Here is a 53,537-nt window from a genome sequence, read left to right as displayed (position 1 = left end):
AAGTATGTTCCTTAATATACTTCTTCACTGCCCAAACATTACCATTTGAAACCTTAGCAGCACGCATCTTCCAAGTACAACTCTTATTTTTACAAACCAAAACATAAAATGAATTATTAGATCTTTCAAATTTAAATTCAAAATGCCTCCTAATAGCAATTACATGCATGAATTTCTTGAGAACCGACTTGCTCATGAATTGATTGCCTACATTCACATCAAACGACATAAGTAACTTTGAAATATCCAAATCTTCAATCAAAATATTATTCATCGCAACATCAATATCATCTTCAAATTGACAAACAGAACCATCAACATTAGAAGATGATGCCTCATCTCTTGAACTCATAAAACAAGATGAAGAAAAAATAGATCCCACTACACTAACAGAGCTACTAACAAAATCTATTACCAACGGGTATCCAAGAGCTTCATTACTGTGTCGAACCAAGTTTAAAAATAACTTAACATCATCATCCCTCTTTAGGTCTGAAACAATTTCAATAGGGTCCTTCAACTTCCTTCCCACAAAAAGTAATAAAGAATGAACACCAGCATTAAAACCAAACAACTCAAGATTCAACTGCTCACATAAACACTCCTGTAAAAACTTCAAAGAAGCATCCTTTGGAATAAAAACTGACTGAAAACCAAAATTTATATATTGGTTTTCTAGACTCCATTTTCCCCTATAAGCAACAATGACTGAAACAGATTGCATGCCTACAAACATATTGCAGGAACACTGTCACGTTAAAGTGCATAACTGGACAAGTTATATAAAATAACCTCTCAATTATGGACCATAACTCGTCAAGTTATGTTCCATAACCAGACAAGTTATAACAAAAATTGTCATACTGAAACAAATTGAAAACAAACTGAAAAAATGCAAAACGTGAAAACGAAATTACAACAAAAAAAAAGAAAAAACTAGAAATGAAGAATGCCCAAACATGTTGTTCAGTAAAAATCGACTGGAAAACAGCAAAAAACAAAGGATTAACGGATAAAGAAAGAAAGCAAACCGAAATAATGCAAAATATGAAAACGAAAATACAACAAAAATAAAACTAGAAACCTGGTAAATCACCAGAACAACTGCTCAAATCCAAACGAGAACAAGAACTACCGACCGACGAACCTGTTGATCCACTGACAATTCACCAACGAGCAAATGGAAAACCGATGATCCACCGATGATCCACCGACAAGAGAGAAAATCCAAGCGCAGTTACGAGAGAGAGAGAGAGCTGCAAGAAGCTAGAGAGAGAGAGAGAGAGATCTGCGACAGAGAGAGAAAGACATAGACGATCGAAAGAAACAAAGGAAAAAAAAAAGAAAGGGTAAATTTAGAAATTTAAAAATTATGGCCTATTAATTTTTATAACTAAAAATTGACCTATATGCTTTCTTAAGGTTTTTAAATTGGCATATTCTTTACTATTTCCCAAAGTACTTCAAAAAATGATATTGTAAAAAATTATAAATTGTGAAAGAATATTACGAGGTGAAAAAGGACAATAGGCAAAAGAAAAGAAGAAAAAAATTTAGAAAAGAAAAAGAGAAAAGCATAAAAATAAAAAGTATAGGAGTTTTAAGCCAAAAAAAAAAGCAACAAGAAATAAAAGTGAAAAAAATAGAAAAAGTAAAAAAAAATGAAAATAAAAACAAAAACAAAAACAAAAACAAAAATGAAGGAATAAATTAGAGGTTGACACATGATTAAAGGAGAAGTAACCTCTTTGGCTCTTTTATGTATGTCTAGATTTAGATTAGATATACTAATTGAGCCGGGTGCATTGCACGTGGTGAATAATTTTATAAGTTTGATCCCGCATTTCTTAGAAGCCAAATCCATTAATCATAGCAATAGAAAAATATTTTGAAAAATCATATTGAAAAAAATTGAAGTTAAATAGGAATCTTTGATTAAAAAAACTTTAATAAGGAGACATTTGAAAGGAATTATTTTAGTTAAAAAAAGTGTGGAAAAAAAAGTATTTCAAAGAAAAAAATACTGTAAAAAATGAATTGTTAAAGAATATTAAGGGCAAAAAAGAATATAAGCAAAAAAAGAAAAAGAAGAAAAAATTAAAAAAAAAGATAAAAAAAGAAGAAAAGAAGAGGAAACGAGAAATAGTTAAAAAAAGAAAAAAAAAGGAATTAAAGGTCTATATGAGTTTTTGAAAAAAAAAAAAAGGCATATATTTGAAATGAATTATTTTAATTAAAAAGTAAGAAAATAAATGTATTTTAAAGAAGGATATTGTAAAAAAAATAACTGTTAAAGAATATTATAGGTAAAAACAAAAAAGACAATAGGTAAAAGAAGAAGAAGGAAAATGAGCCAACACGTAGGTTAGCATTCTTAGGAGTCAATTTCACTTGATTGTATACTTTAGTTGTTACATTGAATGTATAGGCAGTCGTTAAAAATTAAATTATAAAAGATTATTCGGTAAACTAAAAAAAAGAAAATTAGAAAAGAACAAAATACATGTAAAAAAATAAAATTAAAAAAAGAAAAAAAAATGGAGGGATTATCACGTGGCAGTTTAGAAAATGTTCTACGGAAGCACTGTAGAAAAAAATATGTATACAGATAAATTTTGATATTACAAAAATTATGTGAAAAACAATTAAGTAGGGACGCGCCCCTCAATTTGACTACAAGAGTCGGCTATAGAATAGTTCTTTCGATATTTTAAGAAAATTATTTTAATTATTGACAAAAAAATAGAAGTGCATGAAAAAAACACTTTTATAAGACTAAAGTGAGAAAATAATATATTTAAAAAAACACACGTAAAAAATGAAACTGCAGAAAAATACGTAAATAAAGAAAAGCAAATCAAAACATTTAAAAAAAGAGAGAAAAATAAAAGAAAAAGTGAAAAAGAAAAAACAAACAAAAGAGACGGGAGAGAGGGACTGCCACGTGGTAATTTGGAAGAAAGAACACTTGGCTCTTGTACGTATTGTTAAAAAAAAAGGCAAAGCAAAAAATTTAACAAAAAAAGAAGAAAAAAGAAAAAGTAAAAAAGAAAGAAAAAACAAAAGAGAGAGAAGGAGGATGTGCTGCCACGTGAGTGTTTGGAAGAAAAAGCACTTAGCTTTTTTATATGTTGTTAGATGTTATATACACACGCACACACAATTACTTTAGAGACAATTCATTTTTCAGGGGAGGGATGAAATGTTTCTGTCTGTTTCTCCCCCAAAATCAACCCTAAGGGTACGTTTGGTTGGGAGGAAAGGAAAGACAATTCTTTTGCTAAAGTCTAATTCTCTTGTTTGGTTAACAAATTAACTTCAGAAAGGCCTTTCCATTGTAAAGCCCATTCACCCATTTTGGTGGAAAGGCCATTCATCCGTGAGAGAGTGGAATTGCTATTCTGAGGTTTGTGGAATCACTTTTTCCCTAACTACCCTCTTCATCTTCAACGTACAACACCAAAATCAAAACCCATCAACATCTTTGCTCAGATCCAGCCAGAAGCATATCTTGAAACTCCATTCTGATGCTTGCGTCGAGCACCGGTGGCCATCATCGGAGTTAGCGTCCACCTCTAAAGCCCACGCCGACGCCGCCACACATCGCCGAAGCTTGCATCCTTTGGAGCCCTTTACTGCCGCCAGAGCATCATAGTCGCGACCACCCCGAATGCCACTTCGAACGCCGCCAAGCATCATCGGAGATTGTGTCATTCTAGTGCTCTCAAGGTCGCCAAACAACATCGGAGCTTCCTTCAAGAGCCGTCAGCGCTCTACCATTGACATTGAAGCTCACCTTCAAGCTTCAAGCTTTTCTTTATTTTTTATTCTGTCGCTCCACCGTCGACATTGAGAATTGTCAATCACTATCTTAACACACATAATCAGTCTTTTTCATTGAAGTTGCTTTGCAATTTTTGAGATATATTTCTCTAAGTTTGCTTTGTCGGCGTGTTTTGGTTTTGATTTTTTTCAGATTTGTGATAAACTTTGAATAATTATTTTTCTAAGGAGTATATTGTTTTAGATTTGGAGTTGTTCTTGTTCGGAATAAGCTAATGATTTTTTCTGAATTTGGGGTTGTTTGTTCGTTCACGTTTTTGGTTAAGATGAAGGTTATGGGTTCAAGGGTATTTTTGGTAAAATGCAATTTATTTCATTCTATTATGAAGTCATTCCATAACTCCAACCAAACTAAAGAATCAGTTTATGATTCCGGCACATTTTAATTCCATTCTATTACTATTCTTATTACCATTCCACCACTACAACCAAACACACCCTAAATTTTCTTTTATGCTGAGAAAAATGATCCGGTGTGGTGCATTACAGTGAAACACCACGTGTCGTAGGTAATTAGCTAGTGTAAATGGTGGGCTCCGCCTCAATTGAAAGAGGACCATTGGATTAAAGAATTGCCATGTGTCGAAAGATCAATGGGTTAAAAAAGTGAGCTCACGTAAGTACGGAACATCTGATCCTGAACGCCCAGTTAGTGGCCGACTATGTGGCCACATGTCGTCGCCACATTGGCCGGAGGAAAAAGCCGCGGGGCTCGCTACTGCCACACTGACGCAATTGTCTGCGTCCTGCCCGCTAAACGCACCGCCCTCACGCGCGTGTATCATACGCACCAATCATGGTCGTAATCTTTTTGTTCCGACAGCCTGAAAAAATCCTTTATTATTATTTTAATTATTATTATAATTTATATTTATTTATTTATTTTGGAAATTTTTTAGGCTACTTTTGTTCACTTTAACACCGTTTTGCCCCAAATTTTCAAAGTAATTCAAATAAAATTGCTAGATTAAAGTAAAATTTAACAAAAATACACTGAAATAAATAAAATAACACTTAATTAAATAAAAACAAATTAAACAACACAAAATAGATTAAGTTAAAACATGACAAAATAAGTAACATTCGCCGAAAAAAAAGGATAATAAATAAATAAATTGTTTATAAAATGATTGAGTTGCGTCCAACTTAAGTTACAAAATTATTTATAAAATTATTTATTTTTAAATCTTAATTGGTTGCGCACCCAAATAAAATAAGAAAATAATCATGAATAATTAAATTGGAAGAAAGTAAACCATTTCTATTGAGAAATTAGGAACAATATCAAATCATCCAAAAATCAATTCCATGTCTAGGTTTTGGACATCACCCTTAACCCAAAAAAAAAAAAAAAAAAAAGGCTAGCATAATTCTAAAATAAAGCAAAGAAAAATAAATGAAAAACATCTTGGAGTTCAAAGAAAGAAGGAGAAAAGAAAAACTCTTGTTAATTCTTGGAAAAATCTACATGCGAATGAATCCTCCCTTCAATTTTTGATGAATTCCTCCTCTCTTTCTCTCCAAAAGGCGGCTGGAATTTCTGATAAAAAGGTCTCCCAATCAGCCCCCAAGTTGCCTATTTATAGGTTTTCAATTGGGAATCAAAATAGGGTAAGTCCGGATCACTTTTGGCTTGAAAAACACGGAATTGTCCGCATAGCACTGCAGCGCCATGTTGATTACAGAGCATAGGCACTCAGAGCATAGGCACTCAGCCAAATTCATCACAAGACAACAACTGAGTCTCTAAAACAGCAAACGAGAGAGATAAAACAAACAGGCCAATGCTAACATTGACGATGCGTTCAGCTTACAACCAAAAACGACAAGCAACTTAATGAAACATACACAGACGACATAACACACAAAAGATCAGAAACCACAGGTCGTTTAGGAAGCACTAGTGTTGTTCCCTGCATCACAAAGTTTGGGTTCAAACCATTGAAAACACGGGGGGACAAACTCTCACAGTTTTAGGCCCCGTTCATTTCGCCGATTTGAGTTTAGAATTCGAGTTTTGCTACAGTAAAAAGCTCTAAAAAATAATCACATCTAACTTTTTTACTACAGTAAAAAGCTCTCACATAAAGTCACATCTTAACTCGAATTAAAAACTCGAATCAACGAACTGAACGGGCCCTTAGGTTTTGATTAAAACATCAAATCAATGGTTTGAACCAAACCTTAAAAAGATTTGCCGAACACTTGGTTCAAAACATTTGAACTAGTTTACCAAACGGCCCACAGAACTTCAAAAGTGGATTAGATATTTGGAATCCACATAGACAACAGAAAATTGACAACAAACGAAGAGGGATAGGGAGGGACGAGAAATCATTGGAGACAAATTCTTAAGCAAAAGAAAAAACAGTTGCAGAATTTTAATTAATGTAAAAATTATAACAAAATACTTCTACAATCTCAGAGAAGCGTCTTCTGCTCATTCTGAACTTGCTTATACCAGACAAACATGATCTCTGATTCAGAGATGTAAATTTGCGTTGACAGGACAGATATGCCAGAAAAGGGGCTCAGTTACTAAATGGAAACACTGCTTGACCTTTCCCATGTGAAACTAACCACCTTACCAACCCATCAAAGTTCTTCTAACTCTATCCACAATCTTACTCCTAGCTCGACTGCTCGCCAATGGAAATTCACGGCTTTCTTCCAAAAGAAATTTGTAAGCTTCCCACTGGCGAACAGGAGTCGTATGCCGAACAATTTCAGCCTGTAAACCAAGGAAAGAAAGGAGTTCAATCACTTGGGAGATGAAAGATAATTATAATAGTTAAAAAGATTGATATGATATCTTACCGAGAAAATAAAAATTCCTAACATCTTTAGAGCCAAAGTTACATCATAGAATACACGGGGCCTTCCGTTTCCAGACAACTCAACCGGATTAGCAACCAAGAGTTCTGTATCCGGACCCCTGTTGGCAATGATTACTCGGACTGGATTAATCATATCTTCCTTCAAGCGAGAACATAATGCAGTCTGACTTTCAGGATCCAAAACTTTCTTCCCATCTGTTTGCTGAATAAATAGATCAATTTTTCGGAAGCCTTCCACATTGGAAGTGAATCTACCATATGCGATCTAAATGAGAAAACAACAGGAAACCTTTTCAGCAAAGCGCTTAAATGGAACCATCTATTGATAATGCATCCCGCTGATCCTTTTACGAAACTAATAGCAAACAGTCTAACAAAAGGCATAAAGAGTAATAGCTCAGAGCACCAGTAAAGGGTCAGGACACTGATTTAGATTCCTAATTGTGTCAAAAGGAACTAAAAAGAGCCAAGAATGAAGTTATGAGAAGTACCCGAATGTTGTAGTCCTTGGAGGTCCTCAAAATGTCATAAAAGAGGCCCTTCTGGTCAACACACTCTATATGAAGCAAGGTATGAGAGGGGCTCAATAAATTATCGACAGTAATAGTAGCTGTCTTTCTCAATTTTGTATCCGGGCTAAGAGCTTGCAGACGGGCTTCTGAGTCCGACAACTCATAACCGAATAGTTCATCAGCAATGGCTGGTGCAAGAGAAGAATACCCTTGCAAACCTTCATATTCAGGCCCAGCCAGTTGAATCTCACAGGCAATACAATAGTCTCCCAAAGCAGCCATCAGGTGCTCACATATGGCATCTCTTCTCAACTTTGTGTGTAATAGTTCCCTATTAAAATGTGTACAAAAATATAAAATGGTCAGGGTAATTACAATCATGAATCAACTACTGTTATGATGTACGACCCTATCACATGTTGCAATTTTTGAAACTTCTTATTTTTCCCTCAAAAAAATGAAGTGATTATTGGTATAGAACTATTAAAAAAGTGCAAACAATATATTGTCAACAAAAACTTCTGGTTGACTAGGTGAAGTGAAAAACTCTTCGAAAAATTGAATCACTTGAAAAAGCGAAAAAAAAAAAACAACTTCAACGTTCAAACGAATGGACTGTGAAGCAAAATAGCCAACAGAAAAGAATCCTTATATGCATAATGACTTCTGAGTTAAAGACTGCGTTTTATATGATGCAACTAGATGTGAGATTCCCTAGTATACAATATACAAAACTCACATGCAATCTGTAACGAAGAAAAGGTCCAAAACTTTGCCATCCGGGGTCGGCATCGCTTTTACTCTTTGGATTATTAGTTCAAGCTCGCAGAGGACTTTAGTAACATCTGCCCAAATGCAAAAGCAATGCCATTCTACTCTACCAGCTTTCTTTTTGAGGGGAAAAAAAATCAAAGAACTAAGAACAAATACTTTGAAACACTCATTTTAATTACCATGTAAAAGTCCTTTCCAGTCAAGGTATAAAAACTTCAACAGGTAAACAGGAGAAGGCGATGGATTGTTTGAATGCTGATTTAAGTAAACTGGGAATGCACATGACGGGCATATGGAAACAAGCCGGCTTTTCAAGCTTTCCCAATCAACTTTAAGCGAGCTAGGATTCGGAGCAACCCATAAAACTATGTAGCACCATCTTCCATCAGTTGAAAAATCTAAAATGGAAAACCAAACCATTAACCAGTAAAAACAATTTGTAAAAGAGATTAACAATTCTAGTTCAGGACTTTGGCACCAAAAAAAAAAAAAAATCTACTGTATGAAACTCAAATATAAGTTGTGGAGGTTAAAAAAACAAAAACAAAAACAAAACCTGAGACAAAATGATGCAGGGCCAAGACTGATGCAGGGCACATGGGCCTGCGTGCTAGGCCCACTAACTGATTTTCAGCTTAACTTTCTTTAATTAGCTTGTGTCGTTTTCTTTTAAGTATTTGTGCCGTTTAAGGACTTTTAAGTTTATTGACGTTTTATGGTTGTAATCAAACTACGGTCCGTTTAGGATAATGGAAGCACCGCTTAAACCCTACAAGACTAGGGTGGGTTTGGTAGAGATTTTGGGAGCCCAAAATCAATTCTCTACCTAGCTAAAGCTGTTTTTTGTGTTTAGTAAAAACCTTCAAAAGTACTTCTTAAAGAATTTGTGTGGGATTTGGGCTCAAAATCAGAAGCAGCCCAAAGGTTGTTTCTGATTCTAGATTGTGCGGGAATCCATCACCACATTTAATGAAATTTTTCTTATTTCCCAAATTAACCTTGCTGAATGTAAGAAATGTCCATCACAAATTTTCACCTCCTTTGCACTCTCCTCTCACTTGCTCTTCACGTGCTCTCTCTCAGGCAAAGGTCTCTCTTTCTCTATTTCTCTCTTCTCTCACTATGCTTTCTCGGACTCCCCTTTCTCCGTTTCCGAGTTGTTCCTGCGCTTTTCGGCGAGGCGGAGTCTCTCATCTCTCTCTGTTCTTTCGGTGAGACTTGGTTTGTTCTCGTTAGGATTACCTGATTTCGGGCTAGTTGGACACTGTCGGGTTGCCGGTTGGAGCTCATCATATCAATAGCCTTTGTAAGTACTCCATTTAGTTTCGTATTGAATGTTGATTTGGTTTTTTGTTCTCTGGATTGATGGATTTTGGAAAAAATCTTTTTTTTTCTCTGCTCTGTATTTCGTTTGTTTGGGAGAGACGGTGTAAATGATGACCGGCTCCTGCCGGAGTTGGTTAGAGGAAGAAGGAAACGACGTCGTTGTTGTGTGGGCGTGGGTGTGGGTTTGGCGGGTACCTCCGATTTGCCGATGTTCCTTTTCACTTGAATTTCAATCTTGTTTATCCAGATTCTGGTAAAATACTAAACATTCAATCTTCATTTCTTTATATGTATGTGTGTGTGTGTATTTTCAGAATTTAATGTTGTTTCTCTGTTTTTCATGTTTGGATTTTTGTTGGGTAATTGGGATTTTGTCGGATTTCTTGGTTGAGAATTGGCTTGTAAATGGTTATGTAAATTGAATTTCCAGCGCAAAATTTTTGTTGAACTCAAAATGACACGTTGAATTTTGTGAATGCAATCATGTTCTTTCTTTTTCTTTTGATTCTCTTAGATATAATTTTGGTTAATTTGGAAGAGACGAATAGAAATATTGAATCTTTTGGATGACTTGCACTTAGGATGTTATCAATCTAACCTAGCTTGTTGAACTTGGAATAGTGATAATTGGTTTCACAATGATATATATATATATATATATATATATTTTGGCTTGAAGTTTCACAATGATATTTACTTTAGAAAAAGAGATCTTGGTTAAAAATTGTCTCCATGATCAATTTGTGTTACTCTATTAAAGAAACTACTTGAATTTATTATCTTATGAACATGGAATGGCAAATGTTTGCACATGGTTTCAGCTCTTGATAGAATTTGGTACCCTTATGAGTTAAAAAAACACAAAGTTGGGAAAAGTTTTTTGTTTGTGTGATGAAAAAAGTTGACTTCCTTCAATGCCTCTACTAAAAGTGCACTTCTGAGAACTTGTTAGGATTTATCCAATTCCGTTGTGTGAATCTTCTTTCTCTTTTGTAAAGTTTTTCGAGTGTAGAGCTTGTAAAAAGTGTCATGGAGAAGCTTTTCTAGAGAATATGGATATTTTGCACACTTGACTTGATTCTATGGTTCTATATATGTTTTGCATAGAGTTTTTTCTTTGTTGATGGAATGTGTGTAGATGAGCATAATTATAAAAGAAAAAAGGTATATAGATAAGAATATTGATCATTAATATTTAGATTTGTTTCTCTGTTAGATCAAATTCCTTACATTGAGTCTTGTGATTATGTGGCCTACAATAATGAGAAGGGTGGAGTCATTGAGAGAACTAAAAAAGATGGAATTATTGATTTGGATAATGAGCTCTACTCAGTTCCAGATTGGATATCTACAAAGACGATGCTCACTTCGTGGCTTGCTTATGCAAATTACGTATGAACTCTGGGTGGGAAGTGATGGTAGTTCCGCTCAAAAGATATATTGTTCCGATCTCCCATGGCCAATAGGAAAGGCCCTCTTTTTGAAGCAAGTTTATAATGTAAAGGAGAAATATACAATTTACCACAATTTTGAGGGTGAAATGTATATTTTGTCTTTACCTAGATGATAAATTAGATTGTATATGTGGATTACTCACTAATGCTCTTTTTTTTTTGTAACTACATATTGTCAATGAAGAAATGAAAAAAAAGAAGAAATTATTATAAATTTAATGTTAGATACCTCAGCACCAAATCAAGTTTTTATTTTTTAATTTAAACGAGTATTTCTTAATAACAAACACATTTTTATATGCTTCCTTTCTTATTTAAATTTGTTTTTTTCTTTAAGTTAAACAAGCATTATGTTTTTCTTTTTCTTTTTAAGTTAAATAAGTATTTCTAAATACCAAAAAAAATTATATATATTTAAGTTTCATACCATATCTATTTTGGTTATTTTAACTACCCACGGCAATTTAACCACACAATTTACCAAATGCTATTACAATGATTTTGGAACCAACACAACTAATATAATTATAATTTACCAAACACTCCGCTACTTTTTGTAACAGCTGTTTATTCCTTCAGTATAGCTAAAAGCAATTTTTCCAAAATCCACAGCACTACTAAACTAAGCCTAAGTTGTACGCCGCTTTTTCATCAGAAATCTATCTTTGTTCTTGTCATTGGCTCTTCGCCATTTTTGGCTGAAAAGTTGAGCTCCCATTAACTCTAATTAGACTGTTGCGCCATATCTGGTATCAGAGCCTCTATTATAGCCCTGGCGAAGATGATGAGTAAGGAGGGTAGCAGTCACCTCGGCGATGGTGAAGACCCCGCCGTGAAGGCCTGGTGGGCAGCTATAAGTGGTATGGACAGGAAGTTTACCGATTTTGCTCAAGAAATGCGGCAAGCTTGGCTCAGATCGCTAATGACCCTTTGGTGAACCAACGAGACCAACCAACTCGGGATCAAGAACTAGCTCGCGAAAGGCCTGTTGAACCTCAGAAGCACCATCGAAGAAGAATCTAACAGCGGGAACCAAACGACTCGTCAGACGATGTCGGCGCCGATGACCGTCATCCTCCCCCGCAGCAAGCTCCAACTACTGAATATGAGACCAGTAAGGATCTAGAAGAACTCTTAAAGGACGAAATGAGGCATGAGAGAGAACCCCAAAACCATCGTGCTCGACATACCGGGAGTTCAAAATTAAAATTAACCTGCCATATTTTGATGGCCATTTGCACATAGAAAATTTCTTGGACTAGCTGCAAACAATAGAAAATTTCTTTGACTATTCTGGGACCCCTACAAAGCAACGAGCAAAAATTGTTGCATATAGGCTCAAGGGTGGTGTGTCGGCTTGGTGGAAACAGATCCAGTTTGATCGAATTAAGAAAGGAAGACTGCCCATTCAATCTTGGCCTAGGATGCCGCAACTCCTCAAAGCTCGCTTCCTTCCGATTGACTATGAGCATATCCTATACCATCAGCTCCAGGAGTGTCGACAATGGAACCGAACTATGGCGGATTACACAGAGGAGTTCTACAAGCTAAGTGCTCGAATAGATTTGGCTGAGAGCTAGAGGCAACAGGTAGATCGCTACCTTGGGGGATTAAAGGAACCAATCGAAGATCAACTAGATCTGCAGTCGATTTGGACACTCTCAGAAGTGGTCAACCTACCTTACCGGGCTGAGGCACACCTATCCAAGTCTGCTAGTAGGAGCTCACAAGAGCGACGTTCATTTGCTGAGAGCGCTGGAGACCACCCCAGAGCACCTCATCCACCTGTCCTTGGGAATAACTCTGTCCCAAAAGGATCGGGAGAAGGAATCGTTGGTGGAAGCAAGGTAAATCTCCCTGCCCCTAGGCATGTGAATCCTTATGCAAGACCAGCTCTGGGAAAGTGCTACTGATGCAATGAGCCAGCAGGAAACAAGTAGCTTTAGTGGAGGATGATTGTGAGTTTAGGCATGAGTTTGATGATGCGAACCTACTGGGAAATAAGTATGATGTGGCCGAATTTGTGCATGGGGATGAGGGAGAGCATGTTGAGTGCATTATTGAGAAACTATTATTGACTCCAAAGAGGTCTAGCAACACTCAAAGGAATGCCTTATTCCGCACTCAATGCACCGTTGCCCAGAAGGTTTGTGATCTCATAGTTGATAGCGACAGCACAGAGAACGTCGTCTCCAAGGCCTTGGTTAAGGCCCCCTCTTTGCCAACTGAAAAACACCCAAATCCTTACGAGGTGGGCTGGATTAAGAGAGGGGCAGCAAGCCAAGTGACAGAGGTGTGCCGGGTCTCTTTCTCTATCGACAAGCTTTATCAAGGTGAATTGACTTTTGATGTGCTAGACATGGACGCTTGCCACCTTCTCTTAGGTAGACCTTAGCAATTTGACCGGGACGTAACTCACAAGGTCAACACGTTTATCTTCCATTGGAAGGGATGGAAAATAGTCCTTCTTTCGCTGGTTTCGACAACTCCAGTCCCTCCAACCCCCACACAAGAACAACCGGTTCTTCTCACAGTTAGTGGTGCGGAATTCACTATGGAGCTCAACGACAACAAGCCTATGATGGCTCTCCTCCTCAAAGAGATTGCCGCGCAAGAGCACCCTATACCTCCCGAAATCCAACATCACCTTGCCAACTATGCCGACGTAGTCCCGGAAGAGTTGCCAGCCGAGCTGCCCCCAATGCGTGAAGTTCAACACCAAATAGACTCGCAGCCTGGGGCAAGCTTACCAAATCGGCCTCACTACCGAATGAGCCCTCACGAGCATGACATTTTACAAGGCTTAATAGATGAATTGCTGCAAAAACAACTGATTCTTGTTACATTAGTCTGTGTGCCGTGCCGGCCCTCTTAGTACCCAAGAAGGACGACTCTTGGAGGATGTGCTTAGACAGCCGAGCCATTAACAAGATTACTATTAAGTACTGGTTCTCGATTCCGCGCCTAGAGGACATGCTTGATAAACTTGATGGATCTAAGATTTTCTCCAAGCTCGACCTCAAGTCCGGTTACATCAGATTCACATTAAGCCCGACGACGAGTGGAAGACCGCTTTCAAGAGGCGAGAAAAGTTGTAAGAGTGGCTTGTCATGCCCTTCGGTCTAAGCAACCCACCTAGCACCTTCATACGTCTTATGAATTAAGTTCTCAAGCCATTTATTGGTAAATTTATTGTTGTGTATTTTGTTGATATTTTGGTTTTTAGCAGGTCAGTTGCGTGTACAGCTGTATAATTCTATATAATTATATTCCCTTATCTAGATAGGTTAATGTATTAGAATCAGGGTATTAGTTATCAGATTGATGGTATTAGTTAACAGATTGATTGTATAGTTGAATTTTCCTAGAATAGGTTATGAATACTCTGTATAAATACCCCTTTATATATGATTTATTCATTCAGCCAATTTATCAATTTGGTATCAGAGTGGAGAAAAAAAAATTCCACTATCTTTTCTTTCTTTCTTTGTGCTTAATCCCTAGCTGCCATCTTACCAACCCTAGCCACCATGTCTACAAAGCTTGACTTAGAAATTCCTCAAAGCCAAAAGCCCTCCACTGTGACCATTTATGAGACTTCTTCTACAATTCATATTAAACTGGATGGTTCTAATTATCGTGTTTGGTCCCATTGCTGGCAGGAAAAAGAAGGGCTATATTAAAGGGAGGAAAGTTGCACCTACAGAGAGTGATCCAAGCTATGATGAATGGGAGGCTGAAGATACTCTTGTGAAGTCTTGGCTAATTAATTCCATGACTGACAAACTAATGTCCCAATTTGCGTAGTGTGGAACGGCTAAGGACGTTGATAAGAATATAGTAGAAGCACCAAAGGATCCATTGCATATACCAATTGGGCCAATCACGAGGGCAAGGGCTAGGAGGATCAAAGAAACACTCAATGGGTTGATCCAAGAACTTTGGGCTGATTCTAAAAAGTTAAAGTCCAATATGGTTCCAAATGAAGATCAAGACTTAGTCAATGTCATTAGAGTCATTTAGTTGTATTTATGGCTGAGTTGAATTCAGATACATTGAATTTAGTCACTTAACTTTGTTTAGCTTTATTTTGTTATTTTTAGTAGTCTAAGCAGACTAGAAACAAGGAATATGGTCCATTTTGATTTATGAGTTGTTGTAAAGCTTTAATCGCTGCTTTTCCTGTTCTTGGAGGGTTGTTCCAAGTATAAAGATTAAGAATTCCGAAAATTGAAAAAAAAAATCAATGAATTGAAATACTTAACAAGGGAGAGTTGTTTTCTCTTCAGTTCTTCAGAGAACTTTTCTGAACTTATCAAGATTCTTCTTGTGGCATTCAATTAGACTTATCACTCACAATCCTTCTCCTCTTTCCTGAGTGTGGCGTCTTCCAAATTTCATATACCTGTGGTTCCTATCTCTAATAGATAATGGGTCACGGTTCTTGTTGCTTGTTTGAGAATTTGAGTTAGATCGGTCCTGCACAAAATTCCTTACTGATCTTGGGTCTCACTTGTCTTTGTGAGGTTCTTATCAGACGTTTGGGAAGCAGTCAAGAGGAGCTATCTTGACGTCTATGATTCTTCTGAAGTCTATGAATTGATGAAGAAGTCCTTTCAATTGCGTCAAGATGGTCCGCCTGTGCAGAGTACTGCAATGAATTGAACTCAATATTATGGACCTTGATTATCGTAGGCCCAATGATATGACGTGTTCAACAGATATTGAGAAACAGAGGAAACGTATTCTGAGGATCGAGTCTATATGTTTCTTACAGGTCTTGATCACAATTTAGATCAAGTTAGTAGTCGTGTTTTGGCTACCTCTCCTCTACCAAGTCAAGAAGAAATTTATTTGTCAATACGTCGTTAAGAGCAGAGACAACTCACCACGGGAACAGAAGATCGCACTGAGGCCTCAGCCCTAGCTGCCCAAAAGAACAACTCTCTGCCAACAAACCATGTTCCTTCTTCCAACTCCTGTTCTCGTTTTTGCACTCACTGTAACATCACCAGACATACCGAAGATGTTTGCTGGAAGAAGCATGGCTATCCGAAGTGGTACAAACTCAAGCAAGCTGAAAGGAAAAATAAGAAATCTGCTCAAGTTGCTCTCACAGATATCTCTCCATCTTCTGCTTCTCATGTAACTCAAGTGTCTTCTGAGGAAGGTAATTTTGGTTTGGCCTTTATTTCTACTGCCACTGACACTTGAGTTATTGATTCAGGGGCCACTGATCACGACTAGTAATTCTTCTTTGCTTGACTCTCTAATGCCTTCACCTGTTAAGTCTGTCCAAGTTGCTAATGGGACCCCTATGCCAATCATAGGGGCAGGGAACGTCTTACTCTCACCATCATTCTCCATGTCTTCTGTTTTACTTGCACCTAATCTCTCTAATAGTCTCATTTCTATCAGCAAAATCACCAAACATCTTAATTGTTCTGTAACCTTTCATTCAACTCATTATGTGTTTCAAGACAATCTTACGAAGATGACGATTGGCATTGGTAAGGAAAGGGGAGGTCTTTACTATTTGGAGGGGACAAGGGACTTAAAATCTAAGCATGGACATGGCTTTCAAGTAGCAAGAGGGACGCTGATAGAGAGAAGATTCTTTTATGGCATTGCCGTTTGGGTTTCCCATCTTTTTCTTATTTAGAACGTTTATTTCCTCAGTTATTTCAGAATGATTTTGTTTCTAGTTTAAGGTGCAAACAATGCATTTGTGCTAAAAATCATCGTGTACCTTTCAAAATAAGTTTTCAATAAAAAATCAAGTTCCATTCACATGTGTTTATAATGATGTTTGGGGTCCTTTCTCTACTCCCTCTGCTTCAGGACATAAATACTTTGCGTCTTTTATTGAATGATTGTACTAGGGTCAGCTGGGTATATTTGTTGAAATCTAAGAATGATGTTATACGTGTTATTCCTCAATTTTCAAAAATGATTGCCACACAGTTTCATACTGCGGTTCAAGTTTTTCATTCTGACAATGGTCGCAAGTTTGTGAATCAATCTCTTGCTGATTTGTTTAAAGAACATGGCATCCTTCATCTAATAACATGCACCTACACGCCTCAGCAAAATGATGTAGCAGAGCGTAAGAACCAGCATATCCTTGAGGTAGCTCGGGCTTTATGCTTTACTATGCGTGTTCCCAAACATTTTTGGGCCGAGGCTGTCATGACCGCTGTCTTTCTTATTAACCGAATGCATGCCTGTATCATTGATTATCAAACTCCTTTGAGGATGTTGTCAAAATTTCACACTATTCCTTCTGCCTTAAATCTATGTCCTAAGGTTTTTGGTTGTGCGTTATGTTCATGTGCACTGTGGAGACAGACTCTCGAGACAAATGGATTTAAGTTAAGTAGGACTAAAACTGAATACATGCATTGTAGGTTTAGTAACTCAAGTAATCAGAGTGATGGAATTTCTTTAGATGGTGAGGAGATTAGGGCTTCTAGGAAGTTTAGGTACCTTGGGTCTATAGTGCAATACGAATGAGATATATAAGAGGATATTCAACATAGGATTAAGGCAGGGTGGGTTAAGTGGAAGAATGCTACGGGAGTTTTATATGACGGCAAGATGCCTATTAAGTTGAAATGCAAGTTCTATAGGACTGTAATCCGCCCAGCTATGTTATATGGTAGTGAATGTCGGGCCATTAAAAGACAACATATATTTAAGATGAGTGTGACAGAAATGCGTATGTTAAGATGGATGAGTGGCTATACGAGAATGGATCGCATAAGAAATGAAGTTATTCGTAGGAAAGTAGGTGTAGCACCAGTAGAAGATAAGGTGCGCGAATGCCACTTGAGGTGGTTCGGGCATGTCCAACGTAGATCGCTAGAAGCACCTGTCCGTGCTTGGGAGGACAATCTTATACCTAATACTAAGAGAGGGAGGGGTAGACCAAGAATTATGTGGACCGAAGTCGTTAGGAAAGACATTCTAGATCTAGGCCTTCAGGAAAGTATAATTTCGAATAGAGCCGTGTAGAAAAGTGAAATCCATATAGTCGACCCCAATTAAGTTGGGATTGAGGCTTGTTGTTGTTGTTGTTGTTGTTATGTTCATGTGCACTCTCATCATAGGGATAAGCTTGACCCTCGAGCTCTTAAATGTGTCTTCCTTGGTTACTCTAGTTCTTAATAGGGCTACAAATGTTTTCATCCTCCTACAAGAAAATATTATGTGTCCATGGATGTTCAATTCTGTGAACAATAGTCTTATTTCTCTTGGTTTGCATCTTTGGTTCCTCTTCAGGCGGAGATAAATAGTAAGGAAGAGGAACGCTTGTGGTTAGAAGAGAAAAGGTTTTGAATTTCGAGCAAGGGGGAGGAGACTTCGAGTAAGGCGGAGGATTTGGTAGGAAGAAGTGAAACACCTGTTAATGTTGAATATGAACCTGAAAATGCTGAACCTGGAAAATTCGTAGGTGCTACATCTGCATTTAAGGAAAGGAGTGAAAGATGTGAAAAACCAGCTCAGTTGTTTCAAAAAGGATACACAAGGATGCTACTGCCATGCCCCCTCCAAACTCAATACCCCTTCAAATGAAACTACCATGCCATGGGCTGACTCTTCTGAAATTAATCCTGAGGTACGTGTCTCTTCTCCTAAAACCTTGAAAATGATCCTAATTTTGACATTGTTGCCTAGAATCCGCAAGAAGTTAGGAGATATCCTCTTCGTGAACGTAAAGAACCTGATATGTTAGGTTTCTCAAAATCATCTTCTAATGTTGTTTCCCCTATCTCTGACTTTGTCTCTTATCGTCGTTTGTCTAAAACTCACCTGGCATTTGCCCTTCAGTTGTCTTATGTGTCTATTCCTAGTCATTTTCAAGTAGCCCTTGAAGATCCTAAGTGGAAATTCGCTATGGTAGATGAGATGAACGCCCTCCAGTTGGGAGATGGTTGAGTTACCTCGAGGGAAGAAGACGGTAAGGTGTAAGTGGGTTTTTCAGTAAAATATAAGTCAGATGGGACAATTGACAAGTACAAGGCTAGATTAGTTGCCAAGTGTTACACCCAGACCTACAGAATCAACTGTCAAGAGATCTTAGCTCCTATGGCCAAAATGCATACTGTTAGAGTTATACAATCTCTTGCAGTTAATCTAGACTGGCCAAATTTAATGTGAAGAATGCCTTCCTACATAGCGATCTTTTGGAAGAGGTGTATATGGATCCTCCTCTGGGGTTTACACCAAAAGGTAGTAAGGTGTGCAAGCTGAAGAAGGCCCTGTATGAGTTGAAACAGTTGCTAAGAGCATGGTTTGGTAGATTAAGCAACTCAATGAAGGAGTATGTTTTCAAGCAAGCTTTGGCGGATCACACTGTTTTATAAAAGAGATGGTGATGATATTACTCTGCTTATTGTTTATGTTGATGACATCATTGTTACAGGTAGGAACTCCAGTGAGATAGAGAAGCTTCAGAGCTATTTGTCTAAGGAATTTGAAATGAAGGACTTGGATCTCTAAAATACTTCTTGGGCATTGAGTGTCTCGGTCCAAGCATGGACTCTTTCTCTCCCAACGGAAGTATATATTAGATCTCTTGGCTGAAACTAGGAACTCAGCTTGTGAACCTGTGGATACTCCCATTGAGGTGAATCACGGATTAACCGTCTATCCTGATTAGATTCCAACGAACAAAGAGAGATATCAGAGATTGGTGGGGAAGTTGATCTATCTAACTCACACTAGACCTGACTTATCATATGCAGTCAGTGTCCAGATCCAAATTGGATAAGAAATCTACGTCAGGATATGTATTATTTGTTGGGAGAACCTGGTGACTTAGAGAAGCAAGAAACAAAATGTGGTGTCATTGTCTTGTGAGTCAATTCATGCACAATCCGGTTGACCAACATATGAGTGCAGTGAATCATATCTTGGCTTATCTCAAGTCCTCTCCAGCCAAAGGTATAATGTTCTCCAGACACGAACATCTTGACATTGTCGGTTACACAAATTCAGACTTTGCCGGATCCAAATTGGATAAGAAGTCTACGTCAGGATATGTATTATTTGTTGGGGGAAACCTGGTGACTTGGAGAAGCAAGAAACAAAATGTGGCGTCATTGTCTAGTGCGAAAGCTTAATACCGCGCTTTTCATTATGCAACTACGGAGCAAACCTGGCTAAGGATTCTCCTAAGTGAACTCGGTTTTGGTTTAGAGAAACCTATGATGCTCTTCTGTGATAATGCGGTAGCTATTGAGATCACAAATAATCCAGTACAACATGATAGGACTAAGCACATTGAGCTTGACAGGAACTACATCAAAGATAACCTAGACTCTAGCTTACATTAAGAGTGCAGATCAACTAGTTGATATGATGACTCATGCCGTTCTAGTGGTCCATTCTATACAGCATTATCCAAGTTGGGCATGTGCGATATCTATGCACCAACTTGAGTGAGAGAGTTGGTGTGTATAGCTGTATAATTCTATATAATTATATTCCCTTATTTAGATAGGAATTAATGTATTAGAATCATGGTATTAGTTGTTAGATGATTGAATAGTTGAATTTTCCTAGAATAGATTATGAATACTCTGTACAAATACCCTTTTGAGATATATGAAATATTCATTCGGCCAATTTTGTCAATTAGGTCTAAAAAAGAGCATCTGGAGCATCTACAACATATCTTCGAGACCTTGCGGGCAAACAAGCTGTACCTAAATTTGAAGAAGTGTGAGTTCCTTGTTTCTTGCCTTCTATTCTTGGGTTTTGTGGTCGGCGAGGATGGGATTCATGTTGATCCACAGAAGATTAAGGTAATCTAAGACTGGCTAGCTCCCAAAACAGTCCATGAACTTCGGAGTTTTCACGGGTTAGCGACGTTCTACCAACATTTCAGCTCTATCGTCACATCTCTCACTGACTGTTTAAAAATGGGTCGATTCGAGTGGTCACAGCCCCAAGAACAAAGCTTTGCTGCCATCAAAGAAAAGCTTGTTATCGTACCGGTCCCCACACTCCCGAATTTTGACAAAGTGTTTGACGTAGAAATTGATGCTAGTATGACCAGGATTGGAGCTGTCCTTTTGCAAGATGGCCCGTCCTTTTGAATACTTCAATGAAAAGTTGAATGAAGCTCGCCAACGTCGGACCACTTGTGAGCAAGAGCTGTTTGCAGCTGTTCGGGCCCTCCGCCATTGAAAACATTTCCTCATCTACAAGGAATTTATCCTCTATTGTGATCACCATGCGTTGCAATTTGTTAATTCTCAGAAAAATCTCACCCAGATGCATGCTCGATGGGTGCTATTCCTTCAAAAATTCACATTCGTGGTCCGCCATCACTCAGGAGTTCAAAACAAAGTTGCGGATGCACTCAGTAGCCGGTCCCACCTCCTGACCGTCTTGCATGGGGAAATACTTGGTTTTGAGACATTTCCTGAACAACGTGATGAGGACCTCCCAGACATTTTGTGAAAATGCTCCTCTTCTTGGCCATGTGTCGATTTTCATCTACACCAAGGGTGTCTCTTCAAAGGCAACTAGCTTTGTATCCCACGAAGCTCCTTGAGGGAACACCTACTTCGGGAGTGTTAGGAACCCAGCCTCTATTGTTACGGTTAGTTGCGATCTGGAGACAAGAATAAGCTAGAAGTCCCTTTTTATTGAATTCAAACTATTCATCCAGCAACAAGGAGCTTCAACGTAGCTCCTGAACGTCAGAAATGGAAGGAAATTACAGGAGAAATTATTGAAGGAAATGCTTGAAAGAAATAAGATAGAGAGGGATTTTCGAGGAATCCCACAACCTCCCAGTATCGATCCAGACCCAAAATCTCCGTATCCCCCCACCCAACCTCGATGCTCTCCCTTAAGCACTCAGCCTCTAACCAACTCGCACGCCTCCCCGTAATAGCCACCTAGCTGGCTACTTCCCCATCTCTGGGCTAAACCATCTCCTCTGGGCCTGGCCCATCCTGACCCATCTCATATGGGCCTGGGCCCCTTCCTTTAGCACTCTTGGCCCTTCTCACGTATACTTTCCGAACTAGAGGTCTAACATCACTCCCCCCTTCGAAGACAACCTTGTCCTCAAGGTTGTAGTGGGGAAATTGTGCCTGGAACGCATCCAGCAGTTCCCACGTAGCCTCCCAATCCTGCAGACCCTTCCATTTAACCAAAACCTCTGCCACACTCTTCCTACCCAAAGAGATCCACCTGCCCCGGATTACTTCGGCAGGTTCAACCTGTAGCTCCAACTCATTCGACAGTTGAGGGGGACGAGGCTGACACCGGGGGTCACTACCCTTGAAGGGTTTCAGCTGGGAAACGTGGAAAACCGGGTGAATCTTTGCCTCTGCCGGTAGCTGAAGGCGATACGCTACCTCGCCTACCTTCTCCAGTACCTCGAAGGGGCCATAAAAACGGGGGGCTAACTTCTCATTCGGTCTCCGCGCCAAGGACTTGAGGCGGTAGGGCCGCAACTTGAGGAGAACACGTTCCCTTGGGGAGAAGGAAAGTTCTCGTCGATGAGCATCGGCGAACCGTTTCATACGCCACTGTGCCAACAATAAGTGTCCCTTAAGGACATCCAGGAACTCATTTCGTTGCTGAAGTTGTTGGTTGACTTCCTCCACGGCCGATGGAGAGTCCTGGAACCTGGAAACTGTAGGAGGATCCCAACCATAGACCACCTGAAAAGGGGAGTGTTTCGTTGAGGCATTATTGGTGGTATTGAACCAGAATTCGGCCCACGGTAAATACTGGAGCCACCCGCGAGGTTTGTCGCCGACGAAGCAACGGAGATACACCTCGAGACACCTGTTCACGACCTCCGTTTGTCTGTTCGACTCGGGGTGGTAAGCGGAGCCGCAACTAAAGTGTGTCCCCTGCGCACGGAACAATTCCCTCCAAAACAAACTCATGAATAGCGGATCTCAATCCGTGACTATGGAGCTGGGAATGCCATGGAGCCTTACCACTTCTCGGATAAACACTTCAACCACCTTCTTAGCCGTGTACGGGTGTGACAGTGGCAGGAAATGTGCGTATTTGGACAACCGGTCAACTACTACTAGAATAGTATCCATCCCCTGCGACCTAGGTAAGCCACTAATAAAATCCATGGAGATGTCCTCCCACACCGTCACTGGGATAGGCAATGGCTGCAGTAGCCCCGCCGGCACTAGGGCCTCTGATTTGGAACGTTGACAAACCGAACAGTTAGCAACATACTCGCGGATGTCCCCCTTCATTCCCCTCCAAAACAAGTTATTTGCGACACGCTTATAAGTCCGCAAAAAACCTGAGTGGCCCCCCAATGCCGAGTCGTGGAATTCGTGCAACATCTTGTGTATCCATGGTGAATTCCGTGGCAAGACCACCCTGCCCTGGTAGCACAAGAGGTCCCGGTGTATTGAGAAACCGGTTTGAACATCCTCGTAATGTCTCGCATTCCTCATCCTGCCTCTGTTCCTGCCGGATCTCGTTCCACTTCACTAGCTGCGGAATGGACAGGCCCGTCAACTCCACTGCCGCATCCTCCCCACGCCTGGACAACGCATCCGCTACCTTGTTCGCAGCCCCTTGCTTATACTGCACCTCGAAATCATACCCCAAAAGTTTAATGGCCCAACGTAGGTGGTCGGGAGGCAGTAGCCTTTGGTCCATGAGGAACCGTAGGCTTTGCTGATCGGTTCTCACCACAAAGTGGCGCCCCAACAAGTAATGGCGCCACTTTTGTACCGCCAATACGACTGCCATAAGCTTGCGCTCATACACTGATCGGAGCCGCGTAGTCCCTGATAACATTTTACTGAAGTAGGCTAGAGGCCGCCCTTCCTGCATTAGTACGGCTCCCAACCCTGAGCCTGATGCATCTGTTTCCACCACGAATTCCTTAGCAAAATCTGGCATTGCAAGGACCGGAAGAGTGGTCATGGCGAGCTTAAGGGCATCAAATGCTACTCCTGCCTCCTTAGTCCATTTGAACTCACCACGCTTGAGCAAGTCGGTCATGGGCCTAGCCAAAAGTCTGAAGTTACGTACGAATCGCCGGTAATAGCCGGCTAACCCCAGGAATCCCCTCACCCCACGGACATTCTTGGGTGTGGGCCAAGCTAAAATTGCCTCTACCTTAATCGGGTCAGCCACCACCCCTGCAGCCGAGATCACATGTCCTAAGTACTCTAGTCGCTACTGCCCGAAAGCACATTTCTTCCTGTTAGCGAACAACCGCTCCTTCGTTAAGACCTCCAAAACAGTAGCGAGGTGCTCTTGATGCTCCTCCGAAGTGCGGCTATAAACCAGGATATCGTCAAAGAATACTAGTACAAAACAGCGCAAGTAAGGCTGAAAAACCTTATTCATAAGCGCTTGGAACGTGGCTGGTGCGTTTCTCAGGCCGAACGGCATGACCAAGAACTCGTAATGGCCTTCATGCGTTCGAAATGCAATTTTTTCGACATCAAATTCCCTGACTCGAATTTGATGATATCCGGCCCTAAGGTCCAATTTTGAAAATATGGCAGCCCCGTGTAATTCGTCCAGGAGTTCGTCGATGATGGGAATTGGAAATCTATCCGGCACCGTGAGTCGATTGAGAGCACGATAATCCACGCAAAAGCGCCAACTCCCATCCTTTTTTTAACCAAAAGGACTGGACTGGAGTATGGGCTGCTACTTGGCCGAATAACCCTAGAAGCTAACATTTCTGCCACGAGCTTCTCTACCTCGTTTTTCTGCACTTGGGGGTATCTGTACGGCCGAATATTCGGCAGTTCCGCCCCTAGTTTGAGAATGATCTGATGATCCTGCGCTCGGCTAGGCGGTAAACCCGCAGGTGCCTCGAAAACAGCCGCGAACCGAACCAAAACCCCCTGTAAAGCCTCGGGTTCCCTAGCATGGGCCTTACCTTCCACCCCTCCTTCGAGCGCAAAAATCTCTAGCAACGCCCCTGCCATATTCCCGTGAAATGTCCGAGAAAGGGCTCTTAAACTCACCGGTTCCAGCTTCAGCGTGGGGTCCCCCTTTAAACACTTCCACCCTGCGTCGGACTGAAACCGCAACGTCAACTTCCACCAATCAGCCCTGACCTCCCCGAGTGTTTTCAGCCAGGATACCCCCAGCACTACCTCCGGACATCCTAATTCAAAAGGAACAAAATCCCCCAGAACCTGATACCCCTGGATTCGGAGTTCCACCCCCCTACACACTCCCTGTTGATTAAAACAGGCGCCATCACCTACCTGGATTCCATAGCTCCCCGTGGTTGTCATGGGAAGGTGCAGCTCTCTAACAACTCGGAGGGACAAGAAGTTGTGGGAAGCCCCACTGTCCACCAAAACCACCACCTCGCGGTCGCCGATACTCCCTTTCATTTTCAGAGTGTTAAAAGATGAAATTCCCATTAATGAATTCAAGGAGAGACCCGCCATTCCTCCGATCTCCTCGGTGGGTGGTTCCAACACCTCGGCTGCCTCTTCATCCTCATCCCCATCCTCGTCCGAGACCAACAGTACCTGCAACTGCCGGTTCTTACAACGGTGCCCTGGACCGAATTTCTCCTCGCACCTATAGCACAGCCCCTTAGCCCGTCGTCTCTGGATCTCCTCATTCGTCAGCCTCTTGAATCCAGCCCTTCCCCCTTCGGCCGTCCCTGTCGGCTGCAAAGGCCACACTCGGGTCTGAGTGGTAGTGGTTGACTCTTTCGATGGATTGGACTGAAGGGAGTTTCCCGAATGTCCTAGAAGGGGGTTGGGCTTCTCACTCAAGCCCATTCCCTTCCCAAAATCCTCATATCTCCACCCCCGGCCCAATTTTCCCTTCCTAAGCCTATCCACCGCCTCATTCCTATCCTCAATTTGTTAGGCCAAGTCCATTATCTCTTGGAGGTTAATGGGTCGGTGCAATTTAACCTCAGCCCTCACATCATCACGTAATCCATTAAGGAAAGCACCACGAAAAATAGGTTTAGGAATACCTCTCAGGGAAGCTGCCAGAGCCTCAAAACGATCCCGGTACTCCACCACCGAGCCCTCCTGCCGCAACGCCATCAGCCTCTCCGTCGGATCACCGTCCTTCGCGCGGCTGAATCGGTGGAGAATGGCTGCCTTTAAATCCCGCCAGCCGGCGAAAGGTACCTGAGAGTCCAACCATTGGAACCAGCCGAGGGCCCTCCCCTCCATGCACACTGAAGCCGCCATTACTCTCTCCTCCTCCTCGACTCCATTGATGACAAAGTAACGTTCTGCGCGGAACACCCATCCATGTGGGTCGTCCCCTTGGAAAATTGGTAGTTCCAGTCGTCTTCCACGGTGGTCCATCCTGCCACGGCCCCGATCTGGCGACTCGTTCTGCATCTTCCGCTCCCGATCTCGACCCTGTTCCCGGCGCGGTAGCATCAGCGGCTGAGCCTCAAACTGGCGGCCCAGCAGTGTCTCCAAACGGAGAAGGGACCCTTGAACGTCCCCGATCCGGATTCCTAAGGCCCCTATGTCTTCTCGTAGCTGAGGTACGTGATCCACCATAGCTCCCATCACCACGGCGGTCTCCCTGAGCGACTCGACGCTGCCCTCCAATCCGGCGATGCGCTCCAGGGTACCCGCCGCCAGCGCGCTGTGAGCCATGGATAACCTGCTCTGATACCAAATGTTAGGAACCTAGCCTCTACTGTTACGGTTAGTTGCGATCTGGAGACAAGAATAAGCTAGAAGTCCCTTTTTATTAAATTCAAACTATTTATCCAGCAACAAGGAGCTTCAACGTAGCTCTTGAATGTCAGAAATGGAAGGAAATTACAAGAGAAATTATTGAAGGAAATGCTTGAAAGAAATAAGATAGAGAGGGATTTTCGAGGAATCCCACAACCTCCCACTATCGATTCAGACCCAAAATCTCCGTATCCCCCCACCCAACCTCGATGCTCTCCCTTAAGCACTCAGCCTCTAACCAACTCGCACGCCTCCCCGTAACAGCCACCTAGCTGGCTACTTCCCCATCTCTGGGCTAAACCATCTCCTCTGGGCCTGGCCATCCTGACCCATCTCATTTGGGCCTGGGCCCCTTTAGCACTCTTGGCCCTTCTCACGTATACTTTCCGAACTAGAGGTCTAACAAGGAGCTGCATTGTAACAGCCTCGCTGCCCGTCCGGGGTGTGACAAAACTATAGAGATTTTGGCTGGGCCTCTTTAGCACTCTTGGCCCTTCTCACGTATACTTTCCGAACTAGAGGTCTAACAGGGAGCTGCATTGTAACAGCCTCGCTGCCCGTCCGGGGTGTGACAAAACTATAGAGATTTTGGCTGAATGTATAATTGGACTCACATGAAAAAGCAAGTTGAGCGGTTTGTCCAACGATGTAGCATTTGCCAGTGTGCCAAGGGGCACTCCTAGAACATGGGGCTCTATAACCCCCTGCCCATTCCAGCTAATATTTGGGAGGATTTGACCATGGACTTCGTCCTTGGACTTCCGAAAACCCCTCGGCATGTTGACTCTGTATTTCTAGTTGTCGACTGCTTCTCCAAAATGGCTCATTTCCTTCATTGTAAAAAGGTTGCAGATGCGAGTTATGTGGCCAAGCTTTTCTTCAAAGAGATAGTTCGTTTGCACGGCCTCCCCACTTCCATCACCTCATACTAGGATGTTAAATTCATTAGCACCTTTTGGAAGGTTTTATGGCAGCGATTGAACACCACACTACAGTTAGCAACGACTACCATCCACAAACCGACGACCAAACCGTTCGTTAGGCAATATGTTGTGTTGTGTTGCCCGGGATCAACCTCGCAATTGGGACCTCGCTCTTCCCCAGGTTGAGTTCGCTGACAACAGCGTTCCAAATCACTCCACAAGCTCCTTTCTCCATTGTCTACACCAAGACTCCGAACCAATCTATTGATCTTATGGCTTTTCCCCACGTCAAGAGCAAATCTGCTTTAGAGTTTGTTGATCAGTTTGTGCAAGTTCACCAGGAAGTGCAGCAAAAACTCGAGGAAGCCAATGCCCGCTACAAGCTACAAGCAACAAGCAGATCAACGCCGCCGCTTCAAAGTTTTTACCTAAGGGGACTTGTTGGTCATGGTTCACCTCCGAAAGCAACATCTACCTGCTGGATCTCATCACAAGCTACTGGCGAATTAAATTGGACCATGTCGCATACTCCGCAAGATTAATGACAATGCCTATGTAGTTGACCTCCCTAACGACCTGCAGATCTCTAACACTTTCAATGTTGCAGATCTCTTTGAGTACCATCCTCCAGATGACGCGCCAACTGCTCTTGAGAACTCTGAGACGAGTTCTTTTCTCGGTGGGGAAGACTGATGCAGGGCCCATGGGCCTGCGTGCTAGGCCCACAACTAATTTTCATCTTTACTTTCTTTAATTAGCTTGTGTCGTTTTCTTTTATGCATTTGTGCCGTTTAAGGACTTTTAAGTTTATTGACGTTTTATGGTTGTAATCAAACTACAGTGCGTTTAGGCTAATGGAAGCACAGCTTAAACCCTACAAGACTAAGGCCTCGTTCACTTCGCGGATTTGAGTTTTCAATTCGAGTTGAGATGTGACATTTTCTGAGAACGTTTCACTATAGCAGAAAAAATTAGATGTGACATTTTCTGAGAACTTTTTACTGTAAAAACTTAAAACTGAAAACTCGAATCGGTGAAATGAACGAGACCTAAGTTGTACGTCGCTTTTCATCATAAATCAGAATATTTAGAAATCTATCTTTGTTCTTATCCTTGGCTCTTAGCCATTTTTGGCTGAAAGTTAAGCTCCCTTCAATTCAATCATCCCAGGTGTATTGAACCTACTTAATTTTGATAAGTTCATGATAAAATTATTCGTGGCTCTTACCTGCAACCAGGCAAAAAATTGACCTCTTATGCTTTCAAAAGCAAAAGTTTTTGTTGACCTCTCATGCTTTCAAAAGCAAAAGTTTTTGTTCCTAGTAAAAGCAAACAAATAGTAATGGTCCTTTATAGTTGAAATGAGCTAAAAACGATTGAAATGGTGACGATTGCGGTGATTATACCCCAAACATTTGTGATCACAAATCATGCACGAAATCTATATGTAGAAAACAAATAAAAAAAGTTACCTCCTTTGGTAATGCAGAGGCCAAATTCCAAGATAATTCTGCAGAGATCGCAGCCGAGGCCGGCCTGGTCGGGGCAATTGACGGTGAGGACGGAGGGCTCGCCGGCGGATTTTCCCGGCTGGATCACAATGACGTCGTCGCAGGCGATGCCCATAAATCTTGTCTTGTGTTTTGAATGGAATTTCAAAACAAACAAAACACAAATTCTGACTTTTTTTTTTTCAGAATTGCATCTCAGAATTCTAGCGATTTGGAATTGAAGTTTGAGGTTTCTCCCCTCCTTCTTCTTCTTCTTCTTCTTTACCTCTGGGGTCGTTTTGTTTTATGATGAGATCGGCTCATAATCATATTGAGTGGGTGGTAATGTTGGATGGTCCGTGTCTTTCGTTGGATCCTACGGCGGTGAGGTCATACATTACAAAACGAAACGGAATAATTTATAAAAATCACAGTGTTGTGTTTTTTTGTCGGCTATTGAAACATAGGGCCCACCAACTAGTCATTTCCTCGTCTGAATAGTCAACGACAACGCTGACTAATGACTCCACATTTCTTAAAGATTATTTTAAACGCCGTTTATTTTATTTTTTATTTAATTTTAAAATTTAAATTTTATTATAAATAATAATATTTAATTTTTTTAAATAAAATCACATTTTTCCCGATTCTTTTTTTTTTCTTTTCTCCTTTTGGTTTTTTTATTTTTTTCAATTTCATGTACTTTAGCAATCTGGTGTCATTAGCAAAAATTCAGCGAAGTTTTTCATGAAATTAGTAGAAGAAGAGATAGCGGCCGAATAATTACTTCCAGTCGTTTGATAGCAGAAGAAGGAGAAACAAATGGATTAGTGAAGAAAAACTCAAATCTTTCTTTTTTTTTTTTTTTGAAGGGGAATTTACACAAAACACAATATACGTCTCCTTTTCTATTTTCTTTTCTACTTACAAAACACTACTAAAAGCTTTGATGTTCAAATTAGTCATGTGCCCATTTCTTCATATAATTCTGTAAGCAAAGATCAATATTTTCTAATTTTTAGATAATTAGCTATCTCTTTGAAGCAATAGACGTATCAAAATGTCATAATCATGGGTTTGAAACATTTAAGAAACACATTAGTATCTAATAGATATTCAAGCAGCATTCACACCAATCTAACAGCATCTCTAATACAATATTATAATTAATGTGTTAATTGTAAATTTAGTTTTTTAGTGCAAAAAAAAAACTCTATAATGCAATACTATTAATTGTGTTAAATTTCTTATATGCTATATTTTATGATAAATTTCTCACCAATTATAGCATATGAGAAATTTGACATTTGATTGTTATTGTCACACCCCCAAACCGGGGTTAGTGACGTGGAGGCTTGTTTAGAAACTTAAACATGTTTAAGAGAGTGATTAGCAAATAATGTTGAAAACATTATAATATTTATTTTTTCAAATTCAAAACATCCAGGTATTTCCAAACAAGCCCCTGCATTCAAGAGAAATTTAATTTCAAGAACGGTGGTGGAATTTCTAACCAAACCAGTTTAAAACCACGTCCCTGATATCATGTCGGGAATTCCCACAAGTGTTTAGCATACATGAATATAAATAAGAGTAAATGTGACATCAACCACAGTCTAGCAATATTTAAGTTTACAATCCATAATCTTTTATACATGTCTTAAGATAAGAGATAAGAGGAAATACAACACTTCGCTTTCCTAAAACAAGTCCACGTCGCCGGTAGTAGCTACCTACTCCGCACTACTTCTGGCGTCGCATGGAGGGGTTTAATACATTTGAAAACAGAAAAATGTGAGCGAAAGACCAAGTAGGATATAATTTCATAAAGCATTTAAAATAAAGGTACTCACAGTCCGAAGATATACACCCGGAACTGATCATCTTTTTTTTTTAAAAAAAGGAAATACTCACATAATAGAATATGTCTGTATAATGAAAGTGTGCAGCTCATCATACCACTAAACAAGAAGTGAATCCGTACGGGGTTCGGGACCTGCCCCCAAGGATGCGATTCCCACATCCCGATCTCTAAGGCCACCATGCATTGTATCATTCCTTAAAATATTTCATTTTAAGAAATGATACTCTTTAAAATCTCATTTCTAAAATCATTGACAAACCTAATAGCATTCACATGCTATTTCTTTTAAAATCATTTACTTTAATCATGTTTTGTTCTAAAACATTTTCATGGGCCAAAATCATTTAAAGTGGGGCTAAAAAGGATATGGACAAGAATATCTTACCTCTTGGATGTCAAACCTGGACTAGCCTTCAGTTCTCCTAGCCTTCGCTTTCCTTAAAACCTTAATACTTGACCTTCTCCACTAGCTTTATCACAAAAGTAATATCTTAGGAAGTATTTCTCATTCCTAAAACGAATTAAGTTCAATCATGTTTAATTGTTTCCTATTAGTGTGCCTTGACTCAAATCCAAGTTTCACAATGATTTTATAATTCAGTTTGGGGGGTTCTTTAAAAATTAGAATCTAATCCATAGGTTTGGTTTTCTTATTTAATTTTAGTTTAAAAACAAGTTTCTAAAAAAATTTCGGCAGCATGCCGGAATAAATAGGAAAAATGTCAAACCTGCAATTCAAGTCCAATTTCAATATATATTCTCCAGAATCCATCAAAATCAGTTTCTAATCAATTAAACAAATTCAATAACTAAAAATCCCCAAATTTCATTCAATTCCAACAATAATTGTTCAAACTCAAACCCTAACTCAAAATTATTCAAATCAAACTAAAATCAAACTTTATCGAGCTTAAAATTTGAATCAAAGAATGGGTTTCAAAGGGTTTTACCTCAAAGCAGTTGCTCGAGCTTTGTCTCCCTCAATTTCTCTGTTTTTTGTTTTTTTTTTCTTTGGTGGTTCTCGGCCAAACTGCAGAGAGAGAGAGGGAGAGAGAGAGCAAGGGAGAGAGAGAGAGAACGCTGGCGGGAGGAAGCCCGGAGAAGAAGGTGGCCGGCGGTGGAAGAAAATAGAGAGAGAGAGAGAGGGGGCTGGGCACTGGAAGAACCAGAGAAGAAGAAGAAGAAAAAAAAAAGAAAAAGAAGGAGAGTGGGCTGGGCGCACGGGAAGGGAAATAGGGAAAAGAAAAAAAGAAAAGAAAAAAAAGAAAAAGAAAAAGAAAAGAAAAGGAAAAAGAAAAATGGAACAAAAAAATGTATTAAAATTTAAGTGTGTTTTCTAAAAATCTTTGGGGTGAAATTATAAATACTGAAAATAATTTAAAGTCCATTGATTAATTGTGAAAATTAAATTAGGCACACTAATAATCTATAGTTTAGCATAATTAAACATGTTTAATTCTAGAGGGCGATACATTCTACCCCCCTTAAGAAATTTCGTCCCTGAAATTGAAATTTACCTCACGATATGAACAGATACGGATATCGTTCCTGCATCGTCATTTCCAATTCTCACGTTGCTTCTTCAACGCCATGGTGTTGCCACAACACCTTCACTAACAGTATCTCACGTTGACGTAGGCTTTTCATCTTCCGGTCAAAAATCTGTATGGGCGCTTCCTCATAAGTCGTGTCATACTGGATCGGCATGTCATACCATTGCACAATGGCTTCTGGATCAGGTTGACACTTTCGAAGCATTGAAACATAGAACACATTGTGCACGTGAGACAATTCCGGAGGAAGATCAAGGCAGTAAGCAACGACACCGACTCGTTGTGTGATCTGAAACGGTCTAATGTACCTCAGCGCAAGTTTCCCCTTCACACCAAAGCGAGTAACCCCTTTGCGCAGAGAGACTCTTAACAAGACAAAATCACCCTCTAAGAACTCTAAGGGTCTACGCCTCCTGTCAGCATAACTCTTCTGACGACTTTGAGCCGTTAACAGTCGTTCCCGAACCACGGCTATCTTTTCATTATTCTCCTGGATAACATCCGGGCCAAGGGTCAGTCGATCTTCTGACTCAAGCTAACAAACTGGCGATCTACAAGGTCTGTCATACAACGCTTTGAATGGGGCCATCCCAATGCTACTCTGATAACTGTTGTTGTAGGCGAACTCAGCTAAATGAAGATACTTCTTCCAGTTTCCACCAAAATCTAAAATGCAAGCACGAAACATGTCCTCCAAAATCTGAATAACTCTCTCAGATTGTCTGTCGATCTGAGGATGAAATGCGGTGCTGAAATTCAGTTCGGTTCCCATGGCTTCTTGAAAATTTCTCCAATATCTAGCGTTGAAACGAGTGTCACGATCTGATGTGATAGACAACGGAACTCCGTGAAGTCTGACAACGTGCTCCAGATACAACTCTGCTAGAACTTTCATGGAATAAGTCACACGAAAGGGAATGAAGTGCGCGGACTTCGTTAACCTATCCACAACGACCCATATGGCATCATGCCAATGTTCAGTCCTCGACAATCCCATTAGAAAATCCATCGTAATGTGTTCCTACTTCCATCCAGGAACAGGAAGAGGCTACAGTTCTCCAGCAGGTTTCTGATGTTCCGCCTTAACTCAAAGACAAGTCGCACATTCTGACACGTATTGGCGAACATCCTTCTTCATACCTCTTCACCAATACTGAACTGGCGATCTACAAGGTCTGCCATACAATGCTTCGAATGGGGCCATCCCAATGCTACTCTGATAACTGTTGTTGTAGGTGAACTCAGCTAAATGAAGATACTTCTTCCAGTTTCCACCAAAATCTAGAATGTAAGCATGAAGCATGTCCTCCAAAATCTGAATAACTCACTCAGATTATCCGTCGGTCTGAGGATGAAATGCGGTGTTGAAATTTAGTTCGGTTCCCATGGCTTCTTGGAAACTTCTCCAATATCTAGCGTTGAAACGAGTGTCACGATCTGATGTGATAGACAACGGAACTCCGTGAAGTCTGATAACATGCTCCACATACAACTCTGCTAGGACTTTCCTGGAATAAGTCGCACGAAAGGGAATGAAGTTCTCCACTTCCATCCAGGAACAGGAAGAGGTTGCAGTTCTCCAGCAGGTTTTCAATGTTCAGCCTTGACTCAAAGACAAGTCGCACATTCTGACACGTATTGGCGAACATCCTTCTTCATACCTCTTCACCAATACTGCCTTTTGAGGTCTTGATACATCTTGGTACTCCCAGGGTGAATAGTGAATCTCGATTTGTGAGCCTCGTGAACGATTGTCTTCTATATCTCATCCACTTGAGGAACGGCAAGGCGATTCCTGAAGTAGAGCGTTCCATCTTCCCGAATATTCCATTCGACCAGTTTTTCTCCATTCTGAACTCGAGTCCAAATTCCTTGAAGATGCGAATCCTGCCATTGGTTCTGCTTGACTTGTTGTATAAGAATTGGCGTTGAAACCAAGTTATACACCATAGCTTGGTTAGAATCCTCATAATACTGAAGATCATAATCAGCTACAATTTCACTATGTTTCCAATCTTCCAATGCCAAAGATGCTAGGATTCCTGGAGTCTTTCTGCTGAGAGCGTCTGCTACTACGTTGGCTTTTTCAGGATGATACTGCAAGGTGAGTCATAATCCTCAATGTATTCCATCCACCTTCTTTATCTCAGATTTAAGTCCTTTTGAGTGAATAGATATTTCAAACTCTTATGATCAGAGAAGATCTGAAATTTTACTCCATAGAGGTAGCATCTCCATATCTTGAGAGCAAAAATCATTGCTGCTAACTCTAGATCATGCGTGGGGTAGTTCTGTTCATGTGGCTTCAGTTGACGAGATGCATAGGCCACAACATGTCCATTTTGCATCAGAACACACCCAAGTCCTCGTCTTGATGCATCGGAATACACCTCGTACGGCTCATCGCTATTAGGAATTGTCAGAATCGGCGCATTGGTTAGCCTAATCCTCAGTTCTTAGAATGCATGTTCACAATCGGCATCCCATTCAAACCTGAGTTCCTTTTTAGTCAACCGAGTCATTGGAGCTACAATACTTGAGAAATCCTTTATAAATCGTCGATAATTCCCCGCAAGTCCTAGGAAGCTTCGAATTTCGGCTACGTTTTACGGTCGTTCCCATTGTAGCACCGTTTCTCGAAGAGTCTGGATAACGATCCTCAAATGTTGCTCATGCTATTCCCAAGTCTTTAAATAACCAGGATGTCATCAATGAAGACTATCACAAACTGATCTAAATACGGGCGGAAGACTTGATTCATCAAATCCATAAAAGCAGCAGGAGCATTCGTCAATCCAAAAGGCATTACTAAGAACTCATAATGTCCATAGCGAGTTCTGAAAGCTGTTTTTGGAATATCTTCTTCCCTAATCTTCAACTGATGATACCCGGATCTCAAGTCAATTTTTGAGTAATATCGTGATCCTCCCAATTGATCGAACAACTCATCGATCATCGGTAAATGGTACTTGTTCTTCACGGTAATCCTATTCAATTGTCGGTAGTCTATGCACAACCGAAGGGATCCGTCGTGCTTTTTCGCAAACAAGACAGGTGCACCCTATGGGGAAGTGTTGTTTTTAATGAATCTATTTTCTGTCAACTCTCCAAGTTATTTTCTTAGCTCTTTCATCTCCGCAGGCGACATTCGATATGGAGCAATAGAAATCGGAACCGTTTCCGGAAGTAAGTCGATGCAAAACTCGATCTCCCGGTCAGGCGGTAAACCAGGCAACTCATCAGGGAATACATCCGCATATTCATCGACCACGGGGACCTCAACATTCTCCCCGGCAATACCGGATTCACCCTCTAATGCCGAAAGGAATGAGAAACAAGCTAAATTATGCCGTCCTCCGACACTATACCTCAGTAGTCGTTCTTCTGTAACTGGGTTAACACCTCCCTAATACGTTACTATCGTGTCAGAACCGGTAATCAAGGTAACTCTCATACGGTGGCAATCAACAATCGCCGCATATCTTGACAACTAATTCATTCCAAGCACCACATCAAACTGATTCATGGAAATGATTATCAAATCTGCCTTTAATTTCTCACTTCCAATCGTGATCACACACGACCTACATATACTAGTAACCTCCACACGTCCTAATGAAGAACTTATAAACATTGAAGTCTCTAAGTCATCAGGTTTCAAACCTAAAATTTTCACAAAAGTAGTGGAAATAAAAGAGTGCGTAGCACCAGTGTCGAACAAAACTCGTGCAAAAGAATGTGAGATAGGTACCATACCCTCAACGACTGGGTTTCCGGCATGAGCTCCAGAACTTTCCCCGGCCATGGTATGCATTTGCCCCGGTGCTTTCCCTTTTCCTCTCTCATTGTTGTTAGGTCTCTAGTTTCCAGGCCTATACTGTTGCTGCGGTGGGGTAGATTGTACTGATACGGAAGCATGTGGTCGAAAATAAGAGTAGTTCGGCGGATGAAAAATTGGTGCAGGAGGAATTGACATATGTGCAGACAACTGGGGCTGATAGAAAGGCGCTGTGGAAGTCTGTCTTGACTATGAACAATACCCCTTTGATTCTGCGGTGATTGCTGGGTCTGTTGGTTCACCTGTTGGCCCCTAATAGGACAGTTCCTTTTGATATGCCCTAGCTCCCCACAATGGTGGCACTTGAAGCTATAGGGTCCACTCTTTCTACTTTTCGAAGAGCCACTGCTAGCACTAGACACTCCCCCACTACCTTGCCCTTGATCACGGCTTTTTCTGTTATTCCTTTAAGGTCCTCCTGAAGTTTTCCCTAAAGCTGCTCGATCCTGGAGGAAGGCGATGTGCTCTTGTTCAATAGAAATGGCTGCTGCAACCAGGTCACTGTAGACTCGATGCCTTAAAGCTACCACTGATTTTCGGATCACACCCTTAAGACCTTTCTCGAACTTTAGGCACTTCATGCGCTCCGATTCAATCAAGGAATGAGCAAAACGAGACAGTTCATTGAACCTAGGCTTGTATTCCCTCACTGTCATATCCCCTTGCTGTATGCCCATGAATTTAATAGCCTTTTCATCTCGATAACTTTGAGGAAAGAATTGTTCATTAAAGAGCGCTTCGAATTGTTCCTAAGTCATCCCCTCTACATCATGCATTCGCTGGATATGCTTCCACTACGCACCTGCAGGACCTTCAAACTTAAAAGCTGCGAACTCCACCCAATACTCATCCGGTACTCCCATGGTACTTAAATGCTTAGACATCGATTCAAACCAATACACAGCTTCCTGGGGTCCACCCGCGCTAATGAATGCAGGAATTGAACTACGTCTGTACTCACGGAAGTAGTTCTGTTTTCTGTCCTCCGCGAGACGTTCATTTTGGGCTCTAGTAGTCATCCCCTGGAAGGCGGCGTATATGACTTCCATGAATTGCTCATTCGGCATCGCCGGTGGGTTAGGGTTTCTACGGCGCGGCGGCATTCTTTTATCTGAAAAGAAAGTTAGACTGTTTAAGTGGTTTCCTGATGTCATTCATGTATACATAATACCAAACCATAAGGTTCTAAACCAATGGCTCTGATACCAAGTCTTATTACGCCCCCAAACTAGGGTTAGTGACGTGGAGGCTTATTTAGAAACTTAAACCTGTTTAAGAGAGTGATTAGCAAATAATGTTGCAAACATTATAATATTTTTTTTTTAAATTCAAAACATCCAGGTATTTTCAAACAAGCCCCTGCATTCAAGAGAAATTTAATTTCAAGAACGGTAGTGGAATTTTCAACCAAACCAGTTTAAAACCACGTCCCTGGTATCATATCGAGAATTCTCACAGGTGTTTAGCATACATGAATATAAATAAGAGTAAATGTGACATCAACCACAGTCTAGCAATATTTAAGTTTACAATTTATAATCTTTTATACATGCCTTGAGATAAGATATAGGAGCAAATACAATACTTCGTTTTCCTGAAACAAGTCCACGTCGCCGGTAGTAGCTGCTTACTCCGCACTACTACTGGCGTCGCCTGGAGGGGTTTAATACATTTGAAAACAGGAAAAAATGAGCGAAAGACCCAGTAGGATATAATTTCATAAAGCATTTAAAATAAATATACTCACGGTCCGAAGATATACACCCAGAACCAATCATCTTTTTTTTTTTAAAAAAAAAAATACTCACATAATAGAATACGTCTGTATAATGAAAGTGTGCAGCTCATCATACCACTAAACAAGAAGCGGCAAAATGTCTGTCTAGTAAAAAGTGCAGAGCCATAATTCCACTAAACAAGAAGTGAATCCGTACGGGTTTCGGGACCTGCCCCCAAGGATGCGATTCCCACATCCCGATCTCTGATGCCACCATGCATTGTATCATTGCTTAAAATATTTCATTTTAAGAAATGATACTCTTTAAAATCTCATTTCTAAAATCATTGGAAAACATAATAGCATTCACATGTTATTTCTTTTAAAATCATTTACTTTAATTATGTTTTGTTCTAAAACATTTTCATGGGTCAAAATCATTTAAAGTGAGGCTAAAAAGGATATGGACAATAATATCCTACTTCTCGGATGTCAAACCTGGGCTAGCTTTCAGTTCTCCTAGCCTCCGCTTTCCTTAAAGCCTTAATACTTGACATTTTCTACTAGCTTTATCACAAAAGCAATATCTTAGGAAGTATTTCTCATTCCTAAAATGAATTAAGTTCAATCATGTTTAATTGTTTCCTATTAGTGTGCATTGACTCAAATCCAAGTTTCACAATGATTTTATAATTCAGTTTGGGAGTTCTTTAAAAATTAGAATCCAATCCATAAGTTTAGTTTTTCTATTTAATTTTAGTTTAAAAACAAGTTTCTAAAGAAATTTCGGCAACATGCCAACATAAATAGGAAAAATGTCAAACTTGCAATTCAAGTCCAATTTCAATATATATTCTCCAGAATCCATCAAAATCAGTTTCTAATCAATTAAACAAGTCCAATAACTAAAAACTCTCAAATTTCATTCAATTCCAACAATAACTATTCAAACTCAAACCCTAACTCAAAATTATTCAAATATAACCAAAATTAAACTTTTTCAAGCTTAAAATTCGAATCAAAGAGTGGGTTTCAAAGGGTTTTACCTCAAATCAGTTGCTCGAGCTTTGTCTCCCTCAATTTCTCTGTTTTTCCTTTTTTTTGTTCTTTGGTGGTTCTCGGCTAAACTGCCGAGAGAGAGAGGGAGAGAGAAACCCGAAGAGAGAGAGAACGCCAGCGAGAGGAAGCCCGAAGAAGAAAGTGGCTGGCAATGGAAGAAAATAGAGAGAGAGAGAGAGAGAGAGGGGGAGGGGGCTGGGCGCTGGAAGAACTAGAGAAGAAGAAGAAGAAAAAAAAAAAAGAAAAAGAAAAAGAAAAGAAAAGGAAAGGAAAAAAAATGAAAAATGAAAAAAAAATGTATTAAAATTTAAGTGTGTTTTCTAAAAATCTTTAGGGTAAAATTATAAATACTGAAAATAATTTAAATTCCATTAATTAATTGTGAAAATTAAATTAGGCACACTAATAATCCACAATTTAACATAATTAAACATGTTTAATTCTAAAATGCGTTACAATAATTAGTTGAAATATTTACTTTTCATGTAATAATTGTAACTTTTACATTTTTTAATTATTTTAAACATAAAAATTTATTTTACAACTTTTAAAGCTTAATAATTATTAAAAAAAAATAAATTTAGTATTTTAAATATCATTATGTATTAGAGTAAATCTAAAAATAACATAATATATCATATTTTTTAATGATAAATATACAATTGACATTAATATTTATATTAGAGATGATCTAAAATTAAAACATACACACAATTAAATAACGTCCATTGTTTGGTGGAGTGTCAATTTAATCTGCCTATTTAAATGCAGGATACCAAAACACAAACATGTGACTACACCATCTTATAATAGAACTAAAAGCACAAAAATTAACTTCGGAAAATTAGACAGTGAAATGACGAAAACATCCTCAAGTTGCAAAAGTTGCATAAGCAGCCCCAGTGCATAGAGTATGGACGGACAAAATTGATGAAACGACAGTATTAGTATCCCCACAAAACAATCATGTAGCTGTTCCATTACGATTACTTCAAACAAGCCACGCCTCATAATTAATCGGTAATGGCTAAGCTTTCACATTACAACCACAAAAAGCTAATTTGCGAGACAAAAACAAAACAGCCGCCCAACATGAATCTTTTATAAAATTATTATTACTGGCAAGTATGAGCAGTACTAACAAATAAAAAATCATTCAGCTCTTGAACTAATCTTTAAGATATATTTATAGCGAGAACTTAAGTACGAAAGGTCAATCATGTGCAACTTGTACGCACAACCAAACAAAACCAAAAAAGTTAAAGGTGTTTGGTAATTTTAATTATAATTTGTAATTTATTATAATATTTTTTTTTATAAAAAATATATAAATTAAAAATAATTTTAAATTATAATTTTAAATTTATGAATTAAACATTATTTATTATACAAATCACAATCTCGATAAAAAAAATCCTGTAAACAAAGAGTAATCGATGTAATCGTTAGTGGACAACAGGTGTTACAGTGCATCAGAAGCATGGTAAAACACAACCAATAATCAGCAACATAAATAACCCACAAATGCCGTATAAAATTTTACAGTATTAGGAAAATACAAGTTAAAACAAAAGGCAAACACGGTAACAGGAAACAAAATCTCCAGGAACAGAAAAAAGGAATTTTTTTAACAGAAAATAATGTATTCGAGAAAAAAAAATCAAAGGGAAAAAAATATATCGAATGGCAGAGGAAAAAAGATAATATCAAACGAAAAAAACAAAACCCTAAATTAGAACACAAAAACGAAAGAACAAATATTTTTTAAAATTTTTAAAAAATATATATGAAAAGAGAAAAGCATAAATTAAAAAACGAAAGTGGCCTAAATGCATTACCAATCTCAACCTGTAAAAATACAATTATGGCAAAAAAATTAAAACAACACAATAGAAGCAAAATTTTCTAAACAGCGAGAAAAAAGGGAAAAAAGCAAATGTGAAACCAAAAAGCAAATGTAAGAGAAGGAAGAAGAATCCAGAAGCTTCAATAAAAGCTACAAAACGAAAACACTGAAATGAGAAAGAAAAAAAAAACCCATAGAACCAAAAATTTCCAAACAGAGAGAAGAAAAGAAAAAACTAAATGCGAAACTAAAAAACAAATGTGAGAAAGAGAAGGAAAAACCAGAAGCTTCAGTAGAAGCCACAAAACAAAAACACCTAAATGAGAAAGAAAAAAAAAACCGTAGACTATGAGAAAGAAAAGAAAAATCCATAAAGTTCTGTTGAAGCCACAAAAAGGAAACACCCAAATGAGAAAGAGGGAAAAACTCTAGAAAACTCTTATCCGACGAAGAGAAACCCCAAAACGAAAACACCCAAATGAGAAAGAAGGAAAAACCATAGAAAACTCCCATCCGAGGAAGAGAAACCCAAAGGCCTTTGCTGAGGCGACAGAACGAAAACACCAAAATGAAAAACCACAAAATGAAAACGCCGAAGAGAAAAAAACCTTAGAAAGCTCTTATCCGAGGAAGAGAACCCAAAAGCCTCTATTGAGGCCACAGAATGAAAAGACCGAAATGATGGCCGTTTAGTTGTCTGTTTTGAATTTTTAATTTGAGTTGAGACGTGATTTTATATGAGAGTTTTTTATTACAATAAAAAAGTTAAATGTGACTGTTTCTAATAACTTTTTACTATAGTAAAATTCGAATTCTAAACTCGAATCGATGAAATGAACGGGACTGAAAAAAAAAAACCTTACAATACTCTTAAGCGAGTAAAAATACAAAAATGGCCAAACAGAAACTAAAGCATAATAAGAGAATAAGGACAAAATGGTCAAAACAACTAACAAAGTACAAACACGGAATTTTTTCAAAACAAAGGGGCAGAAGGGACCCATCACTGTTCAAAGAACAATAACTCCGGTGCCTTCTTTAGTATATACGAGCATGAATTTCGCGCTTCGCTGCGGAACATAGTCTTGTATCACGTGAAAGATTTGAGATTTTTATACACATGTTAATACATATACACATATATACAGTATTCTTATTTAAAATACATTTACATATATACACATATACAGAGGAAAAAAGGATGCAGCGATAGGAAGAAAAAGCACGAAATGATTGATAACGAAGTAGAGCAGTAAATGCCCGAGAGGCAAATGGCCTGTTCGTTCAGTTCACTGATTTAAATTTTTAATTCGAGTTGAGATGTAACTTTATGTGAGAGCTTTTTGATGTATCAAAAAAGTTAGATGTGACTCAAAACTCAAATTTTTAACTCGAATCGGTGAAATGAACGGGTCGAAAATATATTCCGTATTCAATGTTCCACACCCAATCTACTTCAAATAAGCGAGAAACAAGAAAGTCTATTATTAGTGCTAGAAGTTCAGGTCAGCGGGCTGCCCGAAGCCCAAATTTTTTCAGGCTCGGGCAGGCAAGCCCATTGTCCGCCCGCCCAGAGTTGATTTTCGGGTTCGGGCTCGGGCAGCCTGAATTTTGCATCTTTTCCTTTGCCCGCCGCCGTCTAATCGCCGTTTACCGCCATCCGCCAGAATTTTTTTGAATATTTCCGACCATGCCCGAACTGTCTGAATTGCCCGACCCGAAAAATGCCCGAAAATGCCGTGTGCCCGAAAAATGCCCGATACCCGACTGCCCGAAATGCACGTAACGGCTACTTTTTTGAATTTTGCCCAAATTCTACCCGAAAACCCGAGGTGCCCGAACTGCCCGAGGTGCCCCGACTGCCCGAATTACCCGAAAACAGCTAGTTTTTTGAAATTTTGCCCGAAAACCCAATCTGCCCGACCTGCCCGAGGTGCCCGACTGCCCGAATTACCCGAAATGGCTAGTTTTTTGAATTTTTGCCCGAATTCTGCACGAACTACCCGAGTTGCCCGACTGCCCGAAAATCAAAAATAGCCGTTATATCCTGATTTTTTTGAAAAAAAAAATCATTTTTTAACCCCAAAATTTTCCTATAAATACCCCACATCCCCCACACATTTTTCTCACTTAAACTCTCTCAATCCCTCTCAATTTCTCTCAATCTCTCTCAATTTCTCTCAATCTCTCTCATAATTTTTCTAAAAACTATCACATTATCCTAAAGCTCTCTCTCTCTCAAATCCATCTTATTTTTTTATAATGGATCCTTTTAGTTATAGTGGTATTCCCGTTGATGCCCAACACAATGTAGAAGAATGGTAATTTCCCACTAATGAGTTTGTTACGCAGGAATCTACTAATCCGAGCCCTGGTGGACGTACTGGAGGTCGTGGTCGCAATAGTGGTGGTGGGCGTGGAGAGTACGACTGCGTCTGCGTCTACGTCGGCAAGTGTTGCAACCTCCAGGAGAAAATGCAAGCGTACCTCGACAGTTTGGGATCACTTCGACATAATTGACGAGGTGGACAATGAAGGTAACACTAAACATATAGCTCAGTGTAAATATTGTTTATCTAAATTACAAGGTGACATTATTCACGGCACCACACACTTGAGACGACACTCCAAAAAGTGTCTTCAAAAGCTTAGCCAATCTAGCGGACCCGAACTCCGCTAAACACAATTATCTTTTGATCGTGCAACCGGTGGTCTAACCACTTGAAAATACAATCCGCAAGTAGATCGTATGGAAGTTGCGCGAATGATAGCTGCTTTAGATCAACCACTTAGTTTTGTAGAGCATCCTAATTGACAACGATATATTAAGGTTGTACACAATCCTAATGCACAGTTCACTTCAAAAACTACTCTTAGAAAAGATTTATTAAAATTATTTAAAAAAGAAAAAGATGCATTAATAAACCTTTTACACTCGACTAGCGGGTGCGTTGCGTTAACGGCAGATATTTGGTCTGCCATTGCCAATAAAGATTATTTAGCTGTAACCGGACATTACTTTAAAGGATTTGATTTAGATAAGAGAATATTAGGTTTTAAATGTGTTCTAGGATCACATAGCGCAGATTTAATATATAACACAATTTTAAATGTAATTGATGAATTTAGATTAAGAGATAAAGTAATGGCTATAACATTAGATAATGCTAGTGCCAATACAAAAGCAATTGAATTTTTTGAAAATGATTTAAGTCTATTCGGTGACGGTACTATTTTCCACCAACGTTGTGCATGTCATGTAATCAACTTAATAGTTAAATCCGATTTAAAAGAAATGGGTAATCACATTAAAAGAATTAGAGATAGTCTTGCATGGATTCAAGGTAGTAACCAAAGACTTCAACAATGCATCCCTTATAAGAATGCTATAACAAACTATATGTGTGCAAAATTAGGAGTATGACATATAGATGAATTTGATTGGCAAATTGCTGAAGTTTTGTATCAATTTTTAGGTAGGTTTCATGAAGTTACTCTAAAACTTAGTGGAACATACTACCCAACATCACCTTTAGCTTTAGGAGAACTTTTAAGAATTAGTATTTTATTTCACGAATATAGGGAGGACCCAATCTTAGGAGTTCCTATTCAGTCTATGGAAAAAAAATTTAAAAAATATTGGTCTAAGTTGCCTTTGTTATATGGTTTAGGTATAATTTTTTATCCTAGATTAAAATTAGACGGATTAGAAAGTGGTTTAGAAAATTTAGGTGAATTTTTAGGCATCACTTGTACGGACCAATTTTCAATAATAAAGGCGAAAATATATGAGATCTATAGTAAATATAAGATTAGGTTTAGAAGCACAAACTCTAAAGTACAAGAACCGTAACAACAAGATGAAAACCCGCATTCATTCTTGAATATTTATGGGTTAAAGAAGAAGAAGAAGACAACTCAAACGGAAGCTATGAGTGGAAGTGGATCTTCATCAACAAGTGGCAGTGGCGGCAGCAACTTCAACGAGCTTATAGCGTACCTCAGTAAAGGCTTAGTAGTCGGCAGTGCGGCAGAATCGTTTGACTTAGTTCAATGGTGGAGGGCACGGGCATTAACTTGGCCAATCCTAACTCGATTGGCAATGGATATATTTTCGATCCCAGTCTCCACTGTTTCATCCGAACAAGCCTTCAGTACGACAGGAAGAATACTTGAGGAACGCCGGAATGCATTGCAAAGGGATATTGTTGAAGCCTTGGTTTGCATTAAGGATTGGGATCGGGCCGATCAACGTCTACAAGATACAATTTCACCGGCAAGCCAAGAATGGATCGATGAATTTAATCGATTAACATTTAATTTTGAAGACGATCCCTCAGCTTCAAATTAAATTGTAAATTTGTAATTTGTAAATATGTATTTACTTTTTACATTGTATTTGTAATTTAATATACAATGTAAGCTTGTACAATTTGTAATTCGTCACAAAATGATTGCACTCTTTTTTCCTTGTGAAGTTTTTATCCCAATTGGGTTTTTCTTGGCAAGGTTTTTAACCAGGCAATAATGAATTACAAATTTAAAAATTAATAAAGAAATAATTTTTTTTATATAGTTCGTATGTTGATTTCAAATTGTAATATATATATATATAAATTTTAACACAAAATAACTTAATATTAAAAAAAGAGTTTAAATAATTCGGGCAATTCGGGCGGGCTCGGGCCGCCCGGCCGGGCTTGGGCGGCCTAATACAACCCCGCTGCCCGTTCAAGGTGAAATTCAGGCTCGGACGGGCGGGTCGGGCTCGGGCTCGGGCAAAAACTCAGGCTTTTTGGGCGGTCGCGGACGGCCTGTCCAAAGTTCCAACACTATCTATTATCATATGGTGAACATATAAAATGAAAAATACGCTATAGAAAGGAAAAAAGCTAAAGCAACTTTTACAATACAATTATCTTCATAAATGCCTAACATACATAATTTACATCTGTGTATTAACAAAAAAATGCATTCATATTAGTCATTTAAATGAATGGGACAGAAAATTTATATAAACTGATATAAAAATAAGAAAAATAGGACTCAGCAGCAACACAAAATGGAGCAACAAAAAAATCATATATTAAACACACGGTTCATGTATTTATCTTCTATTATTAACGATAGATATCATAGGCAATTAAAATATGACGTAGCAGTGTACCTGGCTGCCGGTTGAATTATTAGAAGATTTATTTAAAAAACGAAATATATATGTGTGTGTGTGTGTGAATTACAATCTTTCATTGTACAAAAATCACTAAATAGGAACAAATATTGACAAATAAAAAAGTGAAAAGCTAAAGATAAAACGATACAATTGAACTACATAAGAACGACAGTAACTAAAAATGAGACAGAAAGACAATGTTGAAAACCGACCAACAAATATGAACGAAAACTATTGAAAGAACGCTGACTTCAACATAAACAAACTTAGCCATCAATAGTAAAGAAAAACAATCGCTAGTCATTAATAAACCGAACGAAAATAGTATAAATCCTAAATAATTCGGGCAACATGAAGAACAACCAAATCATTATTAACAGTTACCTCATATACATTAATAATAGAAGGAAAATACATCATCATGACCAAAGGAATATTAGAAGCCTAAAAAAATGTTTGCTATGCACAAAAAAACAAATAACGCAAAAGATGAAGCTAACTGATACGTAAATGACAATAACGAAAACAACATAAATAGTGAACAACAATATAAAAGAAAATGGACAGCAACTAATAGCATATTCATAAAAAACACAATGAAATGAACATACAAAGCAACACATGAAGGAATTCATATAACAAACGAACATAACATCATAAAGTAATATTCTAAAATAATTCAAAAACAAAAGTAAGGAAAAAAATTTGAATACCTCAGTCGATGAACCACAACCAAGAGGATAGATCAAACAAAATAACCAAAATTACTGAGCAGCAGAAATATACGAAGCGAATATCGAAGAGGCAGTAAAATTAGTAATAAAAGGCTAGTATGAATAAGATTTTTAAACAGTGAGAAAGCAAATAAGACAGAACAGAATAGATGGTAATATCTCAAGAACGAAGACAGAGAAAGTAGGAAATTATAGCAATAGAATAACATGCATTATATATACATAAAGTTACCAATGTTTTGCTCAATCTCCGATACAAATTCCTGGAAAGCGAAATCAATTGAAATAATGCTTAATCAACGACAGTTGTCACGAAGCATGAACACGACCGTAAAACACAACCAATAAATAATAGACAGTGAAATCTTATATATGCATTATACAAAACCGAAACATAAGAAATGTACGTGTCAAAATAAAAGATTAACACAAACATTAATACAATAAGACGCTCACAATTGTATAGAATCGCCCAAACTCAGAAATTTTAATTAAAAAAATCAAAGAAATCAACAAAGAGTAAACAGAAATAGGGAGGAAAAAAAGAAATAACGGGAAAAAATAAGAAATAAACAACAGGAAAAAAAAGAAGGGGACAAAAAGCTCAAAAAATTAAGAAGTAAACAACATTGAAAAATAACAAATAAATAACGGGGAAAAACCCTAGAAAAATTTCAAAAAATATAAAAAATATGAAGAAAACAACAAAGCAAACAAATTTTCCCAAATAGATCGAGAAAGAAAGAAATATATGAAAAACCATAAAAAAATAAAACCCAAAACACTCACAAAGATCAGAAGAGAAAAAACGGGAAGGAAAAAAAATTATGCCTTAACAAATGGAGAAGAAAAAAATTGAGAAAACCAAAAACCATATGAGTGCAAAGACGAACAGAAAAACCAAAAAAGCTGAAGACAAAGAGAACAAACGGCGCAAGGAAAGAGAATGTAAAAACATCGATCCAAAATAAACGACCAAATCCACAGACGAAACATAAGGAAAAAAATATTCTCTTTGAAAGCAAATGAGAAAGCCAACCAAAGTAAAAAAATATATATATAGATAAGCAATAAAAAATAGGGAGAATGGACAAATGAAGCATAGAAAGAAAGAGGGAAGAAGAAAGGTAAAAATACGAAGATGAAGAAAGAGACGGTCGAAAAAACAAAGTCTGCTTCAAAGGCATGTTAGCTGCTTCCCACACAGACAGGAGAAAGAGAACAAAGACACAAAGCACTCATTATGAGCCAAATGACCAACGCGTCAGAAATTAAACAATCAAATGATAAAGCAACAAAGGGCAAATTGGTCACTACACAATCAAAATGGTAAAATAGGAAAGGCACTGTTCATAGCACTGTAGCATGAACAATATAATCCATCATCTCCTTTAGTATATGTATAATATTAATAATCCTTCATCTGATAACAAGAGAACCAAAAAGGGGCACAACAGGCATGACTTCACCATGTCTTTTCTTCAAATGAGAAGAAGCACCGGTGGCCTAGCAATAGAAAGGTAAGAAATCATTTCATTTTTCTTATGGCGAGCGATGACTCGTCGAGTCGGTGAACGCATCTCAATAGCTCTCAAGGGAGCGAATCAAGCTCCTTTCACGAGCAGCAACTTGTCGGAGGACTAGAACGATCTCGATCACCCTTCCTTCAAGTGTTTCTCTGTCTATGGGTATGTTTGGTAGTGATTCTTAGAGCCTAAAATCAATTCTCTAGCCATCCACAACTGAAATTTATGTTTGGTAAAATCCATAAAAGTAATTTTTAAAGAATTTTTAAAGAATTTACAGTCAAAATTAGAAGGAGCCTAAAGATAATTTTGGCTTTTAAATTGTAAGGCAATCACGTTGAAGTACAACTAATGAAACTTTCATAATACCTATATACCCCTAGAATTAATACTTGTATAATTACAGTTTACCAACACACTAAGCTACATTTTGTAACAACTGCTTTTTTTCAGCACGGCTAATGACAATTTTTCTAAAATCTACAGCGCTACCAAACTAGCCCTATGACTTGAAGAAGGAGGTCATGGCTACGCTCTGTAAACGGCGGCAAGGAACGTTGCGGTGGCCACCAAATCAGAAACAGAGGAAGAAGAAGAGAGGAGGGGGCTGCTGGGGTTTCATCATGTTAGATGGACGGTTTAGATTAAAAGAATGTAAAATAAATAGTTGAGATTAGTTTAAGTTTTTTATTAATATTTTATTTAATAATTAGGGTATTTAAATGTAAGTTTTACCCCTACATGTGACTGACACATGTCTATTTCCGTCTATCTCATAACAAACGTTAGCCAAATGTACTTAATTGCAATAAATTTGTAAGTTTAGGGATTAATTGTCAAAATTAAAAGTTTGAGGAGTAATTTGTTAAACCACGACAAATTCAGAGGGCAAATATACTAAAAACTCAAATAATATCCATAAAAGGATAGATTTTTCACATTTTTATTTGTAGATAATAAATTGGTATAGATGTTAATGAAATTTTTGAGTGCAAATATAATACTCTATGCTTATTAACTTTAAATCCCAAATCTGATGGAATCTTTGAAGCATGATAGCTTTGGATTAGGATGAATTGAGAAAACTTTTAAATTGGTAATGAATTGGAATTTTTCGAACCTCAATAGTTTTAAATTGGAATATGAATTGACCTCTAATTTCTGAATTCCAATATGTGAAAACTCATATCTTACTATTTTATTTTTATTTTCCATTCCTTTTACTAAAAACATTTGCCTTCATCATATACGCCATTGACTATCTATTGGTTTTTTTCCCTTATAATACAATTTTTTATTGTTGAGAAAATAAGAAGCAAAGAAAAAAAAGATATAAGCATGAATTAAATAGCATTTTGCATATTTTCTCTCTTAACTTTTTGTACTTTTATAATTTATCCCTTAATTTTAATTTTGACAATTTATGACTCCAACTTGTTGAAACTGTTGTAATGTGTTCTACTTTTTTTTTCCAATTTTGTTATGAATTTCAGTAAGATTTAGGGTGTGTTTATTTGTACAATTCAAGTCATGATTTGAGTAATATATGTGAGAGAAAAATATTGTAACAAAACAGTTAAATTTTAATTTATTTGAGAAAAAATACTGTAGTAATATGACTTTAATCATGAAATGAACAAGGTCTTAAGAAATGAGAGTTGAGAAATTGTAAATTTATAGTATGATTTGAATTGGGATGTTAAATATTTCATAAAATGTATTTTTTTTATCATCAATTTAACACAACCATAGAAAATTAAGCACATTATAACAGTTTAACAAGTTGGGAAGTCAAAAATTAAAAATTTTAGCGAGCAACTCCGCAAAACCCTACAAATTTAGGGTCAACATTACAGATAATTTTCAAAAATAATAAAAAAAATCAACAACACAGATAAACAAGAACATACCACATCAAAAACACAAATAATGCTGCGTAAAAAAAAAAAAAAAAAAACAAATAATGTCACTCTCTCTCCCTCCCGCCTTCCTGCTCTTTGTTCTTCCTTTCTAGACTTTTCTTCTTCTCTGAAGCATTATACAATACACTGACTTTAAACATAAATAAATGAGATAAATTACGACTCATATTGTTAATGAAAGAAATTTATTACAACAATTTCCTTGCATGCAAAATCTTTAATCACAAAAGAATTCATAATTGATGTGTTGATTATACATGCAGTCCTCCGCTGACACGACCAAATCCACAGGCAGCACCTGGAATTTTTAGCAGATCTGGTCATAAACGAACACATACACAGAAGAAAAAGGAGAGAGATCAGAGAGAAAAAGAAATGAGAAATAGGAGAGAGAGAGTGAAGGGAGAAGCGGACTGCCATGGAGGAGAGCGTCATCGGCGGTGGCGGCCATGGATGGAGCAAAGAGGGAAGAAAAGAAGAAGAAGAGAGAGAAATGGACATAATGGTTTTTTTTTTTTTTTTTTTTTTTTTTTTTTTTTTGTATAGATGGTTGAGGTTAAAATATTTAAAAATCAATAATTGAGATTAGTCTAGGTTTTATTAATATTTTATTCAATAACTAGGGCATATAAAATACTTATTTTGTCCTTTTAGAATCCCTCACATAAATACAGTCCTTACCAAATGCGTCTATTTGCAATATTTTAACAAGTTTCAGGAGTTCGTTGTTAAAATTATAAATTTAAGGGATAATTTACTAAATCAAGATAAGTTAGGCAGTAAATGTGCTAAAAACTTTTAAAATATCCTAACCTTTCTTTGCCAAAGGAATAAAATTATTTTGATATTCTGGGTTATAGTAAATATATTTTTGGTACTATGTGTTTTTATTAATAATAAAACAGCAAATAAAACATTTTTTCGACACTCTAAGACCAATTTTGAACTTTAAGACTAATTTTGAGACACAAATGGTGCGTTTGGAACTCGTTTCAAAATGATTTTATTTTTTATATGAAAATATAAATGAAAACGTTTACAATCTCATACATAAATCATTTTTAAAAATGCGTTTGGTAATTTTATCAAGATATTATTTTCAGTATAAAAAAACCTATTAATGTCTCTCTCTGTGCTCGAGAGATGAGAAAACGAAAATAAAAAATGAAAAACGACTAAAAGTCATTTTTCATTTCTCTCCCATTTTACACTAAACCAAAAAATCGTTTTCATTTCCGTTTTTTATTTTTAATTATACCAAACGCCGTTTTAGAATCGTTTTCATTTTTCTTTCTCAAAAAACGTGAAAAACAAAAACAAGAACAATTCTAAACACGGTAAAAATATCCTTTCTACTTTTCTATTTAATTTACCCTAAATTAGTTTAAAAAACATAATAAAAATATTTAAAAAAACATTAAAAAATAAAAAAGGAAGAACAACGTCTTCTGCTTGTTAAGGTTCCGTTAATTTTACTGATTTGAGCTTAGAATTTGAGTTTTGATATAGTGAAAAACTCTCAAAAATAGTCACATCTAACTTTTTTACTACAGTAAAAAGCTCTTACATAAAGTCACATTTCAACTCGAATTAAAAACTCGAATCAACGAACTAAATGGGTTTTAAAAAAACCCAAAATCCCATATCAAAAGTTATTTTTCTCAACTAAAAACAAAGATCAATCAATAAACTAGTAAGCTTCCCTCTTTCTATCACTTGAAACATTTATCAATCTGTATTTTTTTATTTTCATTTTTATGAATCATTCTATATTGATAAAATTCAAATTTGAAAATACAAAATCATATTTTCATCATTTTTTTAACAACACTATATAAATCTGAACCACAATGGAGACAAGCATCAAATGTATAGAAAAAAACCACTGAAAAAAAACCGTCAGATTTTCCAAGTAAAAAAGGAAGAAAAAAAAAAAAAAACAAATCTATGAGCTATTTTATGCTTCACTCATGGTCTCAAACCCACAGTTCAAACAAACATTTTAGATATGGAAAATTTTAGATCATCCCACTGCCCCTACCTTGCATAGAGAGAGAAAGAGAGAGAGATGAAAGAATGGGGCTGCGACGAGGCCGGGACGGAGCTTGGAGGCCGGGGTAGGTTGAGGATGTTCGCTAAAAAGATTGATTTTCCCCAAAGCTCTGGCTTTTTTTTAGGTGACGTTTGGTAAGGGGATTCATACCCTGATTTGAATCATGATTCATGGTTCACTATAGTGTTTTCTCTCACAAAAAATACACGTAAATAAAAAATAGTTCTAATCTCATGATTCTAATATATGAACCAAACGTCTCCTTAATCTTTTTTTTGTATCATTTAAATGTTGGGTGCATGAGGGTGTGGCTTGGGTTGTTGTCGGAGCTCGCTGGAGACTCACACCGATGGGTCTCAATCCTGGTGATGGCTTTGACAATGTAGTGGGGGCGGCCAAATACGAGATCGAGGGTGGGTTGGGGGATTTCCTTACATCTGAGATATTTTTTTCTTTCTGAAATGAAATAATTTTTTTTTCTTTTCAAACTGTACAGACATGACTATCCATCAAATTGTAATCGCAGCAATATGCATGATCTTAAACCAAGTAAAATCCATTAGCAGAAAACAAAGAGAGAGAGAGAGAGAGACTGCATCTAATTCTTTGAGAATGGGAAGAAAAAGAGTTAAAAAAAGGTAAGAAATATTCTGAAAAAATATTTTAAAGTAATTAATTACTAGTTAAGTAATGAGAGGGTAGAAAGGATATAAAAAGATGGGTCTTAAAACTAGTCTTGAGATATATGCTTAGTTTGGTATTGGTGTAGATTTTAGAAAAATTATTTTTAGTTGGTAAACTATAATTATAATAATTGTACTGGTTTTAAAATCAATATAATAACGGTTGATAAATTATGAGGTTAAATTATTGTAGATAGTTAAAATTACAACTATGGTCTCGTTCATTTCACCGATTCGAGTTTAGAATTCGAGTTTTGCTACAGTAAGCTCTTAGAAACAATCGTATCTAATTTTTTTTACTATAATAAAAAGCTCTCACATAAAGTCACATCTCAACTCAAATTAAAAACTCAAATCAACAAACAAAACGAGTAATATGTTTTATTATACTAGAATATAATATATAATTACAATATAATATATAATTATTATTATATTTATATAATAAAAAAATTATTATTTTATAATATATTATATAATTATGATATAAAATATAATAATATTATTAAAATAATTAATATAGTTATAATATTATAAAAATATTATAATATTATATAAAAAATAATAATATTTCAGTTATAATATAATTAAAACTTAGAACTATATTATATTATACTATTCTATAATATATATAATTATTATATTATAAATAATAAAAATATTATAATTAATACATTATGTAGTCGTGTGTAATACATCATAATAG

The 53,537-nt window shown here is 38.0% G+C and overlaps 1 protein-coding gene across 1 annotated transcript; it reads right to left on the bottom strand.

Moving 5' to 3' along the window:
- Positions 1-6,163: 6,163 nt before the first annotated feature.
- LOC21409006 (ACT domain-containing protein ACR9) lies at positions 6,164-29,165 on the bottom strand. The gene is made up of 6 exons (XM_010096736.2): positions 28,846-29,165; positions 8,146-8,364; positions 7,932-8,037; positions 7,172-7,523; positions 6,661-6,945; positions 6,164-6,574 (listed from the first exon to the last, which is right to left on the bottom strand). Exons 1-6 carry the CDS (start codon positions 28,997-28,999, stop codon positions 6,428-6,430), a joined length of 1,263 nt encoding a protein of 420 aa, XP_010095038.1. The 5' UTR covers positions 29,000-29,165; the 3' UTR covers positions 6,164-6,427.
- Positions 29,166-53,537: the final 24,372 nt, after the last annotated feature.

The sequence above is a fragment of the Morus notabilis genome, unplaced genomic scaffold, assembly GCF_000414095.1.
Source record: "Morus notabilis unplaced genomic scaffold, ASM41409v2 Scaffold42, whole genome shotgun sequence".
Lineage (NCBI taxonomy): Eukaryota > Viridiplantae > Streptophyta > Magnoliopsida > Rosales > Moraceae > Morus > Morus notabilis.
Note: the sequence above shows the minus strand (reverse complement) of the source record. Positions and strands in the feature narration are given on the sequence as shown.

What these genes read in the sequence shown, in the direction of transcription:
- LOC21409006 (XM_010096736.2), bottom strand. Translation starts at nt 28,999, where the DNA reads ATGGGCATCGCCTGCGACGACGTCATTGTGATCCAGCCGGGAAAATCC. An exon ending in CCTCTGCATTACCAAAGGAG is followed by an intron (nt 8,365 to 28,845) that starts GTAACTTTTTTT and finishes TTTCCATTTTAG; the next exon opens with ATTTTTCAACTGATGGAAGA. An exon ending in CTGGAAAGGACTTTTACATG is followed by an intron (nt 8,038 to 8,145) that starts GTAATTAAAATG and finishes GCATTTGGGCAG; the next exon opens with ATGTTACTAAAGTCCTCTGC.